Source organism: Manihot esculenta, chromosome 16 (assembly GCF_001659605.2).
Source record: "Manihot esculenta cultivar AM560-2 chromosome 16, M.esculenta_v8, whole genome shotgun sequence".
Taxonomy (NCBI): Eukaryota; Viridiplantae; Streptophyta; class Magnoliopsida; order Malpighiales; family Euphorbiaceae; genus Manihot; species Manihot esculenta.
This window is the reverse complement of record NC_035176.2, coordinates 22,550,307-22,622,395: the sequence shown is the minus strand read 5'-3', so window position 1 is coordinate 22,622,395 and position 72,089 is coordinate 22,550,307. Positions and strand designations below refer to the sequence as shown.

The 72,089-nt window shown below is 36.4% G+C and overlaps 2 protein-coding genes across 4 annotated transcripts; both read right to left on the bottom strand.

Moving 5' to 3' along the window:
• Positions 1-6,650: 6,650 nt before the first annotated feature.
• Positions 6,651-7,034, bottom strand: LOC110603251. Its single transcript, XM_021740952.1, has one exon. It carries the CDS (start codon positions 7,032-7,034, stop codon positions 6,651-6,653), a length of 384 nt encoding a protein of 127 aa, XP_021596644.1.
• Positions 7,035-28,735: 21,701 nt separating this feature from the next.
• LOC110604091 (phosphatase IMPL1, chloroplastic) lies at positions 28,736-58,825 on the bottom strand. 3 transcript variants are annotated; one of them, XM_021742172.2, is made up of 10 exons: positions 58,365-58,823; positions 57,873-57,940; positions 56,362-56,495; positions 51,733-51,821; positions 49,986-50,043; positions 49,836-49,888; positions 48,434-48,532; positions 48,179-48,292; positions 30,788-30,889; positions 28,736-29,042 (listed from the first exon to the last, which is right to left on the bottom strand). In XM_021742172.2, exons 1-10 carry the CDS (start codon positions 58,674-58,676, stop codon positions 28,944-28,946), a joined length of 1,128 nt encoding a protein of 375 aa, XP_021597864.1. In that variant the 5' UTR covers positions 58,677-58,823; the 3' UTR covers positions 28,736-28,943. The 3 variants fall into 3 exon arrangements, with proteins under 3 accessions (XP_021597864.1, XP_043807727.1, XP_043807728.1); XM_043951792.1 differs by lacking the exon at positions 48,179-48,292 and having other exon boundaries at positions 58,365-58,825; XM_043951793.1 differs by lacking the exons at positions 48,179-48,292; positions 48,434-48,532 and having other exon boundaries at positions 58,365-58,825.
• Positions 58,826-72,089: the final 13,264 nt, after the last annotated feature.

Below are 72,089 nucleotides of genomic sequence, written 5' to 3'. Positions count from 1 at the left end.
TGGCATCTGCCAAAGTGAAAATCGCAGCTACTTCTATCACACAATGAATTTTGTGATTCAGGCCTCTCTAATAATGAGCAACCTGCTGGGCTTCATTCTTACAGTTTTCACACCTCGCCTGCAATCTAAAAAACTCATCGGTATATTCATCTTCTCTTCGATTCCCCTGCACACAGTCATGATACCGGTTATATAAAACCTGAGCATGATCGCTAGGCAAGAACCACTGTTCAATCTTCTACTTCATCAACACCCAATTTCATATGGGTTCCAGCCTCCTCCGATAGTGTTCGTTTTGAATCGAATTCCATCAGGTTGCTGCACCCCCTTTTAACTTATAGGCTAGAATCGAAACCTTTAAATCCTTTTTCATGTTCATAATTTTGAAGAAATGTTCAACCTCTGCCAATCAATCAAGAACAGATTTTACATCCAACGAACTAGAAAAGTTTCGAAGGTCTATCTTGATCTTGTAACCTTCTTGATAATTCTGTTGCAAATTTGCAGGCACAAGATTGGCGGCCACAAAATTGGCAATTGGCTGGGGGTGTGCAGCGGCGGCAGGTTTAGTGGATTCCCTGCTGCAGGGCCAGCTGTCTGATCATCTCCCTTAATTGCAGTAAGTCGCGCCTCTTGGTTGTCTGCCATGGTCGAACTTTGCTCTGATACCAATCTGATAAAGGACTATTTAGACTCCGTTAGGAGTTTTAACCAATATCGCTTGGCTAAGACGATATAAGAGAAAGATAGGCTAGAAGCCGAAAAAATCTTATTGTAATTCTTTAGAGATTGAAAAAGTCACCCTCTAATAGCCAAGGAAGGCTATTTATAATAGAGAAAGAAACCCTAATATGCAAAATTATAATAATACCCTAATATGCAAAATTATAAAAATATCCTAAAAAATAATTAAAATGCAAAATTGATCCCCTAAACGATGAAATTTACATATCAAACTTTGTGACAAGCCTGCGGCCCTTGTCACACTTTTGAAAATCATGTGTTTCGGAATTCTCTTTCCAAAAAGCTATCGTGGGTCTCCATCGAACGTTGATAATAAAAATTAGGTCCGATCCAAATTTGCCGTAAAGTCCAAGACTAGTTGCTCTATGTCATTTAGTCAGTGAAGTTAGGGCCAAGAAATGGTGGACAATGGACAACCTTAAATTTTGAAATTATTATAAAGAACCATGATCAAGCATAATTTAGCCATATTTTTATTATTATTATTACTGATTAAGTATGCATTTTGCTAGCTTAATTTGTATTTTTACAATATTTTTCAGGAAAAGTGAAAAATGGAAACTTGAAGAAAAATAGCTTAAAATGCTGAAGAATTGATTTGGCTGAAGCGATTTGGCCAAATCAACCTCAAAGAGGACTAAGGAAGCTGCAGGAAGAAGAAGCCAAAATTCAAGTCTTGATGTGCCCAAGCTGATTTGCCCGGATCACTAGCCAAATCGCCTGAAGACAATGGTAGCTGAAACCCAAAAGTGTCTTAAAGAAACGATTGGAGCAAGTGATTTGTCCAAATTGACCGTCTCTAGTAGGAAGTGCAGAAATGAGGGAAATTGCAAAAATTCAAAATTCTATAAGTTTAAGAGTTCTATCCTACCTCAAATATGTCAAGACACATCTGAAGCATATCAAAACACTCTGCAAAAAGGATTCCTCCCCTCAAGAAATTTCAATTATGAAGAAACTCAATTAAGAAGGGAATTAAAAACCAAATTGAAGAAGGATTTCAACTCCAAGAAGGATTAGTCTAGGGTTTTTCACTTATAAAAAGAGCAGCAATTAGCAATAGGGGGCATCAACTCTTCGGTAGCAACACCAGCAGTGCTTTCGTAGGGTATTAATTTAACTTTGACAAAAATGAAAATGAAAATTTGGTTTATTGAGAATCTGCATATAGGCCTTATTTTTATATAATAATATCTTTATTAATGTATAGATTCATATTCCTTAAGTTTATTAGATATGAAAGTCTAAAATATTGCGTTTTGTAATGATTATAGTTTGATTTTTTAATTTTGAATAATAAAATTCACTTTTTTTATTTGTATTGTAATTGTGGCTAAATGTTTAAATTAAGTTTGAAAGGCTTATGGGTATAAAAAGCTAAATTTCACACATTTTAGTAATTTAATTTAATTTTTTAAATTTTAATAAAATTATCTACAATTTCAAAATTGAGAAAATTTTATCTAAAATTGAATATTTGATGCTAAGTTCGTATAAATTTTCACCAATGAAACTTGACAAAAGTAATGAGAACATTATTTGACATTAAAAAGAATTACGTATATAAAGTTGGCCAAGTTCATCCATGAAATGATATATTTTTTTAGATTAATAAGCTATGATGATTCTATATATGAAAAGATGCTAGGCATAGATTTCTAGCCAAAAGGGAGTCAGGGGCACGAGTTAATCAGACACCTGATCTCAAACATGTTTAAAATATTTTAATTGTTACTAATTATTATTTTAATGTGTATTATACATTATTTATATCCGTTATAAATATTAAAAATTTATTTTTTATATTTATTTTATATTAATTTTATTGTACGATATAATTTTATCATTAAATATTGCTTTTCAATAACCATTTAAAATTACTAGCCCATTATCATAATATCATTCTAACGTGATTGTACTTTACTCATATTAAAGTTTGTATATTTTTTAATTTTTTATTTATTTAATTCCTTAGTATTAAATAAAGTTATAATATTTCTTTTAAAAGTACCATTAATTAATAAATAATAAACACAACCTCTTACATATAAAATTAATAAATTTTTAATTCTATTTATTTAAAATTAAAATTATGATATATAAAAAATGATAAACAACACTATATAAAATTTTCACTATATACGAAAATATAATCATAAGAATTTAAATCTATTGATTTAAAGCCTATGTTTTACAATTACAAATTTTATTTTCATATACAATTATATTAATTTAAGGAAATTAAATACTTAAAAAACACACATTGCATTAAAAAAAGTTCAAAATAGCAGCTATAGACTTTATAAAGTAGTACTTTGTACCCACAAGCACACTAACAAACCACAAAGAAATTAAACAACTCACTACTGAAACTAAATCAATTAAAATCCATAATAACATTATCATACTCATATCTCTATTAAACTATCCATTTCCTAAGTTTTAGGGAGAATAAATAAATAATAAGAAAAAACAATATAATTATGACTTAATGCATAAAGGAATATGTGTTGTTGACAATATTCTAACAGTCCCTCTCTTAAATTGAAAGTTCTCAAGATTCAGTTTAGCTTTTGCTTCTTGAATTTTTCCATTGTGTCAATGCTCATAAATCTTCTTAGTTTTTGGAAGAGAAGGAGCTTGAGAGGTTTAGTAAAAAATATCTGCCAACTGATCTTCATTACGGCAATACTCTAGTTTAGTTGCTCCATCATTGCAGAAATCTCTTAAAAATAATATTTCACATCGATATGGAAGAAGATGTGCTTGCTTCTACAATGCAACACTAGGTTCTTAGACAACTTGATGGCATAATTATTATCACAAAAGATAGTAGCACCTTCTTGATTGAAATGCAATTCATCAAGAATTCTCCTTAGCCAAATGGTCACAAGTTGTAGTAGCTACAAATTCAACTTCTATACTAGATAAAGTAATAGTTGATTACTTCTTGGAAGACCACGAAACAACTCTAATCCTGAGCATAAAAATATATCTCGAAGTGCTCCTTCTACTATATTGATCTCTTGCATAACGGTTGTTAGTAAAACCAACCAAATTTGACTTTTCACCCTTGTTTTAGAACCCAAAATCCTTGGTTCCTTGTAAGTAATGAAAGATTCTCTTAGCAGTTAGCAGATATATTTCAGTTGGGTTCTCCATATATATGCTTATAAGACTAATAACATACAAAATGTCTGGTCTTATGGCAGATAGATATATCAAGCTACCCACAATTTGTTTGTAAAGCGTGTTATTCACCTTTTGCCCTTCTTCATCTTTGTGCAACTTCAAGCCAAACTCAAGTGGGATGTTGGTAGAATTTCAATCTTTCATCTTGAATCTATCAAGAAATTCTCGCACATACTTATTTTGAGAAATAAAAATTCCATCATTAGATTGCACCACTTCCAAACCAAGAAAGTAATGCATCTTTCCAAGATCAGACATTTCAAACTCATCCATCATAGATCTTTTAAATTTAATAAACATGGCACTATCATTTTTAGTTTATATAAGATTGTCAACATATAAACAAACAATGAATATTTTCCCACCATCTCTAATTTTAACAAATAATGTATGCTCATAATCACATTTCTGAAAACCTACTTTCAGAAAATAAGTCTCAATACGAGTATACTAAGCTCGTGGAGCTTGTTTTAGACCACAAATAGCCCTTTTTAATTTATAAACTTTATGCTCATTACTAATCTTAATATAATCAAGGTATTGTTCAACAAATACCTCTTCCTCTAAGTTTCTATGCAAAAATATTGATTTGACATCCATTTGGAAGATAGGCTAAGAATTATGTGCCACCAATGCAATCATTAACCTGATTTTATCATGTCTAGCAACTGGAGCAAAGACTTTTGTATAGTCAACACTATACTCTTGCTTATATCCCTTGGCCACCAATCTCACTTTATACTTGTCAATTTCACTATTCTCCTTTAGCTTTATTTTATAGACCCATTTGACACCAATGGTTTTGTGCCCTTTTGGAAGCTTTGTCAACTCCCAACTATCATTCCTTTCAATAGCTTCAATTTCAGCATCTATCGCCTTCTTCTATTTTGCTTTTTTCATAACGGTTTCAAAGTTTATTGGGTCACAATATGCAAATAATGAAAAATAGGTAATTTCATCTTCATCAATCCCAGTTACCTCATAATCTTGCATCCATATAGGCCTTATTTGGGCACGGCGAAGTGCTTTATTTTTTGCTCTAGTTTCTTCATTTGTGTTTAAAATTTCAATGGTTGGTGGAGTAGCATTTGGAGAAGTTTCAGGCATTAGAGCTACTTCTTCATCACCATAAAACTTGAGTAGATTGTTGCTCGTCCCAATCCCAACTGTTTTCTTCATCAAACATAACATCTCTGCTAGTCACTATCTTCTTTGTTAGTAGATTAAATAGCTTATATGCCTTGATACTTTGCTGACTCCAAGAAAGACACTTTTCGCCTTTATCATCAAGCTTCTTCCTTTTCTCGTCCGGGACATGTGCATAGGCAACGCACCCAAAAATTTTAAAGTGATCTATACTTGGTTTTCTTCCACTCCAAGCCTCCTTTGGTGTCACACCTCAAAGAACAAGAGTAGGACTTCTGTTCAAGATGCGAATATACCAATTCACTGCTTCTGGCCAAAACTCCTTTGGGACGCTTCCTCTGGCCAACAAGCTACGAATCATATTAAGAATTGTTCATTTTTTCTCTTCGATACACCATTTTGTTGTAGTGTATAAGCTATTGTGGTCTCTTTTTGAATTCCTTGAGCTTCACAAACTTCCTCAAAAGTCTTAGAGTAATATTCACCACCACAATCAGTTTGGAGAGTCTTAATGGTATTTCCTTTCTCATTCTCAACTTAAGCCTTGAAGCTTTTAAATGCATTCAAAGCCTCAAATTTTTCCTGTAAAAAATAACTCAGTTTTTTCGAGAATAACCATCAATGAAGGTAATAACGTATCTTTTACCTCTATTAGAAATTAGACTTATTGATCCACAAATATTAGAGTGAATCAATTTCAAAATCTCCTTAGCTCTCCATGACTTGCCTTTTAGGAACGGAGGGCGATATTGTTTGCCAACAACACATTCTTCAAAAATTTGGAATGGAATTGTAATTTGAGGAAGACTCATCACCATATTCTTCATTTGGAGGATTTTCAATCCACCAAAACTCAAGTGGTCATATCAGAAATGCCACAACCATGAAAGATCTTTCACCTCTGCCATCAAACAAGGTTGAATACTCTTAATCTTCAATGGAAATAACTTGTTTGAACTCATTTTCACAATAGCAATTGCTCCTCTAGTAGGATTAGAAATCTCACAAACACCATTCCTAATGGTTATAACATAACCCCTTTCTATTAATTGCCCAACACTCAACAAGCTGCTCTTCCAAGCAAAAACATGGAAGACATTAGAAATTATATCTACAAACCCATTCTTAGTTCTAATCCTAATGTCACCCTTTCCCATTACATCCACAGTAGAGCAATCACCAAAACTAACTATAGAATGAAAATCTTTATTTAAATTAGAAAATGAAGACTTACTTCCACTCATGTGGTTGTTGCAGCCTGTATCCACGCACCAAACATTTTGCTCAAGTCTCTTTTTAGCCTGAACCGTCATCAATAAGGTCTCTCCTTTGTTCTTAACAAAATTAGACTTCTCTTTCTTATCATTAGGTAGTCAAGTGTAACATTTAGAATGATAATAATCAAATTTATAATAGTGGAAGCATTCTACCTTGAATTTGTAAAAAACCCTTGCTTTCCATTTGTTGTGGTCATCATCACCTTTGAAATTCATGTTTTCATCCTGATCACCTCCATCTCTATTTCCTTGATTCTCTCTTCCTCTACCTCTACCTCTACCTTTACCCTTTCATGTAGAGCTTGAGAAATGAGTATTAGTAAAAGCCTTCAAAGCTTGCTCCTCAAAATTTGAACTTCGATTCATCTTCTGCTCATAGACCAATAAGAAGCTTTGCAACTCATTAATAGAGAGCGAATCTATGTCTTTTGACTCCTCAATAAAGCAAATGACATAATCAAACTTTGGTGTTAAAGAGCACAATATATTTTCCATAATGGCTACATCCTCTATCTTCTTGCCGTGGAACCACGTCTTGTTACTTATCTCCATGTCTCTAGCACAATAACTAGTGACAGATTTTCCATCCTTCATCTGCAAAGTCTTGAAATCTCTTCTCAAGACTTGAAGTTGTGCCTGCTTCACTCCAGCAGAGCCTTGATATTTCTTCTTCATGGAATCCCATATATCCTTGGACGTTACTTTATAAAGAATGGTTCCAAAATGGGATGATCAATAACTTGAAAGAGATAATTCTTTGCCTTCAAATCTTTCAATTTTCTCGCTTCAAACTCCACTTTCTGCTGGCTCTTCAAGATCATACTCAATAATTAGCCAATACTCCTTTGACCGAAGAAAATTATCCATCAATATGCTCCAATAGTCATAGTGACCATTATAACGTGGAATAGGTACTTGCAGAAAACTGCTCTACGAAGTCATAGATAAAGAAGGGAAAAGATTCAAAGCTACTATTACCTTTTGTAAACTCTCCCTCACAGTTTTTCTTTTTCTTTTTTTATCAAATCAGACTCTAATACCACTGTTGAATAAGAGAAATAAAATGCTTAAAAAATATATAAGAGATGGGAAAACACATTGCATTAAAAAAGTTCAAAGTATCCGCCTTTATATAGGCTTTACAAAGTAGTTAGTGAATACATATCTTGTATCCACGAATCTGACAAATCACAAAGAAATTAAACAACTACTGCAACTAAATCAATTAAATCTCATGATGACATTATCATGCCACTAAGCTATCCATTTCTTGATCTTAAGGGCGAATAAACAAATAATAAGAAAACCAAAACAATTATGATTTAATGAATAAAGGAATACGGGCAGTTGAAAATAGTCTAACAAATTATAAGTGGAAGTTAAATGTAAATAGAATTAATAAATTTAAATTGATATAAAATTTTAAATTAATTTAAATAATTAAAAATAATATAATTATAAATAATATGAAAGTGAAAGGTACTTTTGTCCATTTTATTATTCCCTTCCCGTTTCCATTCTTATATATATATTATATAGATATATACAATTTTTTTATTACTGAATTTTTTAATATTTTTATTAATTTTAATAAATATGTGTAGAAAATATTAAATATGTGTAATAAATTAATTTTTTACATTTTGTTAATTGGTTCCGTCAATTTTTTTTTAGTCTCTAGTAATTTACAATTTATATATTAATATTTAAATTGTAAAAATATTTTGTTATTATTAAATAAGTATAAAATTTTAAGAGAAAAACTCTATTTTGGATGTTAAATATAGTAATACAAGGCTTATATGGTTGTTGGCCAATTTTTTAAAGGGTAATTTATAGCATAATTCTTGAGATTTAGCAAAACCATAATTTGATCCCTATTTTTCTATAATGTCACTAAATTTTTATTTTATCAATAAACTAGTCTTTCTATTAAATTTAACATTAATTAACTATTGATAAAAAACTCAACTCAAATTCAAGGATTAAATTATTATAAATATTAAAATTATAAAAATTAAATTATTATAAATTATTAAAATTAAAGAGACTAAACTGTTATAAAAAATGAAATTGAAAAAAATAAGTTATTATATTCTAATAGTAAATTTTTAACAAAATGACTATTTTGTTAATAAATTACATTTTAAAGACGGTTTCTCATTGTACTAACATATTTAGTCTGATTGTAAAGTTTATCTGAATAAATGTGCGAGATTTCATATTCAACTCTTCTAATTTTCAATTTCCATTTAAAATAAAAAAAAAAAACAAGAAAACCTTTTTTCTCATTAAAAAGGTAGGAACTAATTTATGTGTTTCCTAAATTTTAGGAACTGTGTTATAAATACCCTATTTTAAAGAGGCGCTAAAATAAGCTTTAATTTTGACATTTTAATCAAAATTAATTATTCAAGATTTATAATTACAAATTAAAATGACTTCTTAATTTTATTTTTCTCCACTCTTATTTTGATTTTTTTTTTCTCGTTTATTTCATTCGAATTAAAATGATTATTTTATTTACATATATGTGGACAGATAAAATTAATAATCTCAACTTTCATGTAATTTTGGATTAATCAGCTTAAATTGTCATCACTTTATCTTATGGACCAAACCAATGCTAGAACTTAGATTGGCTGAAAACTATCAAAGCTGGTAGTAATTCTTACTGATGTCAAGATCCAACATCAAGCTCAAACTTATGGCCCACTATACAATGTAAAAATAAATTCAAATAATATAAAGCATACAGTATTACAAATTCTAGGCTGATCATTCGATCGGTTTGATTTAAAATCAAACTGAATAAATCGAAAATTAAAATTTTGGTATTTATAAAAATCAAATCAAACTGATTTTGATTAGAAATCGAATCAAATCGATTTTAATAAAAAATCAAATCAAACTATACCAATCTGATTTAGTTTGATTCGATTCAATTTGATTGGCTTGAATTTTTAATAATTTTTTTATTTTTTACACTTTATTTTTAGTATTTTTGAATATTTTAATTTTAATATGATCTAATATCTCTATATTATTAAAAATAATATACTATTATTACTAATCGGTTAAGTTTGATACAGAAAAAATTGAATCAAACCGAAATAATTGAAATTTTAAAATTAAAAATCGAATCGAACTAAATCGAAATGAATAAAAAATTAAATTAATTTTTAAATTAACTCAATTCGATCAATTTTTTTATTTGAACTAAATACTGTTCACTATCGATTTGAACCGAATACGGTTAACTATAAATATCGAATATGCACATGTAAGCAAACTAGGGAGTCTACACTATTATATTTTAAAATTTAGGCAAACATTTTGGAAGGCCTGTCAGTTGAATTGGCAAAGGCATTTGGAATCCTTTGGCACAGCCAGGATTTGATTTCCACCAAAAATTCCATCTCAATCTGTAGAAAAAAAAAAAAAGGAAAAAAAATAATTTTGGAAGCGATTTTAAATATCTATTTTTAATCTAAAAAGATCAATTTTTTTTTTTTTTTTGAAATAGGGGGTGGGGGTCGAACCTTTGACCTCACAAGGCTACAAGGATGCATTTTCCACCAGACTAAGCCTCGGAGTGCAAAAATACCAAAAATTTATATTGTTTAATTGGAATAAATTTTAATATTATTCATCACTTTAAATGAACTTGAGAAACCGATTTAGCTGTATTATGTAATGCGGCCCATAAAACTTTTATGAGGCTGAAAATTTTGGGCTAGATTTAAGAAAAAAATAAATTAATAAAATAAAAATGAAACAGTGAAAATTAAAAAAATTAAAATTTGGGTAATATAAATTGTTAACCCCTTCTAACAAGGGATGTCATCGCTCATTGTTTTATCTATTTAGATTTATTTATTTTATTTAAAATTTTTTAGACTAGGGTTATCCTTTTTTTTTTATATAAATATAACATTAATTCTAATTGTATCATGAAATTAAGGAAAAATTAAAAAAATAAATGAAGAGAATTGAAAAGAGAAGAAAAGAAATCAAATTTCTTTTCTATTGTTTGGATGGAGAGTAGAAATAAAAATTTCTCTCCTAATAAAATTACTTTTGATAGTTTTCTTTTTGCATGACATAAAGGGTATATAAGTAATTTTTACACTAATGATATATAATAATTTCTATTTATTTTGAGCTAATGAAGAGAAATTGAGACATCAAATTTCTGCTCCATTCTCTTCTTTTCTCTCTAATTTTTGTTCAAACAAGGGAATAGGTTAGAAATTGAATTTCTTTTCTTTTCTTTTCTTTTCTTTTCAATTCGATTTCCTAAATCCAAACAAAAGATAAGCGTTTAAGGGGAGAAAATATTTAAAGATTTAATTCGATTCTATTTCCTAAATCCAAACAAAAGATAAGCGTTTTAAGGGGAGAAAATATTTAAAATTTGCACCGAAAAATAAAAAGTAAAAAGCAAAAAAAAATTGCCATTATTGGCGTGTAAGTGATATATTCTTGTAGCGTCTTCATCACTTTAATTAATGAGAGATTTACTATTTAATTCTTGGATATTACTATTATTAACAAGTCAGTCCCTACATTTTTAAAAATTTATTAAAACGTCCTTATATTTTCTCTTTGTCAACGAAATAGTCATTCCGTCCTCTTTTCCGTTAAAAATAGATGACGAATGAAAGAGAAAATTTTTAAAACCCAATTTTTCCCTCAAATAAAATCTCTTATTTAATTGTTGGGTATTGCCATTATTAACAAGTCAGTCTCTACATTTTCAGAAATTTATTAAAACATCCTTATATTTTTTCAGATATATTAAAATATCCTTATCTTTTCTCATATCTATTAAAACGTTTTTATCGTTTCTTCCCGTCAACGAAATAGTCCCTCCTCTTCCTCCTCCTCAAAAAAGAAAAAGAAGAAATGCTAATTAAATCTCTCATTCTCCCCCTCCTTAAAGAAGAAAAAAAAAAGAAAAACCGAAGAAGAATTGAAGAAGAAGAAAAAGAAAGAGAAGGGGAAGGAGAAGGAGGAGGAGGAGAAGAGGGAGGGTAATTGATCTTTTGCTATATTTTTAACGGCAGAAATAGATAGAAGGACTATTTCGTTGACGGAAAGAATCTCTCCTTCTTCTCCTCCTTAAAGAAGAAAAAGAAAAGAAAAAGAAAAACTGAAGAAGAATAGAAGAAGAAGAAGAAGAGGAAGAATCGAAGAAGAAAGACAAGGAGAATAAGGAGGAGGAGGAGAAGAGGGAGGGTAATTTGGTCTTTTGCTATATTTTTAACGCCAGAAATAGACGGAATGACTATTTTGTTGACGGGAAGAATCTCTCCTTTTCCTCCTCCTTACAAAAGAAAAAGAAAAAGAAAAACGAAAGAAGAATCGAAGAAGAAGAAGAAAAAGAAGAAGAAGAAGAAGAAGAAGGAGAAGGAGGAGGAGGAGAAGAGGGAGGGTAATTTGGTCTTTTGCTATATTTTTAATGGCATAAATAGACGGAAGAACTATTTCATTGATGGAGAGAGAAAATAAAAACGTTTCAATAGATTTCTGAAAATGTAGGGACTGACTTGTTAATAATGATAATACTCAGAGACTAAATTATAAATCCCTCTTAATTAATTTATGCAAGTTTCCCTTCATATCACACTCTTTTTCACTTAATTTAATTCATTAGATTTTCTCTAAATTTTTATTTTAATTTTGTTTCCTGTCACTCTAAAGACTTCATGATATCAAGAAAACTCAATATAGTTTCACTTTAAAAAGAAGTATAGGTGACATCAATTTTCATCCCAACAAAAATTGAAATCTAAATATGTGAAACTTAAAAAAGGACTATAAGATGAAATATTAAATTTCACCTCAAAGAATGTTTTCACATTCAAAGGTGCTACGTGTTTGGTCTTACTAAAGAATCTCACTTCAAACATAATTATCAAAACTCTGTATCTCATTAAAATAGAGTGTCATAGACCAAACGGAAGTCAACTAAATTCTCCAAGTATCAGGCATGGGCACTAAATTTATATATATATATATGGGCAACCTACATATACGAAATCTTATTCTTAATTATTCTTCTACTCTTATATTATTATTGACTTAAAAGTATAGAAGGTTTTGTCCATTAAACTACTTGGTATTTTTTTTGTTTTATAGATCCATATCAGAGTCAGTATAATATCAAATATTATATATTAAACTATTTGGTATTCTTTTTGTTTTATAGATTTAGATCAGAGTCAGTATAATATCAAATATTATAAATAATCAACCGAAAAATGTATAATTTTTAAATAAGCTATTAAGCTTTTTTTTTTTTTCTATTTTTGTGAGTTTTATAAATTCCATATATGTACCATATAATTGTTATATTTTGTACCTCAAATTCAGATGAATCTATTGGATTGTTTTAATATGAAATAGCTTCTTTTTTTTATATTAAAAAAACATCTTCTATATTCTTTGGTAAATTCTTAATGTTTCTATTCATATCTAATTGTTAGTAGTGATATCCGATTTTGACTAATTAATTTTTGCACTTTAATTAGCTTTTTTTTATGATGGATGTCTAGTTTTAGGATATATATTTATTTTATGTAAATTCAATGTAGATTAATTATTTTTTTTATAAGTTTGTTGCTAAATCTTTCAAGTCTTTAATATCAGTGGATGAATTTTTGTGTTTTGAATCTTGCACAAAATAAAATAGTTATTTTTATTATATTTTAGTTTAATGTTTGAACAACGATATGCTAAAAGTATATCTTTTTCGGGTATTGCTATTTATAGAGAATTTTTAAAGTCGGATATCTAGAATTTTATTTTCTGCCATGAATCAATATTTATTAAATTTTCTGGACAAGTTTTTGCTGCTTTTGCATTTTAATTTTTGTAATATTTTTAATTTGATATGTTGTGTATCTCCTTGATGAAATTTTTTTTATAAAACTTTAGTTTTTTCCCTTAATTTTGTCAATTTTCTATGTGGAATCTAGTTTTTCAATTAGGAACGAAAAAAAAAATAGATGTAAAAATTGCACTAAACTTGTTTAGTTATTTTGCTTTTAATTTTAGGTTTTTATCAATAATCAAACTGATATCATGCTAAAAACCGATTATATATATATATATATATATATATATATATATATATATATATATATATTTTAATAATTTGAATGATATTATGGTTTTATTAATGGTTTTATTAATTGACGTGGCTGAAACAAGATTGTCTTGTGATTGGTCAACCTGTAAGAAAAAGAAAGTGATGTGATGAGTGTTTATAGCAACCAGTCCGACGCTCAAGTCAGTAAACTGAAAAAGACGAATGTAATATAATGATTGGAACTCAAGAGTACTTGTGTAAGAATTGTGTACCTTGATATCTGTATTCATTTGCTTTTATACTGTAAGAAGATGGAGATGATTATCAAATCTCTAGGAAGTTCGACTAGCATTAGCTAGTTGATTGTGTGGTTGTCGAAACCGATAAAAAATAATCTTTTTGGTTATCAACAATTTTATAACTGTAGATAGTGGTAAAATGATCGAATCCATAGGGAATTGATACTTACCTATTTTCCTTATCAAGACCAAGTAAACAAACGAAAGTAAAATAAAAAGGAGGGTTTTGAGATTGATGAATTGAACTAGAATTAAAAGCAACAAAGTAAAGCAAATAATAAAGTAAAGAGATTCAATAATGAGAAAAGCTCTAGTTGAAGAATTGAATCCACTTTAGTTGTTGGGATTGAGCATTGACACAAAAATTTCTTTATTTGATTCAATAAATTAGTTATGGAGATGGAAGACGCTTCTCATCACCATATCTCTTCTTAAGCATAAATCAATTAGGGAACGTCCTCTAACTAATTACTAATCAACAAGTTGCCAAGGAATGTCCTTGGACCTTTGGCATCTAACAACTGTCAATTGCATTAAGAAATAGAGAGACCTAATTCTAGTTACCCAAACGCATGGTGATATTGCTAGATCATGCAATTTTCTTAGTTTCTACACCAAGAGTTACTTGTGTTTAAATAATCCAAGCAATTACGGACTTAAAACTATCCAAACTAACAAATTATTACTTTACAATCAAGAATTAATGGGCCCTATTGATCTAAACAACAAAACAACAATGGAATTAAGCATGAAATTGCATAAATATTGAAAAATAAAAAATAAAAAATAAACAATGTATGTTCAGATCTCCCAATCCATAAAACAACCAAAATTTCACCTAATCTTCAACTAGAAAAAGAGGTTTCAGCCACTCATGACTGAAACAAAACACAAAATAAAAGAAAGAGAAGAGGAAAGGAATCAATCGGCGCTTGGAGAGGAAGGAGAGGTGCTGCCACTTGCAATCCCGAATGTGTGTTCAAGGGAGAGAAGAAAAGGCATGGGGCGACTCCTTATGTGTCTTTTTATAGTTGAAAGTGTTGCCCTAGGTCTCCGTGATGAGGTGGAACCTTCTTTTGAATTTTGAATTTTGAATCTTGATTACTTTGAAGGCAAGTATGTTTTCTTGAGATTTGGCTTCCTAAACAAGCTGAATTTTGAATTTTGAAGTTTGAATGTGCATCTTCTTGAGATTTGGCTTCTTGAATAAGGGAAAGACTTCTTGAAGATTTGAAATTTGAATTTCAAATTACTCTGCTGAATGTACTTTCCTTATTTACCAGTTTCCTTATTTAGCACTTTCCTTATTTATCTTCACTTCAGCTGCAACTTGACTTGGGCAACAAGCTTGTTCTCCTTTATCCCTTTTTAGGCAATTTTAAGAGCATTTTCACCAAATTACCTCTTTACACTATTTTCTGCAAAATAAGATCAAAATCACAGAATTAAGCAGAAAAAGTGTAAATTAACATTAATAACAACATGATAAAATGGTCTAAATTTGGCTCTATCACTAGTGGATATAGGATACCGCGATTATAGGTGTAATGGGAATCTGTTGGATTGCATTATCTAACGGTAACTTCCTAAGGAGCTTTGTTTTGTAGTTGAGAGGGCGAGTCTTGACGAAGAGCTGAGACTTACGGTGTCCGGATATTCTTTCCACTAGTGGAACCGAATATCATCTAATCATATCCTTACCACGTAGCTTTGTCTTCGAGTACCAGCTCATGGCCTACTTTGGGCGATTGTTGTACTATATCAAAAGTCTTCCCTCTAGTCTTCGATTCTTCAAATTTGAAACTTACAATTGTTTTCCACGGTTTGGGGCTAACACCTGGTCATGTGCCCGGCAGTTACCCGCCTCGCTTTTTGGCAGAAAATCGCCTCTGTCTTTTAGAACTAACATTCAAAGACTCGTCTGGTAGTTACCCATCTTGTGGCGCTTTTCGGTAGAATCTTACCTTTGTCTTTTGGGACTAACGCTCGAAAACTCGCCTAGCGATTACCCGCCTTGTGGCGCTTTTCAGCAAAAACTTGCCTTTATTTTTTGGGACTAATGCCCGAAGATTCGTCTAGCGGTTATCCGCCTTATAGTGCTTTTCGGCAGAAAACTTGCCTTTGTCTTTTGGGACTAATACTCAAAGACTCATCTAGTGGTTACCCGCCTCGTAGCGATTTTTGACATAACTTTGCTTTTGTCTTTTGGGACTAACTCTCAAAGACTGGCCTAGTGGTTATTCGCCTTGTGACGATTTTCGGCAGAACTTTACCTTTCTCTTTTGGGACTAACGCCCGAAGACTCGCCTATCGATTATCCATCTTGTAGTGATTTTCGGCAGAAATTTGCCTGTCTTTTGGGACTAACACCCGAAAACTCGCCTATCGGTTACTCGCCTTGTGGTGCTTTTCGGTAGAAAACTTGTCCTTGTCTTTTGGGACTAACGCCTGAAAACTCGCCTAGCGGTTACACTCCTTGTGGCGCTTTTTGGCAGAAACTTGTCTTTCTCTTTTGGGACTAATATCCAAAGACTTGCCTAGTGGTTACCCGCCTTGTGGTGCTTTTTGGCTGATGTAAGCACAACCAACAACACAAAAAATGATGAGCTAGCATTGCCTAAAGGACCAATTACAAGGTTGAGATCCAAGAGGTTGAAGGATGCACTTCAAGGATTCATGAAGGAATATGTTGAAGCTTTGCAAGTTCATTTTGAAGTTGAAGAACAATCTGGACATTCCAAGTCAATTAGGCCGAATGTGTCCTTATTGACAATTCAAATTTTGTATTTATAGTGGGTAGTTAATTAGTAGTGGGTAGTTATTTAGTAGTTGGTAGTTAACCAGTAGTGGGTAGTTATCCAGTAGTGGATAGTGGCATAGATCATGGATCCATGCAGAGTAGTGGGTAGTGGCACAGATCATGGGTCCATACATAGTAGTGGAAAGTGGCAAAGATCATGGGTCTTAATTTAGGTTATATAAAGTATCTCTTTTTCCATATTGTGGACGAATTATCAATTATTCAATACAATTGCATTACGCGATTCTTCTTTGAGAGCTTAAGAGATATCTTGGTTCTTGACATTGTATCACGAATAAGGTTTGATACTAACTTGTATGTTTCTTATTCTTACTGCTCTTAAAATCAATCAATTATAACTGTTCTTAATTGCATGTTAATTAAGAGTGCTTTAGATTGGAGAATTATTTTTCTGACTAAGTTCTTTTTACTAGGGTATGTGTCGTTTCAGTCTCTAATAGGCTGGGGTTCCGCATCAATTGGTATCAGAACTAGGCTTAGTAATAATTTCTCAACTATCCTTTGTGTCTTTCCTTCAATTTTTCATGATCTTTCCGTTTGGGATACCTATTAGAGTCGAATACATTGTTTAGTTGCTGTTCAAATCGAATTTTACCCTAAATTCTTGTTTAGGCGGAATTACTATCTTTAGTGATTTGATTTGTGCTTTCTGCCCTAATTCATATGCTTCTATTCTAACACTCTTAGAATAGTATTTCTAGTGTTTTACTTTTGTCCATATAAAAAAATACCAAAAAGAAGAAAAAAAAAAGAAAAAGAATTTATGCAACTTTAGGTCAATTGTTGAAACTTCATTCTGATATTGATACCTACTGATATAAATTATATTTCATATACCTTGAACATAAATTTGGGCTTAGGATTTGAAATACATATTTAGGGTAGGTTTAGAGCCAATTTGGGTAGTATTTTCACAAAACAGTTGTACTTAATACTTGCTGTTTTAAGTGTCTATTTTGTTTGCTTGCTTTGAATTGTTTTTGTTGAGTCAATATTAACATCAGTTAACCTAGGATCGCATGCTTAGGGAAACTTCGTGTTAAGCACATCCGTCTTGTCAATTTTGATTCTTAATTTGTCAATTTGGTGTCTTTCTGTCTGTTGGTTTCTTACACATAGTTTGACAAATTGCACATTGTTGAACATCTACTTAGTACACGAATTTTCACTTTTGTGGGCTAAATCAATCCGTTTGTTTATTTTGGTTAGTTTGCATCTAGTGTTGTTTCCTATCTTTTCTTGTTAGGTCTTTCTTTGCTTTTCTTGTTATCTGAATCATACAAGCTTGGCTTATTGAGTCTTTATTTTGAAGTGCACTTTTGAGATACCAAGTGAGTGCTTGAAAGTTAAACATGTTAGTTGAGAGAATTGTGAATTTTTCTATAATGTATGGGCATAATACTGGTGATACTTCTGACCATACGTTTGATCTTAAAGATATGTATAAAGCTTTCATGGATAGCTTTTAGAAGCTAAATTTGAGAATGGATAACCTTGAGGATAACCTTAGATCTTCAAAGGGCAAGTCCAATCAGGGGGATGATGATACACACGATCCATCCTATGAAGAGGAAAATGTGGCACAATCAACCCCTTTCCGAGCCAAAAGATTCAATAATCGTGTACCCTATGTAGATAACAATATGAACTCCATAAAAATGAAGATTCCAAGCTTCAATGGTAAGGCTGATGTTGATGCCTATTTAGAGTGGGAGCATAAAGTGGAGATGGTTTTTAACTATCAAAGCTATTCCGATGATAAAAAGGTAAAACTTGCTGCCTTTGAGTTTTCAGATTATGCACTAATATGGTGGGATGAGCTTTTAAAATCTAGGAGAAGGAATGGAGAGTTATCCATTGCTAGTTGGGAAAAGATGAAGCGAATCATGAGGAAGAAATATGTGCCTACTTATTACCATAGAGATCTCCATCATCAGTTGTAAAGATTAACCCAGGGATCGAAATCTGTTGATGAGTATCATAAGGAGATGGAGTTGCACCTGATCAAAGCAAACATAGTGGAGGAGGAAGACCAGACTATGGCTCGTTTCTTTGGTGGTCTAAACAAGGAGATTGCTGATGTGGTTGATTTGCAACCATATGGTGATTTGGAAGACTTGGTGAACATTGCCATTAAGGTGGAAAGACAAAGAGGCCGAAATAGATGGGAGAGTACAGGGCTTCTCAAAACTCCAACAACAAATGGGGTTTCAAATGGAACACCAAGACTGATCCTAAAAGGTTTGATAAGTCTTCAACTCAAAAAGGCATGTTACCTTCCAAAGAAACATCCAACCCTCATGGTAAAAATAAATCAGCCCCTAAATCTAATAAGACTAGAGATATTCAGTGCTTTAAATGTAAAGGGTGTGGGCATTATGCCAATGAGTGTGTTAATAAATGTGCCATGATAGTGAGGGGAGATGAGATAGTCTCTGAAACTGATTCTGATTCTGATGAAATACCACCTTTAGAAGATTATTCTAATGTAGAGATAGAAGAGTACCTTATTCAGGGAGAGTCCTTAGTGATATTGCATACTTTAAATGTTTCTATTAAAGAAGAGGGACTTGAACAACGTGAAAACATCTTTCACACTCGTTGTTTGATAGGTGGTAAAGTCTGTTGCATAATAATAGATTCGGATAGTCAAGTTAATTGTGCTAGTACTATTTTAGTTGATAAATTAGGACTAGAAACTATTAAACACCCTAATCCTTACAGACTTCAGTGCTTGAATGATAGTGGCGAGGCAAAGGTAACCAAGCAATGTAAAGTGTCATTTTCTATTAACAAGTATGTGGATGAGGTTACTTGTGATATTGTACCCATGCAGGCTGAACATATTTTGTTGGGTAGACCATAGCAATTTGATAGGCATGTCATTCATGATGGATATAGTAATAGCTTTTCTTATACGTTCCTTGGTGTAAAACATATATTTGTACCATTATTTCCTAAAGACGTATATGCAGATCAAGAGAAATTACAACAATCTGCTAAATTGGGTAAGAGAGGTGAGACAAGTAAAAAGAATGAGGGAAAAGAGGCCAGTAGTAAAAAGAAGGTTTCGAATAGCCCGAAATAGAGTGATGAGGGAAAAGAGGCCAGTAGTAAAAAGAAGGTTTCGAATAGCCCGAAAGAGAGTGACTGCATAAGAAAGGATAAAAATGAGAGATGTGCAAGAGAGAAAACGTTAGTAAGTGTGGAGGTAAAAGGAGAGCTGAGTGAGAAGAGTGAAGAATTAAGCAAGTCTTCCTTTTATTGTAAAGAGAGAGAGTTGAAGAAAGCATACTTAGGGTAGAGAGTTTTGATTATGTTGCTTTTTAGTTCCAATTTTATGATTGAGACTAACTCTACTGATGAATTGCCTAGTTCTTTTTCTAAGATATTGCAGGATTTTGCGGATGTATTTCCTGAGGAGGTGCCATATGGGTTGCCACCCATTAGGGGAATAGAACATCAAATCGATTTTGTTCCTGGAGCTCAGATTTTAAACCGTCCAGCTTACCGGAGTAATCCTGAGGAGACGAAGGAATTGTAAAAGCAAGTTGATGAGTTGCTAGCTAAGGGACATATCAAGGAGAGCCTAAGTCCATGCGTAGTACCTATTTTGTTGGTTCCAAAGAAAGATGGAACAATGCGCATGTATGTTGATTGTCGTGCGATCAACAAAATCACTGTAAAGTATCGTCATCCTATTCCTAGATTAGATGATATGCTTGAAAAATTATGTGGTGCTGTTTTCTTTACTAAAATTGATTTGAAAAGCGGTTATCATCAAATTAGGATGAAGCTAGGTGATGAGTGAAAAATGGCCTTTAAGACTAAATATGGTTTATATGAATGGTTAGTGATGCCTTTTGGCTTAACTAATGCACCTAGCACATTTATGAGATTAATGAACCATGTTTTGCGTGATTACCTAGGTAAGTTTGTGGTTGTGTATTTTGATATTATATTGATTTATAGCCGAAGCTTGGATGATCATATTAGGCATGTTGAACTTGTTCTACAAAAGTTGCATGAGCATAAATTATATGCTAATCTTAAGAAATGCACATTTTGTACTGATAGTGTCATATTCCTAGGATTTATTATTGGTTCACGTGGAGTTGAGGTAGATACTGAAAAGATTAAGGCTATCCAAGATTGGCCTACACCTAAGAATGCTAATGAGGTGAGATCCTTTCATGGATTAGCAAGCTTTTATAGGAGGTTTGTTAGAGATTTCAATACTATTATTGCACCTCTAATTGAGATCATTAAAAAGGCTGTCGGGTTTAAATGGGGTAAAGAACAGGAACTTGCAGTTAACACATTAAAAGAAAAACTTACTACTGCTCCTGTTTTGAGGTTAACTGATTTTTTTAAAACCTTTGAAATCAAATGTGGTGCTTCTGGGATTGATATTGGTGTTGTTCTTATGCAGGAAGGCCGACCATAGCATATTTCAGTGAGAAGCTAGGTGGCGCACATTTGAACTATTCTACCTATGACAAAGAGTTCTATGCACTGATTAGGGCTCTTGAAATTTGGAAACACTACTTGCTGCCTAATGAGTTTGTGATTCATACCGACCATCAGTCTCTCAAACACTTGAAGGGACAAGGTAAGTTGAACAAGCGGCATAGTAAGTGGGTTGAGTATCTAGAAATCTTTCCTTATGTGATTAAATACAAGCAAGGTAAAGAGAATGTGGTAGCTGATGCATTATCTAGACGTTATGCATTGACTTCCATGCTTAGTTCTAAGTTGTTAGGGTTTGAGCATTTGAAAGACATGTATGAGAATGATACTGATTTTTCTGATGTATTTAAGGCATGTGAACATGGGGCGTTTAACAAGTTTTATTTGCATGATGGGTTTCTTTTTAGAGGAAAACAAATATGCATACCCAATTGTTTAGTGCATGAGTTGCTTATTAGAGAATCGCATTCAGGAGGATTAATGGGACATTTTGGTGTGCAAAAGACTTTAGACATGTTGAACGAACACTTTTATTAGCCTAATATGCGAAAATATGTAGATAAAATTGGTGCTCAATGCTTTGCATGTAAACAGGCTAAATCTAAGTCCTTGCCACATGGGTTGTATACTCCTTTGCCTGTACCTACTGAACTTTGGACTGATATATTTATGGATTTTGTGATAGGTTTAACTAGGACAAAAAAAGGTAGAGATTCAGTATTTGTTATTGTAGATCGCTTTAGTAAGATGACACATTTTATTCCATGTTATAAAACTGATGATGCAGCGAACATAACTTATTTGTTTTTCAAGAAAGTAGTTCGTTTGCATGGTATACCTAGGACTATTGTTTCTGATAGAGATTCAAAGTTCCTTAGTCATTTCTGGCGTGTTTTGTGGAGAAAATTGGTACTAAACTTTTATTTTATACTACTTGTCATCCACAAACAGATGGCCAAATTGAAGTTGTTAATAGGACTTTATAAACTATGCTTTGTGTTATTGTGGGTAGGAACTTGAAAACTTAGGAAGAATGTTTGCCATATGTTGAATTTTCTTGTAATCGCGTTGTCCATTCTTCTACTGATTATTCACCTTTTGAGATTGTGTATGGTTTTAATCCATTAACTGTATTAGATTTAATGCCTTTACCTTTGAACGAGTTGTCTAATTTAGATGGAAAAGTAAAGGCTGAAATGGTTAAATTAATACGCGTGAAAGCGCGTGAGCATATTGAGAAGCGTAACAGGATGTATGATAAACAGGCCAATAAGGGTCGCAAGAAAGTTGCATTCAGACCAGGTGATTGGGTTTGGATTCATATGCGAAAGGAAAGGTTTCCGACTCAAAGGAAATCAAAACTCAATGCACGAAGGGATGGACCATATCAAGTGCTGGAACGGATCAATGACAATGCATATATAATTGATCTGCCCGGTGAGTGGTGTAAGTGCTACCTTTAATGTTTCTGATTTGTCTCCTTTTGATTTTGGTACAGATTCGAGGACGAATCCTTTTCAAGAGGGAGGGGATGATGTAAGCACAACCAACAACACTAAAAATGATGAGCTGGCATTGCCTCAAGGACCAATTACAAGGCTGAGATCCAAGAGGTTGAAGGACGCACTTCAAGGAATCATGAAGGAATATGTTGAAGCTTTGCAAGTTCGTTTTGAAGTTGAAGAACAATCTGGCCATTCCAAGTCAATTAGGCTGAATGTGTCCTTATTGACAATTCAAATTTTGTATTTATAGTGGGTAGTTAATTAGTAGTGGGTAGTTATTTAGCAGTTGGTAGTTAACCAGTAGTGGGTAGTTATCCAGTAGTGGATAGTGACATAGATCATGGATTCATGCAAAGTAGTGGGTAGTGGCATAAATCATGGGTCTATGCATAGTAATGAAAAGTGGCAAAGATCATGGGTCTTTATTTAGGTTATATAAAGCATCTCTTTTTCCATATTATGGACGGATTATCAATTATTCAATACAATTGCATTATGCGATTATTCTTTGAGAGCTTAAGAGAGATCTTGGTTCTTGACATTGCATCACGAATAAGGTTTGATACTAACTTGTATGGTTCTTATTCTTGCTGCTCTTAAAATCAATCAGTTATAAGTGTTCTTAATTGCATGTTAATTAAGGGTGCTTTAGATTGGTGAATTATTTTTCTGAACTAAGTTCTTTTTACTAGGGTATGTGTCGTTTCAGTCTCTAATAGGTTGAGGTTCTGCATCAATGGCATAAACTTGTCATTGTCTTTTGGGACTAACATCCAAAAACTCACCTGGCAGTTACTCACCTTGTGGTGCTTTTTGGTAGAAACTTGCCATTATTTTTTGGGACTAACACCCAAAGACTCATCCACCTTATGGTGATTCTCGGTAGAAACTTGCATTTGTTTTTTGAGACTAACACCCAATGACTCGCCCAATGGTTACCTCGTCTTGTGGCGCTGGCATAAGATGCCTTAGTCATTCTTATTAATCGGAACTAACACCAGGTCGTGGGCTTGGCGGCTACCCGCCTTATGGGCTGAGCATAAAATGCCTTAGGTAGTGGGACTAACACCCGGTCATGGACCTAATAAATATCCGCCCTGTGGCGTTGGCATAAAATGCCTTAGTTAATGGGACTAACACTCGGATTATGGACCTGACGGATATCCACCTTGTGGCCGTGACATAAAATGGCTTTAGCGGGACTAACACCCGGATTATGGGCTTGACAAATACCTTCCTTGTAGTCGTGGTATAAAATGCCTTTAGCGGGACTAGCACTCGGATTATTGAGCATGGTGGATACCCACCTTGTAGTCATGACATAAAATGCCTTTAGTAGGACTAACACTCGGATTATTAAGCTTGGTGGATACCCGCTTTGTGACTTTTAATGAATGCTCTTTAATCATTTTGAAGAAGGCAACTCCATCATTCCTTGTCACTGAATAATACAACACATTAAAAAATACATCGTTAATTGTTATTGATAAAATTTTCTCAGATTAAAATATTTCAAGAGTGGAGAATGACTCGGCCATCTAATTTGGCCAGCTTATAAGACTTTGGACGAATAACCTTTGAGACTCTAGATAGTCCTTTCCAGTTTTTGCCCAACTTACCAGACCCGACATTACCAGATGTTACATCTGTTCTTTTAAAGACTAATAGAGCATATATTCTTCTTTTCTATCACCTACCTAAGTGATTTTCTATTAATTCTACGCCTTATATCATGTTTTTGCAGAAAGCAAATGATAGAAAAGATGAGTAAGAATCAAGAGAAAAGAAGTTGATTATGTACAAAGGTTGAATAAATTTGACCAAAGATTTGCCCAAGTCTCTGGGCAAACCTCCAAACTACAGCAGAAGCAGACCTGATGCAGAAAAAAAAAATCAAATCTTCTCATTAAAGAATGCGCGATCTCACGTGTTCCAGTCCATACATCACTCCTTTAAGTGCTATATGATCTCTCCCAAAAAATCAAGGGATCTCTCCTCAAGGAAACAAATTAAAAGGAGATCTCTCAATAAAATAATTCAAATTAAAATCTTTAGGAAAGTTTGGTAAGGGTTCTGCTAGGGTTCAGTTGCTATAAATTCCTGCTAAAGTGACAACCATACGACATCATCTCTTCTTCTGCCAATTTCTTTTATTTTTCTTTTGTGTTTTCTTTCAAGTGATGTATGGCTAATCTCTTTATTTCTAGTTGGAGATAGGTTGGAGTTTCAATTTCTTCATGAATTGTGAGATTTAAATATTATTGATCTTTTATTCTTTCAATATTTATATAATTTCAGTTCTTAATATTATTATTACTTTTGATCAATAGGACCCCTTATTCATATTTTCAAAGTGATATATCGTTAGTTTGGATGTTTGAAGTTCGTAATTGCTTGAGGTATTCATCAACAAGTAACAATTAAAGAAACAATTAAAGAATTGCATGATCTAGCTTGAACTCACTATACAGTTTGGTTTGTTGGTTAGAATTGGGTCTCTCTAATCCTTAAGGCGGTTGATAAATTAAATTCAATAGACGTTCTTTGAGTTGTTTGTTGACTAGGATTAATTAGCGAACATTTCTTAATTAATTTACACCTAAGGAGAGATTGATTATGTGGAGCGTATTCTATAACTAGAACTAATTTACTGAATGAATAAAGATATTTTTATTTCTATAATCAATTTCCATAACTAAAATGGATCCTAATATTCAACTAGATTTTATTTGCATTAAATTGATTTTTTCTTGATTTTTGCTTTCTTTAATTATCTTGATTTTTATTTTGGTCTCTCTCTTCGTCAAAACTCTCCTTTCTATTTTCGTTGTTTATTTTCCTAGTTATTGATTGAAAATTCTTAGTGTTAATTTCTTATGGATTTGATCCTATTCACTCTATACGTAATTCACATTTGTTGGTTTTGGATAGATTAATTTTGGTCGACACCTATCAAGAACTAAGTCTCCTACATTAAAAACACACGACCTAACTCTATTGTTTTGAATATTCTGTACATCTTGTTCTGTAAACTGCCATTTTGATTGCAGCCTATTCACATAAAAACTCATCTTGATCCAGTTTGAACTGAATTTCTTTAGGGTTTCCTAAGATTTCGAGATGTTGTTTCTGGTTTTATGTGAAAATCAAGTTTCTTCAGCAAGTTGATGGGCATCGTTGCTTTTCCAAGGCTTTTTGTGGAGTGTCTATAGCATTCCTTAGCTGATTTCTGGTTACCTCGAACGACCGCCAATCCTCCTAGAGCTGGTAGCTTAAGACACATAGCACCCATTTTTATAACTATACCGTGGCAATTTAGGACAGAGTGACCTAATATCACATTGTATGCGAGTGAGATATTTATCACCGCGAACTCCGCATATAGCTCTCGCTTGTGCTTTTCATCACCCAACACAAGAGGGAGGTTGATGGTACCTAGTACTGGCATGGTCTTGTCTTCGAATTCCACTAACAGATAGGAGACTTTTACAAGATTATTTTTATGTAAGCCTAACTTATTAAAGACATCTAAGGTGAGGAGATTAACAGAACTACATGTATCCACCAAGACTCACCTCACGTCATACCTGTTCAAATGGATACTAATAAGCAGCGGGTCGTTTTGAAAGAAATATATTACCTTGTCTGCAGGTCCAAACCTTACTTCCTGCTTGGCCCGTGGTTCCTGCTCCACTGATAGGACATCTTCTGCAACGCGATTATCCCTTGCCATCACTGTATAGCCCTTAAAAGTTCACTACCAGTAGTGGAGGAAATGATTACGTCAACAAGTTGGCAGCAATTCGTGAATTGTCAGCCATTTTAGAGAATAGAAAAAGAAAAAGTTTGTTTTTAAGAGGAAAATGAATGAAAGACCAGTTTCTACTCCAGAGAAAATCTAATGGAAGTTTCTGACGACAGAACCAAATGATATGGCTAAAATGAAATTGTGTCGCGATTGATCAATTTGCAAGAAAAATAAAGTGAGGTGATGGGTGTCTATGGCAGCCACTCCAACGCTTGAGTCAGTAAGCTGAAAAAAAGCAAGTATAATGTAATGCTTTGAACTCAAGAGTAGTTGTGTACGAATTGCGTACCTTGATCATTGTATTCATCTGCTTTTATACTGTAAGAAGATGAAAATGGTTATTAAATCTCCTGAAAATCCGACTAACATCGACTAGTAGATATGAGATCCCACAATTATAGGTGTAACAGAGATCTATTGGATTGCGTTCTCTAATGGTAATTTTTCAAGGAGTCTCGCCTTGTAGTTGAGAGGACGAGCCTTGACGAAAAGCTAAGACTTACGGTATTTGGGTCTCCTTTTCCGCCAGTGAGACCAAGTATTATTCAATCAAACTCTTGTCACGTGACTCTGTTTTCAAATGCCAAATCAGTGCTTATTTTATGTGATTGTTATGCTATATCAATAATATGTTTTATATTTCATATAATTCTAACATAATATTATAAATTATGTCATCAAATTTATATAATTCTAGTCTAAAGAATTTAAATTTAAATTTTATAAATCGTTAAAAAATAATATATAATATAAATTATAATATAAATTGTTAAAAATAATATATAATAAAAAATCATAATTAAGAGTATAATTAAAATAGTTATTTATGAGCTATTCAAAACTTAATAAAAGTTTAATCCTATGTGTATATATACATACAATTTCTTTTTAATTATTTTTATGTTTAATATTATCTAAGTTTGTTTTATTATTTAAATTATATATTAAATAATTATTAACAATATTATAGAATAACGATATATTCTAATTAGTTATTAAAAATTTTTAACAGTATGATTTGAATAATTTAAGTAGTTAATTATAATTTATTCTATTTAAATAAGTTATATAACTTAAATTATAATTTATTCTATATTTAAATTATATATATTTATATGTATTTATGTTTGTGTGTATTTATTATTTAACCATAAATGTACTAATTACTTTATAATTTTTAATTATGAGTGAATTATATATTAATAATATATATTTATATATTAATTAATAATTCATCTTTCAATTAAAATTATATAATTAATAACTATATATAAAATGATATGATATTCATGCTGAAAATCATATATAATGTATATTAATATTAATGCTATTATTATTTAAATAATAGTATTATTATTTTAATATTAATTATTTATTATTTTAACATAAGTGCAAGATTATTAATTTTAATTGTAAAAATAAGATTTGAACTTAAATTTAAAATATTAAAAATTAAAAAAAGCCAAAATAAGAAGGGAAACTGTGAAATTTGTATTGAAATTTAATTTCAAATATAGTTCTAAAAATTAAAGAATCAGGAATCAATTTACTTTCAAATATGGTTCTAAAAATTAAAGAACCACCAATTTGATTCCAGTCCTGTACTGATTCTTAATAAAAATTTACCAAAATCGGAACTAAACAGCTCCAATGAAAATAATAATTAGTTTACATAAAAAATAGTCCCAGTATTTTTCTTTTTAGGAAAAGCAAAACTAATGAATCCAAATCATCAAGAAAATGTTAATAAATGAAAAATATAGAGAGAAAAGCCGAATCAAAGTTCTTGAAGCAAAGAGGTTAATTGCAGTAATGATCACAAAGAAGTTGCCTAAAGTTCAAATGAGCAACTTTAAAATTTTGTTTTTCAAATCGAAGCAAACAACTTTAATTTGTTCCAATTGACTCACTTGACATTTTCATCTGCTTTCAAAATCATACGGGTAATTCCATAAGAATTTTCTTATTTAACCATTTCAAGTTCGACAGCAGCTTCGCTTACACTATTATGCGTAAATATTTAGTTTCAGCCCTATACTTATTAGAAATGTTCAATTTAATACACTTTTATCTTTTTATCTAATTCCACATAAATTTTCAATTTAAGATCAATTTATTCTAAAAATATAAATTTTTAGTTTAATTTTTTTTAACTTCATGATTTAGATGAAAAATAAAATAGTTTTAATTTCATGAATTTACTAAACTTTTTTTTTTTTTAATTTAGCTCAAAAATCAACCAGCTTATTCTTGATTTTTGGACTAAAATTAACTTGAAAGAAGACAAAAAGTTGAAAATGGGCTGATCAAAGACTAGAGAAGAAAGTAGTAGTACTCAAAGGACAAAGATGAATGAAACTTAAAAAGATGTCAAATTGTGAAAAGTCTAACAGTGGATATCATATAAAAGAATTTAGCCCTGATCAAAGATTCAGATGCAAAGTAGTAAAAAATGTAAATCAATAATTATTATGAAGCTAGAAACAACAGATTAAGAGCATATACTATGACAAAAAAATAGAAACTGAGGGTAATATCTGAGGCACCTGCTACTGCAAGCTGTCTCAGCCGTAAATCTGGCCATTTCAAAAATCTGTGGGGTAATTTTCTGGCTTATACCATAGTGAGAAATCAATTCCTTTGGCTTTCAGTTTCTCAGTTGTAGGTGCAATCCTCTCCAAAAGCTGCATATTGAAGATAAATAACATCAGCCATGTAATCTCAGAAAAAAAAAGTCATTTATGTGATGTGAAAAATTGTGAACATTAATCAAACAGAAATACAAAGAAAGCAGCATGCACGATTGATACTTCTGAATCATTCATTTCGTTTCCACATCACTTCAATTCACCCGAGTATATTTTTGGATCAAAAGAACAGTAGAAAGAAGTGAAACAGTAATTAAGAAAGTGAGAGAGGAACAAGAAAACAAGGGACCTAGTGACAGGGCGGAACCAAGCCGAGGTCACCGTAGCATGGGTAGTCAGAAGTGGTGGAAGCAGAAAATAATGGTTGGAGGGAGCTTCCACAGCATTGGAGCATGGATCTTGGTCAAGAAGTCTTGGCATGTGGAGGTCCACGCGCTTGCAGCCAGGTGGGGATTCTTTGTTGAAGGTTGCTGGCGTTTTGATTTTCCAAGGAGAGTAGTGAGATTCAGAACAACCTGACGCACCTATTGTAATTATGGCAATAGATTTCTAATAAAAAAACAGCTTCAAGCTAAAAGAAGGAATAATGAGCAAGAACTTCAAACCCTAGCTCTAATACCATGTGAATAGAAAGAGGAGAGAAATTTTTTAAGGAAAAGCTTGATCATTTCCTCAAGCTTGGTTGGATTTTATACTGTTCCAGGGAAATCTAAATAAAAATGTTGAATAATTACAATATTCCATTAGATAATTACAACCCAATCTAATTCATAATTATAGTAGCAAATATCCAAGCAGTTACCTTCTCACAAATTTTTCCAACAAAACCATGACCTCCTAGTGATGAGTGAAAAACCAAGAAACTACATTTGGAATAAATTTCTAATGGTTCAAATGGCACAACAACTCCAACCTTTTGCATCCTAGCATTTCACATAGTTAATAAGTATCAAAGGCATACTACTACTCTATTAAAGTAATGCTTGCAGTCACGACTGCCGAACCAAAACCCCTTTGGGATATGCTTATGGCAGACCTCCCACATATATTCCTGCTTAATTTTCTCAGTCACTCTAAAACAAATAGACTCTCACCTTCTTAATACTCTTTTCTTCCCACTGGGAAGTATAGAAAATTTTCTTCCTAAAAAAGGTTTAGGATGCAAAAAATAAGGGTGTTCAACAGGATATGCAAATGAAATGTAAGATTGAGGCAATATTAGACAAGTAGCAAAAATAATCAAGTTTAGAAAAACAAAAGGAGGAATGAGCAGAATTTGTGTGCTTCTCAACACAGAACAGTTTAAACGTCCAAAACACTTATTGGTAAAGATATGGGATCAATTATACTACTTTGTAGATACTTCCACCCACAATGGATTTTGCTTTCACCAAATTCTAGCAGCAATACATCCTGGCAATTTCCATCACATCATTTCTTGCAGGAGGAAGGACATAGCCCTCAAAACACACAATTCTATGATACTATTGAAAAGAGAACAAGATTGAAAAGCTGTATTAAGCACTGTCCATGGCTAAAAAGTTTAAGGACTCTTGGCCATACATTATAATTGCGAAAAAGTGACCACAAATGGTTAACAGCCTCTTTGAAGAAGCAAACAATTAACCATTACTGAGTATCGTTCTGTAAATTATGGGGAAAAGAAAAAGGCAATATGATTATTTTTTTACTGCTGGTTGTCTAAACATGAAAAGCAAAGGAACATAGAAGATGAACAAAATAATCATTTTTGTTAACAAAAGGAGGCAGCAAGTCTTTACCTTCGCATGCATCACACCATTAGATACCAAGACAGATCTGTCAAATACACAGAATTTTCCACCATCCATTCGAGTAACTGTTCCACCAGCTTCTTCAACCATCTGCTTGACAAAGGAAGGAGATGCATTGATAAATAGAAAATCAGTGATAGAAACATCACTATAAAACTCAATTGGAAAAATTTTCAACTTTGTACCGTTCATGCAAATTGGCTCATGCCTATGATGGTAGCTGATATGTTGACAAGTTGAACGGTAACCTTATTATCTATGATATTACCTACATGTTCTTCATCATGGAGCTTATTTTGACTTTTGAAATATAAGAACGAAGTGGGGGAGTACAAAGGAGACGTTTGAGACAAATAATAAACAGGGACAAATAATAAACAAAGACAAACAAGAGAAAAGATGGATGAAGGAAATAGAAAACTCATGATAATGAAATCGGTTCTAAACCTTGCAAGAATTTTCAGATCTCTTATAGACAAAATGGATTCCTACTTGTAATTGTAAAATATTCTTAGGTTTGAGACTCCAGCAATACTTTTAAAACTTTGATTTCCATTGAACGAGAGAATGGAGAGCATCAAGGGTTACAACTTAGAAGTTGAACTTTGGGCTCTTAAATATTTTGGACTATAAATTGAAAACAATATACAGCAAAATGAATATAGGTTTATCAATTTATGCATATGCATTTGCTTAATAACAAAAACTGAGTAATGATACTTCAACAAAGGCTAAATGGTCAAAAAAGCCAAAACCGTCCAAGTTGTTGTAATTATGTCCCATTCTTTAATTTTAGCAATTTTTTTCAATTTTAAAAGATTAATTGAAAATATGTTCAAATGTCAATTAAAATTATGTCCTTAAAAGGCATTTAATAAGGATGAATTTTTTTTTAAAAATGTAGGTCACATATAATTGTATTTGTTAAATTTGAATCAGGCCTAACTTACCCCAAAAGTTACCAAGCTCAGACTCCTCTAGAGCCCTGTAAACGGCACCTTACTCAAACCCAAACTAACGTAGGATTCAACACACTCCTCACACTCAGAACTACACTAGAGCATGACATATTTATGGGAGACATTTATAGAAGGCTCTGATATGATACCATGTTAAATTTGGTTCAAGCCTAATTCACCCAAAACTTGTCACATTCTAAAACCCGTAGAAATAGAGAAACTATTATATTTAAATTGTATCATTCTAAAGTTAGAGCAATTAGCTTCAAGGGAGGTGCTAGTTTAACCTCGAGCTAATTAGGGGAGGTGCTAGCTTATCCATGGCCACTTGACACATAATTCACCTATAAGTAGAGCACTAAAAGGTCCAACTTGCATTTCATATAGAGTTATACATGCAAAGATAGAGTTAAAATAAAATTAACTAGTAATAGTATTTTAATATTTTTAAACCGTAATAACTGAATCATAGAAAACCCAAATAAGAAAATAGACATATCTTAAAATAAAGCATCTAATGTGATAAGCAGGTCGGAATCAAGTTACTTTCAGGAGGTGTTTAAGGGTTTTCTGACATGTTAGCTTGAGGTGCTTATTAAAACCGACGTGCTCACCTAAATGAAATGAACTTCTAAATGTTAAAAGTGTAAGTTTAGTAGGTCAATCTATAAATATTGAAAGTGTAAAACCTAAATTAAAACATGTGGAAAAGTTTAGTAGGTTAAAGTGTGAATATGGAAAGTTTAAAAGTAAATTTCAAGTTTGGTCCACCATCTTTTTCTACTTTTTCACCTAAACCCACCATGTGTCACTTAGCTATACATGAAGACATGACTAAGCATGAAAGAAAAAGTTGCCTTCCATTTTCTCCATGCTTGCCGTACCTAAACCAAAAAGAAAGGGAAAATTAGTTTGCCTTCTTATCTTCCATTTCCACCATATTTCTCCGTTCATCCATGCAAAATCCTTCCCTAAGTGAAATAACCAGCAAAGGAACTATAGAAAAAGAGGAAAGAAGGAGAGAAGTTTAGGTGCTTAAGTGGTAAGTGATAGAAATTGAAAATTAGGTTAGGCAAACATATTCTTTAATGTTTTCAATCAATTATATGTTGTTAAATGAATTAAAACTCATGTTTTTCTTATTCTTTGTAAAGAACAAATTTAAAAGGAGGAAGGTACATCAAAGGGGAAAGGCAAGGAAAAAGAGTAACTAAGGTGTACCTAAAGATTTTGAAAAGAATTATGCAAAAGGTTTGGTATTTGTATGAAATTCTGTTTTTCCTTTGATTTTCTCATGAATATGTAAAATTAGGGATTGTTTTGATTGCTGTAAATGTTATTTTGATTGTATGGATTTGTAATATGAATGTTGAAATAATAATTGGAAGGCTTAAAGCAAATAGATACAACATGGGAGCTAAAAACACAAAACTGGTAGAATAGGTTCCAACAAGACAGCTTGTGTTGGAAGCCTCATAACTTATTGTATAATTATTGAAATTAAGCCTAACATGTACTTAATGAAAGCTAAGACAAAAATTTAAAACTTTCCTGAAGTGACCAAATTCTGAATCTGTAGCTAATTATATATAAATGGCTAGTAAACCTAAATTGGTCATAGAAGATTGTGCATCCAGAACAGTTTGTATTACTTAGACCATAATCAATTATTTACTTATTGAAATGAATTAAGACCAGTGCCAAATGAACCCTGGGTAGTATACCTAAAACTTTGTACAAGAAAGTTAAGCTTGAATCTGTATCCAAATGTATGCATACGATATATTTTATTAGATTAAAAACAGATACAAAAACTGTATTTGTTAGAACCTGATTGGGCAGCTTGTAAAGAAAAATTCATAACTTAAGTTAGGAAGGCCAGAATTAAATGTAATATATCTTGTTAGAAAGCTAAGATATAAATGCACAAAGTTCATGAAAAAAGGTGAGTCTAATTATGTCCATAATACACTTAGAAATGTGACGCAATCTAAGGTAGAGACAAACCTAAATCTAAATGTTGACCTAAAAGGGATTGACATATTAGCTTTGCGGCCAAATTACGCACGTGCTAGCTTGACATCCCTGCTTTACGCACGTGCAAGCTTAATAGACTAAAACTTTACACACATGTTCTTAATGAAGTGGTAATATATTCATGACTGAATATTATGTTCATGACTAGTTATGGTCTAGTATACACATATGTATGCATTTAATGACTCGTTTATCGACGTGTATGCTTATGAATAAGTAGTTCGACATACTTGCTTGTTTCAACCTGTTAAGCATCTAAATGAATAATTTTAGTACAATAAATATTTAACATGTAAATATGTATTCTTGGCCCTACTAAACCATGGTGGGAGTCATAGTAAGAATAAGGGTATGGCATGCCATATACAGTTTAGCAGTATTGCGCCCTAATGGGCTACGTGATATAATATTTTCGACACACTATGTGTCATACAGTTTTTCGGCTTTTGAGCCATATGGGCACAGCATTCGGCCCCCAGATCATACAGTTTGGCACTTTGTGCTATACAAATATAGTTTTCCCTTATCTAGCTAGTTGATCCTGCGAAGAGTTTATAGGGGCTAAGATTTAATTATATGACTTGTTAATACCTTACAAGTGTGCACACAAGATGATTGCCATAAATATGAATGATCTTACAGTTATACAACTACATGACTTAATTTGCCCACTTTTCATCCACTGACATAAAATTTTCACTCGTTTTTATAAAATAATTTCGTTGTAACTGTCATGAGTATTCTTATTTATACTTGAATGAAATATATTGTTATTCACCCACTGGGCATAAGCTCAGTGCATTGGACTTTTTCATACGCAGGTAATAGATAAAGGAAGCAACAATCAAGAGGTCTGGTTCTGCATCAGCACGGAGACATCATCATAACCAGTTATTCACAAGTTTTATATAAAGGTTGTTTATATTTGGCATGTACATTAGTAGTCTACCAAGAGTCTATAAATGAGTGTTGAAAATAGTACAAGTATAAATAAATGTGTTTACTATTTTAAGTTATTATGTTCTATTTATGGATTTAATAGTGTGAAATGCGCAATTATTGAGATTTTATGACTATTTTCCATAGGGATAATTGCTCATAAGCAGGGAAAACTCTTGCAGTTTCTTCCTTTAAAATTGTTTTGTGAGTTAACATACATTTAAACAAACTAAATAACAATTTATAATGTAAAAGCTAACTTAAGTCCACATATATAATTGCATATAGTATAGTATGTGGCATCCTTTACTGAGCCATTTTATAGACAAGTAAGGGTTGTTACATTTTTTGGTATCAGAGCAAAGGTTTAGGCGGTTCTAGGGTATAGCATAATTGAATGTACATGCCAAATGTGTCAAGGTTATGATGTATCTCTGTAAAATTGATGCAGACCTATTTTGAGTCTTTAATTGTATACAGAGGATGTCTAAGGAATCACAACGTGCTATGGATGAGGAGGTGGGAAGTCATGCCCCCTCAGAATCCGTTGAGCCAGCAGTTGCACCAGCTCCTCCTAGTGAAGATAAGTCAGGACAAGATGCATTCTTACAACAGCTGGCAGATATGTTTAGATGAGTTTCAAGGGCAGCACCTTAGGTGTCACCACCAGTTGCAGTACATGTGCAGACTCCTGCTAGACCACCAATAGACAAGCTTAGAAAATATGGAGCTATCAAATTCAAAGGCAGAAGAGAAGATGATGCTCCAGCAGCAAAGTACTGGCTGCAAAGTACAGAGAGAGTGTTGTAGCAACTCCAATGTACACCACCAGATAGTGTGGCTTGAGCAGTTGCCTTGTTACAAGAGGAAGCCTATCAGTGGTGGGACACCACATCACAGACAGTACAACCTGAGCAGCGGACTTGGGAATTCTTTCTAGCTAAGTTTAGGAAGAAGTATATTGGAGATTTGTATCTGGATGAAAAGAGAAGAGAGTTCATGTATTTGAGACAGGGCAAGATGACTGTCAATGAGTATGAAAAAATTTCATCAGACTGAGTAAGTATGCCCGGGAAATGGTGCCTACAGAGAAAGCTAGATGTAAGAAATTTGAGCAGGGTTTGCATAGTGACATTAGGGTTCTTTTGGCAGCCCATCCCATCAGAGAGTTCTCTACTCTGGTAAATGCAGCATTGAATATAGCAAAGATAAAAGAAGAAGAACAGAGTTGGAGACAGAAAGGACAGCAGAAGAGAGGACAAACCCAGTTACAGGGGCAATCCTCAGCCTCTCAGGCACCTATTAAGAGACAAAGGGGTGCCTAGCCATCAAGGCAGAGTCAGGTACAGAGACAAAGGCAGGGACCAGTACAGATTTTTCCAAGAAGGTTTGGGCAGCAAACTAGTACTACTCTAGCCAATTCAGGAGGGGCAGGCAGGGGACAATACCCAGTATGTGAGCACCCTCTTCAATGGAGAGACTTTAAGAAACACTTTATCTCCAACTTCATATGCTATATCTTTTCTCTTCAAATCTGCATAAGACTTCTGTCTATCTGAAGCTGTTTTCAACCTTTCCTTGATAGTTCTAACTTTCTCTTCTGTTTCCTCACCAAATCTGGACCTATCAATTTAGCCTCACTGAGTTCTGTCCAACACAATGGAGTTCTACATTTCCTTCCATACAATGCTTCATAAAGTGCCATTTTAATACTTGCCAGATAACTGCTATTGTATGCAAATTCAATCAATGGAAGGTATCTCTCCCAGCTCCTTTCGAATTCTATAACACAACTTCTAAGCATATTTTCTAGTATTTGAATTACCCTTTCAGATTGCCCATCTGTTTGAGGATGAAAGCCGTACTAAATTTCAACTTAGTACCCAGTGCTTCATGCAATTTCTTCCAAAATTTGGATGTGAACCTCGGGTCCCTATCTGAAATAATGGAAAGAAGTACTCCATGTAACCAAACTATTTCATTGATGTATAGTTTTGCATATTTCTCTAATGAGTAATCGGTTCTCACTAGTAAGAAATGTGCTGACTTAGTCGATCTATCTACAATCACCCAGATGACATATTTTTTTCTTGGTGTCAGTGGCAATCCCACAACAAAATCCATAGTGATCCTATCCCACTTCCATTCTAATATGGAAATAGGGTGTAAAAGACCAGAAAGAACTTGATGCTCAGCCTTCACCTGCTGACAAGTCAGACATTTAGCCACAAATTCAACTATATCTTTCTTCATACCTGGCCACCAATAATGCAATTTCAAATCTTGATACATTTTAGTGCTACCAGGATGCATAGCATATGAACTACTGTGTGCTTCCTCCAAAATGTTCTTCCTCAGGTCATCAACATTAGATACACATATTCTGCCTTCATAATACAAATAGCCATCATCCCGAACCACATGTTTCTGCTTTTTCCCCTCTTGGACTTGCCTTATCCACAAAGCTATTTCAGTATCCCCTTTCTGTGCTTCCTGGACTTGTTGGAGTAGATTGGGTCTAAGCTTTAGTTCTGCTATGAATAGCCCCATCATTAGCTAAAGATAGACAAGCATTCAAAACTCTCAGAGCAACTAATGATTTCCTGCTAAGTGCATCTGCTACCAGATTGGCCTTACCTGGATGATAGTCAATAATGCAGTCATAATTCTTAAGCAACTCTAACCATCTTCTCTGTCCCAGGTTAAACTCCTTTTGTGTGGGTAAATATTTTAAACTTTTATGATCTGTATAGATATAACATTTTTCTCCATACAGGTAATGCCTCCATATCTTTAATGCAAAGACTATGGCTGCTAACTCTAAATCATGGGTAGGGTAGTTCTTCTGATATGGTTTTAATTGTCTTAAAACATAAGCAACTACCTTCCCCTCCTACATAAGTACACAACCCAGCCCATTATGTGAGGCATCGCTGTAGATCACAAAATCTTTACCTGATTCTGACTGTGTTAGGACAGGTACCTCTATAAGCATCTTTTTAAGCTTTTCAAAACTCTTCTGACATTTGTCATCCCAGTCATACTTAATATTCTTGTGCAACAATTTAGTCAATAGGGCAGCAATGATTGAAAATCCCTTTACAAACCGCCTATAGTATCCAGCCAAACTCAGAAAACTCCTAACCTCTGCTACATTCTTAGGTGGTTTCCATTCAAGGATAGCTTCTATCTTTTTAGGGTCTACTCTGATTCCTTCAGTTGACACGACGTGTCCACGAAAGGATATATCATTTAGCCAAAACTCACATTTACTAAGCTTGGCATAAAGCTGTTTCTCTCTCGGAGTCTGTAATACTATCCTCAAATGTTGATCATGATCTTCCTTAGTCTTTGAGTATATTAAGATATCATCTATGAATACTACTACAAACTGATCTAGGCAAGGATGGAAGATGCGGTTCATTAGATTCATGAAAGCTGCAGGAGCATTAGTTAACCCAAAAGGCATAACAAGAAATTCATAGTGTCCATATCGGGTTCTAAAAGCAGTTTTAGAGACATCTATTTCTTTAATCTTCAACTGGTGATATCCCGAGCTCAAATCAATTTTAGAAAAGACACTTGCTCCTTTTAATTGATCAAACAAGTCATCTATTCGGGCCAAAGGGTATTTATTTTTAATTGTCACCTTATTTAGTTGTCTGTAATCTATACACAACCTTAGTGTCTCATCCTTCTTTTCTACAAACAATACAGGTGCGCCCCAAGGTGAGATACTAAGTCGTATGAAACCCTTGTCAAACAATTCTTGTAATTGTATTTTTAACTTTTTTAGTTCAGTAGGTACCATCCTATAAGGAGCAATAGAGATAGGTGTAGTGCCTAGTATAACATTTATGGCAAATTCCACCTCTCTCTCTGGTGGTAACTCGGGAAGATCATCAAAAAAAACATCAGAGAAATCACACACTGTGGATATGTCATGCACACCTGGATTCTCCTTTTTGGTTTCAAGTGCACAGACTAGGTAGGTGTCACAACCCTTGCTGATTAATCTCCTAGCTTTAGCAGTCGATATAATATTAGACAGGTAATCTGACCTCTCCTCTACAACTACCACATCGTGATCTGCAAGTGTTTTCAATGTAATTTTTTTTGATCTGCAATCTACTTTTACTCGATGACTAGATAACCAGTCCATGCCAAGGATTACATCAAATTCTCTAAAGGGTAACTCTATCAAATCACCATGGAAAGTCTGACCATGGATGGATATAGGACAATCCCTATATACTTTACTCACTATCACACTATGACCAAGGGGGTTGGTTACTATTATATCTTGGTTTAGAGAATTTGCATGTAATTTCCCTTCATTAATGGGTAAACATATGTATGAATGTGTAGATCCTGGGTCTATCAATGCATGCACAGGTTTTTCAAAGATTGAGAATGTACCAACAATCACATCTGGGGAGTCCTTGTCCTCCTTAGCCCTGATAGCATAGGCTCTAGCCGGTGTTCTGAAGTCTGGTCTATCTACTGTTTCAAACACCCTCTGACTGGCTGAAGTTGCCCCTGTTTGATTACCTCTACCCCTTCCTCTTCCTCTAGGTCCAGCAGGAACAAGCCTCTCTATAGGTGGTGCTAATGATACCTGTCCCCTAGGACAATCTCTCATAAGATGCTCAGTAGATCCACACCTGAAGCAAGCTCCTGTAAATTTTCTGCAGGGTCCCAAATGCCTTCTACCACAGTGCTCACATAATGGGTATTGTCCCCTGCCTGCTTTCCTGAATTGGCTATAGTAGTACTAGTTTGCTGCCCAAATCTTCCTGTAAAAACCTGAGCTGGTCCCTGCCTTTGTCTCTGTACCTGACTCTGCCCTAATGGCTGGGCACCACTTTGTCTCTTAATAGGTGCCTGAGAGGCTGAGGATTGCCCCTGTAACTGGGTTTGTCCTCTCTTCTATTGTCCTCTCTGTCTCCAGTTCTGTTCTTCTTCTTTTATCTTTTCTATATTCAATGCTGCATTTACCAGAGTAGAGAACTCTCTGATGGGATGGGCTGCCAAAAGCACCCTAATGTCACTATGCAAACCCTGCTCAAATTTCTTACATCTAGCTTTCTCTATAGGTACCATTTCCCGGACATACTTACTCAGTCTGATGAAATCTTTTTCATACTCACTGACAGTCATCTTGCCCTGTCTCAAATACATGAACTCTCTTTTCTTTTCATCCAGATACAAATCTTCAATATACTTCTTCCTAAACTCAGCTAGAAAGAGTTCCCAAGTCCGCTACTCAGGTTGCACTGTCTGCAATGTGGTGTCCCACCACTGATAGGCTTCCTCTTGTAACAAGGCAACTGCACAAGCCACACTATCTGGTGGTGTGCATTGGAGCTGTTGCAACACTCTCTGTGTACTTTGCAGCCAGTACTCTGCTGCTGGAGCATCATCTTCTCTTCTGCCTTTGAATTCGATAGCTCCATATTTTCTAAACTTGTCTATTGGTGGTCTAGCAAGAGCCTGCACATGTATTGCAACTGGTGGTGGCACCTGACAGGTGCTACCCCTAAAACTCATCTAAACATATCTGCCAGCTATTGTAAGAATGCATCCTGTCCTGGCTTATCTTCACTAGGAGGAGCTGGTGCAACTGCTGGCTCAACAGGTTCCGAGGGGGCATGACTTCCCATCTCCTCATCCATAGCACGTTGTGATTCCTCGAACATTCTCTGTATACAATTAAAGACTCAAAATAGGTCTGCATCAATTTTACAAAGATATATCATAACCTTGACACATTTGGCATGTACATTCAATTATGCTATATCCTAGAACCGCCTAAACCTCTGCTCTGATACCAAAAAATGTAACAACCCTTACTCGTCTATAAAATGGCTCAGTAAAGGATGCCACATACTATACCATATGCAATTATATATGTGGACTTAAGTTAGCTTTTACATTATAAATTGTTATTTAGTTTGTTTAAATGTATGTTAACTCACAAAACAATTTTAAAGGAAGAAACTAGAAGAGTTTCCCCGACTTATGAGCAATTATCCCTATGGAAAATAGTCATAAAATCTCAATAATTGCGCATTTCACACTATTAAATCCATAAATAGAACATAATAACTTAAAATAGTAAACACATTTATTTATACTTGTACTATTTTCAACACTCATTTATAGACTCTTGGTAGACTACTAATGTACATGCCAAACATAAACAACTTCTATACAAAACTTGTGAATAACTGGTTATGATGATGTCTCCATGCTAATGCAGAACCAGACCTCTTGATTGTTGCTTCCTTTATCTATTACCTGCGCATGGAAAAGTCCAATGCGTTGAGCTTATGCCCAGTGGATGAATAACAATATATTTTCATTCAAGTATAAATAGGAATACTCATGACAGTTACAATGAAATAATCTTATAAAAATGAGTGAAAATTTTATGTGTCAATGGGTGAAAAGTGGGTAAATTAAGTCATGTAGTTATATAACTGTAAGGTCATTCATATTATGGCAACCATATTGTGTGCACGCTTGTAAGGTATTAACAAGTCATATAATTAAATCTTATCCCCTATAAACTCTTCGCAGGATCAACTAGCTAGATAAGGGAAAACTATATCTGTATAGCACAAAGTGCCAAAGTGTATGGCCTGGGGGCCGAATGCTGTGCTTGTATGGCTCAAAAGCCGAGAAACTATATGACACATAGTGTGTCGAAAATATCATATCATGTAGCCCATTAGGGCGCAGTACTGCTAAACTGTATATGGCATGATTTCCTGCTCTGAGAGTTTTGAATGCTCGTCTATCTTTAGCTAATGATGGGGCTATCATAGCAAAAATAAAGTTTAGACCCAATCTACTCCAACAAGTCCAGGAAGCACAGAAAGGGGATACTGAAATAGCTTTGTGGATAAGGCAAGTCCAAGAGGGGAAAAAGCAGAAACATGTGGTTCGGGATGATGGCTATTTGTATTACGAAGGCAGAATATGTGTACCTAATGTTGGTAACCTGAGGAAGAACATTTTGGAGGAAGCACACAATAGTTCATATGCTATGCATCCTGGTAGCACTAAAATGTATCAAGATTTGAAATTGCATTATTGGTGGCCAGGTATGAAGAAAGATATAGTTGAATTTGTTGCTAATCCACCATATTTCTCCGTTAAGACAAAATCTTCATCCATGCAAAATCCTTTCCTAAGTGAAATAACCAGCAAAGGAACCATAGAAAAGGAGGAAAGAAGGAGAGAAGTTTAGGTGCTTAAATGGTAAGTGATAGAAATTGAAAATTAGGTTAGGCAAACATATTCTTTAATGTTTTCAATCAATTATATATTGTTAAATGAATTAAAACCCATGTTTTTCTTATTCTTTGTAAAGAACAAATTCAAAAGGAGGAAGGTACATAAAAGGGGGAAGGCAAGGAAAAAAAGTAACTAAGGTGTACCTAAAGATTTTGAAAAGAATTGTGCAAAAGGTTTGGTGTTTGTATGAAGTTTTGTTTTTCCTTTGATTTTCTCATGAATATGTAAAATTAAGGATTGGTTTTGATTGCTGTAAATGTTCTTTTGATTGTATGGATTTGTAATATGAATGTTGAAATAATGATTGGAAGGCTTAAAGCAAATAGATACAACATGGAAGCTAAAAACACAAAACTGGCAGAATAGGTTCCAACAAGACAGCCTGTGTTGGAAGCCTCATAACTTATTGTATAATTATTGAAATTAAGACTAACATGTACCTTATTAAATTTGGGACAGGCCTAACTCACCCCAAAAGCTAGCTCCAGGGGGAGGAGTGCCTATGGCCCATATAAGGGGCACATTACCCTTTTCCACAACCGATGTGGGATTCAACACACCCCCTCACGCCCTGAATTTTTTACTGGTGCGTGGCACATTTATGGGGCGCCCAATATCAGATGGGGAGGCTCTGATACCATGTTAAATTTGGGCTAGGCCTAACTCACCCCAAAAGCTAGCTCAAGGGGAGGAGTGCCTATGGCCCATATAAGGGGCACATTACCCCTTTCCACATGTTGAATCCCACATCAGTTGTGGAAAGGGGTAATGTGCCCCTTATATGAGCCATAGGCACTCCTCCCCCTTGAGCTAGCTTTTGAAGTTTTGTTTTTCCTTTGATTTTCTCATGAATATGTAAAATTAAGGATTGGTTTTGATTGCTGTAAATGTTCTTTTGATTGTATGGATTTGTAATATGAATGTTGAAATAATGATGGGAAGGCTTAAAGCAAATAGATACAACATGGAAGCTAAAAACACAAAACTGGCAGAATAGGTTCCAACAAGACAGCCTGTGTTGGAAGCCTCATAACTTATTGTATAATTATTGAAATTAAGACTAACATGTACCTTATTAAATTTGGGACAGGCCTAACTCACCCCAAAAGCTAGCTCCAGGGGGAGGAGTGCCTATGGCCCATATAAGGGGCACATTACCCCTTTCCACAACCGATGTGGGATTCAACACACCCCCTCACGCCCTGAATTTTTTACTGGTGCGTGGCACATTTATGGGGCGCCCAATATCAGATGGGGAGGCTCTGATACTATGTTAAATTTGGGCCAGGCCTAACTCACCCCAAAAGCTAGCTCAAGGGGGAGGAGTGCCTATGGCCCATATAAGGGGCACATTACCCCTTTCCACAACTGATGTGGGATTCAACATGTGGAAAGGGGTAATGTGCCCCTTATATGGGCCATAGGCACTCCTCCCCTTGAGCTAGCTTTTGGGGTGAGTTAGGCCTAGCCCAAATTTAACATGGTATCAGAGCCTCCCCATCCGATATTGGGCGCCCCATAAATGTGCCACGCACCAGAAAAAAATTCTGGGCGTGAGGGGGTGTATTGAATCCCACATCGGTTGTGGAAAGGGGTAATGTGCCCCTTATATGGGCCATAGGCACTCCTCCCCCTTGAGCTAGCTTTTGGGGTGAGTTAGGCCTCGCCCAAATTTAACATACCTAATGGAAGCTATGACAAAAATCTAAAACTTTACTGAAGTAATCAAATTTTGAATCTGTAGCGACCAAATTTTGAATCTGTAGCTAATTGTATATAAATGGCTAGTGAACCTAAACTGGTTACAGAGGATTGTGCATCTGAAACAGTCTGTATCACTTAGACCATAACTAATGATTTACTCATTGAAATGAATTAAGACCAGTGCCAAATGAACCCTGAGTAGTATACCTAAAACTTTGTACAAGAAAGTTAAACTTGAATCTGTATGCAAATATATGCATACGATATATTTTATTAGATTAAAAACAGATACCAAAATTATACTTGTTAGAACCTGATTGGGCAGCTTGCAAAGAAAAATTCATAACTTAAATTAGGAAGGCCAGAATTAGATGTAATATATCTTGTTAGAAAGCTAAGACATAAATACACAAAGTTCATGAAGAAAGGTGAATCTAATTATGTCCATAATACACTTAGAAATGTGACACAATCTAAGGTAGAAACAAACCTAAATCTAAATGTTGACCTAAAAGAGATTGATATGTTAGCTTTGCGGCCAAATTACACACGTGCTAGCTTGACATCCCTGCTTTACGTACGTGCTAGCTTAATAGACTAAAACTTTACACACAGGTTCTTAATGAAGTGGTAATATATTCATGACTGAATATTATGTTCATGACTAGTTATGGTCTATTATACACATATGTATGCCTTTAAGGACTCGTTTATCGACGTGTACGCTTATGAATAAGTAGTTCGACATACTTGCTTGTTTCAACATGTTAAGCATCTAAGTGAATAATTTTAGTACAATAAATATTTAACATGTAAATATGTATTCTTGGCCCTAGTAAACCTCGGTGTGAGTCATAGTAAGAATAAGGGTATGGCATGACATATACAGTTTAGTAGTATTGCGCCCTAATGGGCTACATGATATGATATTTTCGACACACTATGTGTCATACAGTTTCTCGGCTTTTGAGCCATACAGGCACAGCATTCAGCCCCCAAGCCATACAGTTTGGCACTTTGTGCTATACAGATACATTTTTCCCTTATGTAGCTAGTTGATCCTACGAAGAGTTTATAGAGGCTAAGATTTAATTATATGACTTGTTAATACCTTACAAGCGTGCACACAAGATGGTTGCCATAATATGAATGATCTTACAGTTATACAACTACATGACTTAATTTGCCCACTTTTCACCCACTGACACAATTTTCACTCGTTTTTATAAAATGATTTCATTGTAACTATCATGAGTATTCCTATTTATACTTGAATGAATATATACTGTTATTCACCCACTGGGCATAAACTCAACGCATTGGACTTTTCCATGCGCAGGTAATAGATAAAGGAAGCAACAATCAAGAGATTTGATTCTGCATCAGCACAGAGATATCATCATAACCAGTTATTCACAAGTTTTGTATAGAGGTTGTTTATGTTTGGCCTATACATTAGTAGCCTACCAAGAGTCTGTAAATGAGTGTTGAAAATAGTACAAGTATAAACAAATGTGTTTACTATTTTAAGTTATTATGTTCTATTTATGGATTTAATATTGTGAAATGCGCAATTATTGAGATTTTATGACTATTTTTCATAGGGATAATTGCTCATAAGCAGGGAAACTCTTGCAGTTTTTTCCTTTAAAATTGTTTTGTGAATTAACATACATTTAAACAAACTAAATAACAATTTATAATATAAAAGCTAACTTAAGTCCACATATATAATTGCATATAGTGTAGTATGTGGCATCCTTTACTGAGTCATTTTATAGACGAGTAAGAGGTGTTACAAAACTAGCTCAAGGGAGAGAGGAGTGTCTAAAACCTTATAAGGGCCCATTACCTCAACGGTATGAAAATATTATTTTTGAAGATTTAGGAGGCCATATATGTGGATTCCACAAAACTATATATATATATATATATATATATATATATATATATATATATATATATATACACATGCACACGCATATATAGGTATATACAGGGTGAGCATTCGGTCGGTTCGGTTCAAAATCGAACCGAACCGAATAAACTAAAAACCGAAATTTTAGTATTTATGAAAATCAAACCGAACCAATTTTGGTCAGAAATTAAATCGAACCGAACCGGTCTGATTCGGTTTGATTTTTAATAAATTTTTTATTTTTTACACTTTATTTTTAGTATTTTAAAATTTAATTAAAATATTTTAATCTTAATATGATTTAATTTCTTTATATTATTGAAAATAACATATTATTATTACTAATCGGTTCGATTCGGTTCGGTATTTTCGATTTTACCAAACCGAACCGAAATAACCGAAATTTCTGAAATTAAAAACCGAACCGAAATGAATAAAAAACTGAACCGAATTTTCAAATTAATTTGGTTCGGTCGGTTTTTTCGATTTGAACCGAATACTGCTCACCTCTAAGTATATATGTATATACCTATATATACATATATATATATACATGCGTGTGTTGTATTCTTAATCAGCTACCATGCAAGTATCCACTTCAATTTCGAGTTTGACCACCGGGTAAAAATTACAACTAATTTGAAAATTAGACAAAATTGCTAAACTTAAAAAGGATAGGACATATTGTAAAAATGTGAAAAAGGTGTGGATCTAGTCCATCAAACACTTCAACTAATAGTAAGTTGAAATTCTTTTAATTATTAAAAGAATTATGACACCATGATAAATATATTTAAAAAAGAAAATTCTCTTATGCCTTTGTTTGTTTCCTCTTATGTATATCTAAATATATTTGAAGGTAAATATAATGGGAGGGGACAGTTTGTTGATTATAATAAATATTAGTTTCTGGAAAACAAACATGGAGCTTTATTAAATATTTATGACAAAATATATAAATCATTAGAAAAATCATTCTTCTCCCTTGAACTTAGGGAACTGCAACAATATCATCCTTAAATTTCAATTTGTAATATAAAACCCCTTGATTATTTGGAATTGTCAAAATAAGATAAGGATTAAAATGTTTTGAATAATAAAAAAGATATCACAAAGTGAACCTTGCCCCTTCAATATATCAGTTTGACGGTTTGAAAATAATTTGTCCATATTATTTGGAATTATCAAAATAAGAACAATGAAAGAGATATCACAACCCTCTCAATATATCAATTTCATGGGTTGAAAAAAGGAATAGGGGTTCTAGGGAACTTCTGAAAACCATATTGTATCATTTCTATCCTCCCAGATATACATCCTCCCAGATAGGGGTTAACAATAATTGGTTTAAACCAAAAAAAAATCCAAGTTCTTTTTATTTGATTATGTTGGGATTTTTATTTGATTATGTTGGGATATTTAAGAGATTATGCATTGTAATTAGAGCTAGAATTGTGTTGTAATCATAGGAGAGTGATGATTGTATTTCCACCTATTGTGATAAATGGTATACATACCCATCAAGCTTTTGAGGGAATAATCAAGCTTTTCAATTCATTTACTCTCCCCTGTTTTCTTTTCCCTCTTTTTTCTTTTTCTTTTTCCTTTCTTAATTAGAGCTGTTCATTTAAATCTTATTATCGATTGAGAATCTAAGAAACTCGTTTAATTAAAACTTATTCATTTGATGAGTCAAGGTGCTGTGAGAATTTCAAGAATCAATTATCACAAATCGTACGTTTACATACGCTAAACTTTAACTTAATAACCTTTGGTTCGAGCTACGAGCAAACCAAATGATGCTCCAAAGAAAGACATAAGTTGTCAAACAGAACACGTGACACGGATTTGATAAGTGGGTAACGCGGTCCCACTCTAGGAAAGGAAAACCCGAACACCTCAACACCCGGTTTATTAGCAAGTCTTGCCCTCAACACCCGGTTTATTAGCAAGTCTTACCCTCCCGTGGATAAGAGGAGTCTCGACACAAAATTATCGTTATTAGGCACGATCCAGCGTATCCCATTACATCTATAATTGCGGGATCACTGATCTATTAGCTACTTTCCTAGAAAAGAACTGTGGTTCTAACCAACAAGAGTTTTGAGAACATGTGATTCATCAATCATCCTAACATCCTTGCCAAATGACAACCAATCCTTACTCAGAGTTTCGCTGCCAAAAGATTCCCTACAGAACCCCAAAGACTGTAATACGCCTTCACATCTTCCTGGCCCCTACTACAAAGGCATGCACATGAGAAGTCATATGTCATTCTTCCTTGCCCAAATAATCACCAGCAACTTTGCTAAGAGCTAGCATTCCATTCAAATGTAGACCATCACTTGGATCCTTCCATACCTCAAGCAACAAAGACATAGTAGATTTAAGTACTGTGCAGTGAGTTTTTTTCAGCTCTTTTCCTCTCTCCTCAACTCTTTCCTCTACAGAATTTACTTTTCAGTGAAACATTGTCTTCCCAATATTATGCAAGAGCATCTATCAAGATAAAGAACATACCAGGACACCAGCAGCCATATCCCATGGTTTTAAACGGTATTCCCAATATGCTTCTACAATCCCTAGCGCTACATGGCACATGTCAACTGCAGCAGCACCAAGCCTTCTTACCCCCTAAACAATACAATTTGAGAGAGAGAGGAGGGGGCCCATGGATAAAGGGGAAAAAGTAAAATATGTTATACTACTTGGTAATAAAATATACAATCAGACTAATGGAAACTTAGGTTGGGAGGGGGGGACAGAAAATGGTACCCTGCTGATATCAGTATATTCCTTGAATAATTGAATGTTAGCAGCCCATGCATCGTCATGTTCATAACCAAACCCAGTCACAAGAAGAGATTGCTCCACCTGAAAAAACAATAAGGCAATCAAATGCTGAATGAGAAGAATCAGCTTTCAAAAACTATCAAGCAACATTACAGTTATAATCTACTTTGATCATAAAATTACCATTCCTTAATCCCCTACTGCTCAAGGGGAAGCATAGTTACCAGAAAGAAAAAAAAATTAAAAATAATAATAATAACAAGAGGGACAGCCTTAGAAGAAGGCCACTCTGTAGGCAAGCCATTTTCATACCCCAAATAGAACCTAAAAGCGGCTTAAACTGTCAAAATAAAGTGATAGGTGATCGTTTATGCTTAATCTCCGAATACCCTAGAAATTGATACATGACTATTCAATCCGCAGTCTTTGTGGAGTAATTCTCAAACTAGTGAAATTTATGAGTAATTGTTGATTAGAAATTAAACTTCTTACTTAATCTTGACATTGATATAAATTCATAAAAATTTGCAGTTGATTCAAAAGGAGAATTAGTCATGGAAAAATGGTGTTTCATATGATAGTCTTTTGCTTGTTTTATTTATATTTAGTGTTTACAATATAAGCAACCTTGATTGTTTCAGTGAAAACTTGTATTTGTCTAAGAATTTTTCAGTGAGGTTTGAACCATAAATTAGACATTTTCGAAGAATAGGTTACAAGTCCAAATCCAATAAAAGATGAGAGAGAACAGAATTTCCAAAGTTGAAGTACCAATTATGCCCTGGGTAATTAGGTAGAAAGGGACCTCAATCCATTGTTTTGCTTATATCAGGAGCTACAAAATGAATTTTTTATTAGGGCCAAGTAAACTGGAAATTAGACATCCTAAGCCTTCCAAACACAAGTGGCTTGCTCAAATCTGAGTTAAAATAAGAGAGTTATGCTGATAAAGATGTGGGGTAGAGACAGGAGAATTCTAGAGGGATTTGTAACAGAATTACAAAAAGGATGATATGCTAGGAGCAGGTGAAGTGACAACTGAAGAAGGGGAAAGAGGCTCTTTAGCCTCAAGCTCTCACATTTTGCATTTTTGTTTGTTTCTTATCCATTTACCTTTTGCTTAAGAGCAATTTGAGAGAGAGAGAGAGAGAAAAAGAGAGAGAAACTATATAATGGAATGTTTATGGGCATTTGAATAACATCTCTAGAAGATTGTGCCTCCTCTTTAAGGAAACATGAAAGCCCAATGCTTATGCAAGTATACATCAAGATGTCATAAAACACACCTCTTCAAGATGATATTTAAGCACAACAGTACTGGGTAAAGTCTAGACAACTTAGTAACGTTTCTAAAAGCTTATGGATGAAATGTATGAACCCTCACCTTATCAGTTTGACTCGCATGAATTTTGTGGCCATTACAAAATGCTCCCCCACCTAAAAAAATAGCAGCAGTTCAACAATAGGTAAACAAAATAACATAGCAAAACAAATAAAAAGAAAGGTGTAACTGCATTAAGTAGGGATTTCTAACCAGCAGTTGCAGAAAAAATACGTGTATTCCATGCCATAGAGCCCCCAACAAACTCTACCTAAGAAGAGAAAAACCACACTCAGAATTTATCTTTTTCTGTTGCTTGTTATTTAATGATAAGTACCATATTCATCTTTTTCTCTTCTTATATATTGAAAATGAATCAAACAATTTTTCATCTAACGACTTCTTACAAAAAGCAAGGATACACGTTCATCAAAAGGTGCATGAATGGTTTCTAGTGCATAGAATTTAGCCTAATCAACTGAATTTATTTAGAAATATTAAACTTCATGCAAATAGCTTCTTGACACATTATGGTTACTATTTTCAGATTGGATGGTCAGTATCACCAGTCTGATCTCAAACGTTAGGCAACATGGACTAGGTTGAAACAGGCTGGATACAATCTTCATTTATTAAATATTCATCAAAACCAAATTTCCAATTACTACAGAAAATAAATGCTCACTGAAGAAGATCCAGCTGTTTAAAATATTTCTGGATATTTTTTCACCCATGAAGTACAAATGCTGCAACAAGTGTCATGTTTAGTTTACCACTAAAAATGTCAAACCCAATGAACAGTCATGCCAGTTAGATGCATTATGTCGCAAAGCTCAAGCACTCTTCAATACATATTGCATTGCATGAAAACAGTTTTTTATTTTCAAAAGAAAAGAAAATTTCAGACGCAGAAAACATGAAGTAAATGAAATACTTAAAGTAACAAATTTTTAGACAAATAAAACTATTTTCATGTCTCATTACAGTGTTCAGCCTTTTTCATTTAGAAAATTTTTTTCTTTGCGCATTCAAGTCAAATAGGCTGCTGAATCTCCATAATGCATCTACACGAATGAAAAATGACCTTCTTACCTAAATTTTATTAGAAACATCCATTTCAAATTCTTTATAGACAACCATTGAAATGTAATTGACAGTTGCCTCCAATTTAAAACCTATCTCACCTTTCTTGTAGACATGTTTCAGTGATAAAATTTAATACTTGACTATGATATTTTCAACACAAGAAACTAAGGAGAAAATTTGGCTGAACGAGCATATCCCCTGCCCTGTTTCTATTTGCCTTTTCAACACAAGCATCATATTCAGTCCCGTGTTTTATTGCATAAGAAGGAAGAATGTTGTGATACCCAACCACACAAGCGCTACTTTTTAAATTATAGGAACCAAGTCAAATACCCGCATAAAGAGGCGCCCAAGTTCAGCAATAAAAGATAAAACTCCACAAAATCCATTACAGATTGACTTGATTGGCAACATATGAAAGCATGAATTGATTCACCAATAAAACTCCACAAATTCAACTACAGATTGACTTAATTGGAGATGCATGAAAGCATGTGTTTATTCACTAACTCTAAAAAGGACAAAAAAAAAAAGGAAAATACCTATTCTTAGTCAACTGATTTCATCCCACTACTCTAACCACAATAAAAGTTTTCCAGTTAGAATATGTAAAATGCATAACCTTCAAAAGTCTAAACGATATGCTGCTTCTTAAATTGTCACTTACAAATTGCAACATGTTCTATCTCTACTTTTTTCACCCTTTTAGGCTCTTGCTTCTTGCTTTTTCCTAACATATAAAGTTTATTTATGCTGCTACATATTAAGTTACTCTATGTTGTACCAAGTCTGATTAAATAAAAAAGAATGGGAAAGTGTAGCAAAATATTTGGATTATTAATTTCAGCAAAGTTGTAATATATATAATCAGTACCACAGCAGCAGCAGCAGGATTTCCTCGAAACAGAACTCCCACAGAGACAGCAAAGCTAGGATAACCATGTGCAAAATTTGTTGTTCCGTCTGCACAAATAACAAACTAATATAATGCACAGTCACGCACGCTTGGAAGACACCCACGCACCTAAAATGCAAGTGCAGTTGAGTACTCACAGAAACACAGATCTACACATCCAAATGAATAAAGGTAGCATCTCCACCACTAAGAAAACCAACTTTCTCTCTCAAAGGTCCTTGGCCCTTCAACTTGAAGAATTTGGAAAAAACCCAAAGTGAACAAGTGACAAGGAGGCCTATCTATACCACTTACACATCTAAAGCTACATATAATAAGACAATTTATTACTAGAGAGAGAGTTAACACTAAGAATCAGGGATAAAACCTTGAAATGCCATATATACATGTTGACTTATTTGCTGATCCTAACTGATTCTAGGGATATGATTTGATTTGATTAGGATCCTTAATTATCTCTGTAATTATTATTTGATTATTTGCTTCATGTTTAGATATAATTCTTTGTGTATAAATAGTCATATAGACCAATTGTAAAGATTAAGAGTGAAATACAAAAATTCTTTAAATTTTCTCAAAATTCTTCATGGTATCAGAGTTTTTTCTTAATTTTAAGGTTCAAATTCAATTTTTTCCTCTTTAGGATTTCAAAACCCTAGATTTACTTTTTTTGGTACTAACCCATTTAGGAGTTTTTTCTCCTCTCACCGCCGGCACCAGGACTGTCGCCGGCCGATCGCCCAGCTCCGACGCCGGAAAAGCCCGCACCGCGTCCCAGCGCGTGACCAATCGCCTAACGCTGCTCCGCCGCTCCGATCACTCTAGCTATGATTCCGACCATCTTTCTGGCCTTCCCGTGCTGCTACCCGGTCTTTTGGTGAATCGATTGGGCTCTCTTGTGTGTACAACCTTGGGTACCTCCTATTCTTTCACAGTTCATAAATCTTTATCATGGTAGAAGGTAAAAGGGTCTCGATTCCTGACTCTGATTACTCGTCCTCCGGTGCCACATCTAACTTTGTAAAGTCAGGTAATGCTTCATTTCTTAATAATGTTCCATGGATTATCGATTCTGGTGCGAATAGACACATGACAGGCTCTTCTAAAGGCTTTCTCAATTATTTTCCTTCTCTAACCAAAGATAGTGTCAGAATTGCTGATAGCTCTTTTACTCCCATATCCGGAACAGGTTCTGTTATTTGCACATCCAACATTAAAAATTATCATTTGTCCTTCATGTTCCCCACTTTCCTATAAACCTTTTATCTGTTAGTGCTATCACCAATGCCCTTAATTGTAAAATTGAATTCTTTCCTGATCATTGTGTTATTCAGGATCTTCGCACAGGAAAGAAGATTGACAATAGTAGGCTACATGATGGCTTATATATGTTGGAGGGTGATCCAGGTTCTTCGATATCTCAATCTTGTTTTGGAGAAAATAAGGATGTCAATTAGGAAATAATACAGTGGCACAGACGGTTAGGGCATCCATCATTTTTTGCCTTAGAAAAACTTTATCCTAATTTATTTGCTAGAATTCAGTTTGATTCTCTATTTTGTGATACTAGTGAGTATGCTAAACACACTAGAACAACCTATCCTTTGAGTCATAATAAAAGTCAAATTCCTTTTGCGACTATTCATTCTGATGTTTGGAGGCCTACTCAAACTGTCTCCTTGTCTGGTAATTGATGGTTTGTCACCTTTATTGATTGTTGCACTCGAATGACTTGGGTCTATTTGATTAAAGCTAAAAGTGATGTCTTTTCTTGTTTTCAATCCTTTCATAAGATGGTTTGTACTCAATTTGATACTAAGGTGAAAATTTTGAGAACTAACAATGGAAGAGAATACATGAATAGTAGTTTTTCTGCTTATTTGGAGAGTAATGGGATAGTACACTAGACTAGTTGTCCTTATACTAGTGCTCAAAATGGAGTTGCTGAGAGGAAAAATAGGCATCTATTAGAGGTAGCTTGATCTCTTATGTTCACCATGAATCTACCCAAAGCATATTGGGGAGATGCAATCCTTGCATCTGCCTATCTTATCAATAGAATGCCTCTCAAGACCCTTGACCTTATGCGTCCTTTGGCGGTTCTACAAGGGAAGAATTCATACGTTGTTCCATCAAAAGTATTTGAGTGTGTTTGCTTTGTCCATACTAGGACGGCAAGGAAATTGGATTCCAAGGCCCTTAAATGTGTGTTTGTTGGGTATTCTCCAACGCAGAAGGGATACAAGTGTTATCATTCTCCCTCTAGAAAATACTTAGTCAATATGGATGTTACCTTCCGAGAAACTGAACCCTACTTCAGTACCACCCACTCACCTCTTCAGGGCGAGAATAATAAGCAAGAAGAGGTGATCCCGAATTCTGTGATTCTGAATGATATGGTTCAACTAGAAAGTTTGAGTTCTAGTAGACAGGGAGAGATGTCCAATCAGGGAGAGAGAATTGGTCGTTTGGATAAGCCAGATTTGAGAAGGTATTCGAGGAGAGACAAGGCAGAAGAAGCCATTATGCAGTCTACTCAGAGTCAAGAATCTTCTTCTAGTGAGTTACCCAATGAAGAATCTTCTTCTGGTGAATTACCCACAACTCTTGAATGCTCCAATGACTTAGATAAACCTATTGCACAAAGAAAAGGGGTCAGATCTTGTACTAAACACCCTATTTCTAACTTTGTTTCTTATGAATTCTTGTCTCCTGCCTATAGAGCCTTTGCCTTGTCTATTTCTTCTGTGCCTATTCCACAAGATTGGAAGAAAACTCTTGCAGATCCTAAATGGAAGGAAGCAATGATTGAAGAGATGAAAGCATTGGCTAAAAATGAGACCTGGGAGCTTGTCACTCTCCCACCTGAGAAGAAACTCGTTGGCTGTAAATGGGTGTTCACAGTGAAACACAAAGCTGATGGCACAATTGACGGTTTAAAGCCAAAGTGGTTGCTAAAGGATTCACCCAAATCTATAGAGTGGATTACCAAGAGACATTTGCCCCAGTTGCAAAAATGAACTCAATCAGAGTTCTGTTATCTTGCACAGCTAACTTGGACGGGGATTTGCAACAATTTGATGTGAAGAATGCTTTCCTCTATGGAAATTTAAAGGAAGAAGTGTTCATGGAAATTTCTCCTGGGTTCGCTGATGAGAAGACACAAGGAAAGGTGTGCAGGTTAAAAAAGGCTTTGTATGAGCTAAACAATCTCCCAGAGCTTGGTTTGACAGGTTTAACAAAGCCATGATGTCCTTTGGTTACCAACAAAGCAATGTTGATCACACTCTGTTTATCAAACATCACAAGGGTAAGATCACCCTTCTTATTGTTTATGTTGATGATATAGTGATGACAGGCAATGACAAAGAGGAAATGGCTCAACTAAAGAGGTTGTTGGCTCAAGAATTTGAAATCAAAGATCTAGGAAAACTGCAATATTTCCTAGGTATCGAGGTGGCTAGATCAGAAAAAGGAATTTTCATCTCCCAAAGAAAGTACATTCTGGATCTTTTGGAAGAAAGTGGTATGATGAGGTGTAAACCAGCAGAATCTCCCATTGAAAATAATCACAAGCTAGAAGCAAGAATTGGTGAGTCCGTGGATATTGGAAGATACCAAAGATTGGTAGGAAGGTTGATTTATCTCTCACACACTCGACCGGATATAGCCTATGGTGTTAGCTTAGTCAGCCAATTCATGCATGACCCTCGCGAGACTCATATGCAGGCTGTACTTCGCATCTTAAGATACTTAAAGTCTGCGCCAGAGAAAGGGCTTCTTTACTCCAAACATGGTCACCTTTGAGTTGAAGCTTTTACAGATACAAATTGGGCAGGATCTCTCGATAACAAGAGATCCACCTCTGGCTACTGCATAGTTGTGAGAGGGAACCTTGTCACCTGGAAGAGCAAACAACAAAGTGTTGTTGCTCGGTCAAGTGCTGAAGCAGAATACAGAGCAATGGCCCAAGGTGTGTGTGAACTCTTATGGTTACAGAAGTTATTGGAGGAATTGAGATTGCTCAAGAGAGACAAGATAATTTTGTATTGTGACAATAAAGCTGCTATAAGTATAGCACAAAATCCAGTCCAACATGACCGAACGAAGCACATTGAAATTGATCGGCACTTCATTAAAGAAAAATTAACAAACGGTGTCTTGAGCCTAGTTCATGTGACTTCTACTGGGCAACTTGCGAATGTGTTTACTAAAGGGCTCGACAACAAGATCTATCATAATCTAATTTGCAAGTTGGGCATGTGCGACATCTTTGCACCAACTTGAGGGGGAGTGTTGACTTATTTGCTGATCCTAACTGATTCTAGGGATATGATTTGATTTGATTAGGATCCTTAATTATCTCTGTAATTATTATTTGATTATTTGTTTCCTGTTTAGATATAATTCTTTGTGTATAAATAGTCATATAGACCAATTGTAAAGATTAACAGTGAAATACAAGAATTTTCTAAATTTTTCCAAAATTCTTCAATACATAATTCCAAAAAAAATATAAAAAAGAATTTATAAGGATAAACAAAATGTAGAAGAAAAATAAGGAACAAATGGTTGGAAGATGCAAACCTAGAGGATCAATGCACCATAGGTATTCAGAGAACGAATCTCCTATGACTCCTCCCTCCTCACCAAGAATAAGGTGATCTGCAAAATTCTTTCTAACAACTTCCAATATAGCAGCCTCACTCATTTTGTCTGTGCTGCAAGTAAATTTATATTAACTGAATCTTGCTTGGATTTAGCTCCAGTATGTAATTGATTAAGAATACAAATATGAGTAATCTAATTGAAAAGACTTTCAAGTGAATGGTTTCTTAGCTCAAACACATATAACAATATAACCCAATAACCAGCAGCCACTATGCATCATATTTTACAATTATGATTCACATGTAGTCACAAGCTGTAATTGATAAACTAAAGAAAAGAAAACTTGAACAGAAAATGGATTGCTTTTTTCATGGATGAGAATTTATAAAATGAACTTGACTTTAACTATCAACACAAACATAAACTCCAAAAAAAATTGCTATCCTTAGCAAAGATGCATAAAAAGGAAAAGAAAGATGATGTTTTGAAGTGCAAAAAAGAATGATTTAGCATAAAAGAAAATCACTAACAAGAATGATTTAGCATCAAAGAAAATCACTAACAATTGATTCTAAATAAAATAGAATGGAATAAATGGATTCATATAGCTACCCACATATTATCTACAACTAAGAATTAGCTAAGATAAGTTGCGTAAACTGAGAATACTTAAAGCATGGAAGGCCAAATGGGTTTCTATAAGGTGCCCTTTATCTACTTAGTGACAGTTTAACATTTCATAAATATATTTTGCAAAAAGCAACCCGTTAGATGCTTTGGTCAAAGCAAGGTCATCAAAAACTACTTCTAAAGGTAACTCCTAGAATGATTTGGCCACAAACACCCAGAACACTTATATCCAAGAGGCGATTTTACTAAAAGTAAAAAATAACAATTACCCTATTCCAAATCTTAAATGTAGATAGGCTACCTATGTCTACAGGTATTTGCATTGTTATCATTCTTTGTCAATCAAATTCCCAGCAAAACACAAGAATTTGATAGAAGAAAAAGACACAGTTTTTTAATTAAAAAAAAAAATCAATGATGTATAAGTATTGAAGTCATCAAAATTTTCTCATCATTCCAATTTCCAATAGAATGCGCAGTCAAGCCAACTGCTACAATGTGTTTCCAGAATTCTATTAGCCAACAAATAAGAATGAAATTAACTGGGAATCGAAATTCAAATGCTTAGCCATTTTCAATTAATCAATTTTGCAAATGATAACAGGGTGCATATAAAATTAAGCAACCATGATCAGTTCATTTATGCTTAAAATTTGTGAATAACTCAAATAAGCAAGTGTATTGTAAGAACATGTACAATTAATCCAAGCAGAAACTGAAATTTATAGTTATATGTCAATCATAAACATACATAGTTATCTTCTATCTTATAAAGTCCTACACTTTAATCTTTAAGATTGCAACATTTTCTGCTGCTAATTATGAACGAGATCAGAAAACTTTTAATGGGTCCTTACTCAGTCACCAAGTCAGTAAGTCCTTTATATGAGATATTTCGAGGCTTATTGACTGCATCCATCACCACCTGGATAGAGAAGAAAATGCTTTGGTAACCACAAGGAGGCATTGAAAAGTTAGAAATATGGCATTCTAAATTTTAAAAAAAATAATAATAATAATAAAAAGAGGTTATCAAGACATCAAAACATCACATGAATCTTAGAAGAGAGTGTAAGAATATTTATAACATCAAATGAATGTTAGGCTCCATCCTTACTGGGAGTTGAAATGCTCCATTTATAGGAAGAAAGATGGCTACACAATTTAATCTTGATGAACAAATCCAAATGAATATAATCATTGTTTTTATTTTTAACCTAAACTTTATGCTTTAGAAAATTTGAAACAAACAAATGAAAATTGCAGAAAGAATAAAGAATCAAAAAGAATATCATCAGGGTTTTATTTCTTTATCTCATAATTCAAAGAACAGAACCATAAAACCCAACCTCAGCACCGGTCTTAGCAGCAGTCTCAACAACTTGAATGAGCTGGCTAGGTGGTATGGGTCCAGTTGATTTGGCAGCCACTTTGGGGTACTGCCTTTGATTAGGAGGCTCAGATAACACTGCCTTTGTAGATAAATTCCTTCTTATCGGTGTCACCTTGAGGCGAATTCCGCCATTTTCCACGCAACATTGAGAATTTTCACTGAATCTCTGTGGAACACATTGGCTGAGGTGATGAAAAGGTGAAATTGATCTGGGTAAGTGAGAAAATCTAAGAGGGATTGTTGTTGAAAAGACTAGCGATTTGCCCATTTGAATGTAAATAAGCGAAAACGAAGATTTTCGGGTTCTCGTCAATGGCTGTTTAGGTTGAGTTGCAGCAAGCTTGGTGCCACAGGTTTTGGCGTTCAAGGCAGCTTATGAGCGCCACCAAAGCAAATCATGTTTCGTCAGTACATGTGCCTAACTGCCAAAAATGTAAAATTGAATATCTATTTTCTCAAAAGTATTAATGGGTGAATTTATATCAGGTCATGAGTTTATAAAATTTAATTATTTAGTTTTATTTTTAATTATTCAATTAAAATATCGAGTATTTTATAAAATTAAATGCATTTTCACATATCGAAATTTTTCGTATTTTTATAAAAATATAGTCTGATGACCGCTGGATTTCCCTACCCCCAATCCTGGGCCTAGATTACGGCCACGGCCCATGAAAGGAAGGCCCGCACGCCCTCTCAAGTAAAACAGGCCCGGATCATCAGACTCCTGAGGCCGGACTCCACCAGATTCTTCCTCATCGAGATCGGCCCAGCCCGTATAACCTCCCCACGGATTCCTTCTCCTCCTGGGTTCAGCGTCCAGCCCAGCTCTCGGCCCAGCCCAGAATCCAGAACGAGACTCGTCGTACAGCCTGGCAGATCCGCTCGAGTGTACGCACGGGGGAGAATCAGAGGCCGTTACGCATGGAGCAGGTGCCCGATATCCTCGTACGCCCATATCTGTATGGCAGAGACGCGTGGTCCAATCATGGGAGAGCCGTTATACGTCACCAGCAAGCAGGAAGAAAAGGATAAAAGGGATACCCCTCTAGAGAGATAGGCCAAGTTTTTATTCTTCAATACACAAACCCTTGTAAAACCCTATTCTATTGGATCTCAGATCATCAATTGGCGCCGTCTGTGGGAAAACGACGGAGATCTTTTCATCACCGGAGTTTTCACTCTTAACAAAACCCATTGAGATCCACGATGGCTAATCACCAGGAGAGTAACCTTAACGTCCCAAATGACCTAAGCTCTGCCCAAGAGGGGCAACAATTCTCCTTTTCTAGTCCTACGACATTAAACAACCAAACGCCTGTTCCCCTTAATCCCTCGCCAAGTTTGGCAGGGAATACTCCCACTGTTACCCTGTCTAACCAGGATCTTCAAAACATGGCTTTCTAGTTACAAAATACCGCCCACTGGTTGGGGCAGATAATGCAACAGAGAGGCCTCAGCACCCCAGTAAATACACTCCCGGTTGTAGAGGAACCTCAGACCAATGACCCCCGACCTGCACCTGACCGTCTTCAAACCAGCAGCCGCGATACTGGAGAAAGAGGGAGAAGAGCCGGGGAAGAGGAAGAACCGGAGGCCCGAATCCATGCGAGGAGGGCGAGAGAGATGATAGAAAATGAGGAGGTGGATAACTATTCAGCCGAAACAACCGGGTGGACGGGAACTGAAGCAAAGGAGGAGGAGTACCACCTGGAGAAAAAACCCAGCCCGAAAGACGAGAAGGTGGACCAAAAGTTGAAGAGATTGAGAGAACAACTCTTAGCCGAGCTAGGTAAGAAAGACCAAAGCCAAACCTCTTTGCCTACTTCTTCCCCTTTCTCAAAGTGGGTGCAGCAAGAGACTGTCCCTAAGAAGTTTATGATGCCATCAATGGCGGCCTATGACGGAGCTGGTAACCCGAGGGAGCACGTCATGAACTATAAGACCTTCATGGAGTTGCAAACTCTGTCAGATACCTTAATGTGTAAAGTGTTTCCAACGACGCTCTCGGGACCAGCGCGGGCGTGGTTCAACAGCCTTGAGGCCGGAAGTATCAGAAGTTTCGGAGACCTAGCCACTCGCTTCATCAGTCGATTCACAGCCGGGGTGCTAGCAGAGAGGAAGACGAGCTACTTGGAGACAGTAAGACAGAGAGGGGGCAAATCACTCAGAGAGTATGTCGCTCGTTTCAATACGAAGGCCCTGCAGATTCCCAAACTTGATGAAGGAAGGGCGGTAGAGGCCATGCAAAAGGGAACGACCTCTGCCGAGTTCTTCGGTTCCTTAAGCAGGAAGCCTCCGACCTCCCTGGCCGAGCTGATGAAGAGAGCGGAGAAGTATATAAGGCAGGATGACGCCTTAGTAACAAGCCGATTTGCCAAAGGGATGACAGAAAAAGAAAAAGCCTCAGAAGAAAGGAGGCCGGAGAGACATGAAAAGAAACACGGCAAGAGGCCCGAGCCGTACAAGCAGGCCTGGGAGCGAAGGGATCAAAGGCCTCCCCCTCCACGGGTCCATGATCCAAGATTGCTTCCCCCTTGGGTCCCTGAGAAGCCGACTCCACTAAATGCGTCCAGAGCCGAGGTGCTCATGGCTGTCCAAGATAAGGAGTTCCTCCAGTGGCCCAAACCTATGAAGTCGAAAGCAGACCAACAGAATCCTGACAGATATTGTCAATATCATCAGACGCATGGCCACGATACCAACAACTGCTTCCAGTTGATAGCAGAGATCGAGAGGTTGATAAAGAGGGGGCATCTCAAGAACTTTGTGAAGAAATCAGAGGGACAAAGGCCTCAATCCAGTCCGGCGGTTCAGATGCCGAGGAGAACAGGAACTGGACCAGTGAACGATGGATCCGGTGGGACCATCAACATGATTGTTGGAGGAACGGGAGGTCGGATGGGCCGCCGAGGGAAGAAGAGAAATCGGGAGGGAGAGAGCAGCAGTACTGAGGTCATGCAAATCGTTGACCACTCTCCCATGACCATCACCTTCTCTTCAGAAGATGCTCAGGGTATTCAGATGCCCCATGATGACGCGCTCGTCATTGAAGCCGTCATTCATAATTATCGGGTAAAGAAGGTCTTAGTGGATGACGGGAGTAAAGTCAACTTGCTACCATACCAGGTCTTTCAGCAGATGGGAATTCCGGAAGAACAGTTGGTCCGAGACCAGGCACCAATCAAGGGGATCGGAGGAGTACCGGTGCTCGTAGAAGGGAAGGTGAAGCTGGCTCTCACCTTAGGTGAAGCACCCAGGACTCGCACTCACCACGAGGTATTTTTAGTGGTCAAACTTCCGTTGAGCTATAATGTGATCCTGGGGAGGCCTGCGCTGTTCAACTTCGAAGCTGTCACCAGTATCAGGTATTTGGCGCTTAAATTTCCAACAGAAGAAGGAGTGGGAATAGTCCGGGGCAGCCAGGAAGAGGCAAGAGCAGTATACTTAGCCACAGTAGCAGAACCGAGCTCCACTGGAAAAGCTCTTGACTCGGAAGTTCTAGAGGTTCGGGATGAGAAAACAGAGGCCAAGACAGAACCGGTGGGGGAGCTGGAGATCTTCCCTTTATCAGAAGCAGAGGCAGAAAAGGTCTTCAGTCTCAACGCCGGCCTCACTGAAGAACAAAAAGCTGAAGTCATGGCCCTGATCCGAGGTCATGCGTCTAGTTTCGCCTGGAAGCCCTCCGACATGCCTGGAATTGACCCTAAGGTAATGACACACAAACTGAATGTATTCCCCGAAGCCAAGCCAGTAAAGCAGAAGAAGAGAGTAGTAGGAAGAGAGAAGCAGCAGGCCACCAGGGAGGAGGTGCAGAAACTCGAGGAGGCAGGCTTTATTAGGGAAGTTATGTACCCGCAGTGGCTAGCAAATCCTGCATTAGTAAAAAAAGCCAATGGCAAATATAGGATGTGCATAGATTTTACTGACCTAAATAAGGCCTACCCTAAAGATTGTTATCCACTTCCTGATATTAATAAAATGGTCGATTCTACGGCCGGTTTCGATTATATGTCTTCTTTGGATGCTATGTCTGGTTATCATCAAATCCCAATGGAAAGGTCGGATGAGGAAAAGACCTCGTTTATAACTGAAGATGGAACTTATTGCTACAGAGCTATGCCATTCGGATTGAGGAATGCCGGGGCAACTTACCAAAGATTGATGAATAAAATCTTCAAAAACCAGATTGGCAGAAATGTAGAAGTTTATGTAGATGATATGGTGGTCAAAAGCCCAAATTTCCAGCAGCACATAGCAGACTTGAGGGAGGTATTCCGGGTATTAAACCAGTACAGAATGAAGTTGAACCCAGCAAAATGTGCTTTCTTTATTAGAGGAGGAAAATTCTTGGGATTCATGGTGAGCGGAAAAGGCATCGAGCCTAACCCGGAGAAGGTAGAAGCCATATTGAAAATGCCAGAGCCGACCTGTGTAAGGGACGTCCAAGGACTAACCGAAAGAGTAGTAGCACTCAACCGATTAATGTCAAGGTCAGCAGAAAAATGCTTACCATTTTTCAAAAAATTGAGGAAGGTGCCAAACTTTGAATGGACAGAAGACTGCCAAAAAGCCTTCGCAGAGCTTAAGGGATATCTCAGCTCGCCCCACGTGCTCAGTAGTCCTATGAAAGGAGAAGAACTTCTGATATACTTGGCAGCCTCAGAACAAGCAGTCAGCGCAGTGTTAGTAAGGGTGGAAGAAGGGGAGCAGAAACTCGTTTTTTACGTCAGCAAGGTACTCAGAGATACCGAGGTCAGATATTCGAACATTGAAAAAATGGCTTACGCCCTATTGCTAGCAGTCCGGAAATTCAAAGTTTATTTGGAAGGTCACCAAGGAGTTGTGATGACAGACCAACCCTTAAAGAAGATTCTACGCAGGCCGAAAACTTCAGGTCGGATGTTGGCTTGGTCCGTAGAGATCAGCCCTTACTGTCTAGAGTATCGACCTAGGACAGCTATAAAATCTCAAGCCTTGGCTGACTTCATAGCAGAATGCACATTCAACGGGGAGCAGAGAGGATCATCCGCAGGGATAGCAGGAAAGGAATGTGAGGGGGAGCCTCATTCAGAATTTAACTGGAAGTTGTATGTAGACGGAGCATCAGGCACTGAGGGCAGTGGTGCTGGAATAATGCTTAAGGGGCCAGAGGATTTTAAGGTATGTTACGCCTTACGTCTAGAGTTCAAAGCCTCGAATAATGTGGCAGAATATGAAGCCCTGATAAATGGGATGTTGGTGGCGCTGGAAGTGGGAGTAACCGATCTCGAGATAAACAGCGACTCTCAGCTGGTGATCAACCAAGTAACAGGGATGTATCAGGCTAGAGACCCCATTATGCAGAATTACCTGGCTAAAGTAAAAACTTTAGAAGCCGAGCTCACAAGTCGAGGAGTAACCATCAGATTTCAAAGAATACCCCGAGAGGAAAATGAGGAAGCAGATCTGCTTAGCCGATTATCCAAAGAAGAATTGGAACAGCTTCCCGATGAAGTGTACATACAACATGTCCATATACCTGCTTTTAATAAAACTAACACGATATTGCAGGTAGAATAGAACCCGACTTGGATGACCCCTTACTTAGAATACCTGGAGAAAGGTAAACTCCCCGAGGATAAAGATGAAGCCAAAAAGATAGCAGCTCGTGCCGCTAACTACCAAGCGATAAAGGGGACCTTATACAGAAAAGGAAAGTCCAGTCCGTGGCTCCGATGCGTGAGCCCGGAAGAGGCTACGAAGGTGATGGAAGAAATACATAGAGGCATGTGTGGAGCCCACGAGGGAGGAGGAACATTAGCTAATAAAGTATTCAGGCAAGGGTATTATTGGCCCACTGTTAAAAAAGAAGCAGAAGAGTTCGTCCGAAGATGCGACGTATGCCAGAGATTTGCTAATGCCATCAAAACTCCAGCCACTCCTCAAGCCAGCATATCCAGTCCATGGCCTTTCTTGCAATGGAGAATTGACATCCTGGGACCTTTCCCCAAGACTACGGGGCAGAGGAAATTTGTAGTGGTGGCTGTAGAGTACTTCTCAAAATGGCCAGAGGCGGAAGCAATAGCCACAATTACAGCTCGAAAGATGATAGATTTTGTGTGGGGACATATAATCTGCAGATTTGGTGTACCCAGAGTGCTTATTTCAGATAATGGCAGACAGTTTGATTGCAGCACCTTCAGAGCTTTCACAACGAACATAGGTATCTGGCATAAATTCTCCTCAAACTAATGGCCAAACAGAGGTCACCAACAGAGCCATCCTACAAGGATTAAAAAAGCGGCTAGATGGGGCAAAGGCAAATTGGGCAGAAGAGTTCAACAGCATCCTGTGGGCACTCCGAACCACCCCTAGAGCACCCACTAAAGAAACGCCCTTTGCACTTGCCTATGGTACAGAGGCCGTAGTCCCAGTTGAGTTGCAGATTCCTACTCATCGAGTCCAATTTGCTAGTGAGAGCACTAACGACGACAAGCTAAGAAGCAACCTAGATGCCCTTGAGGAAATCAGGGAAGAAGCTCAAATCCGAACGGCCGCCTATCAATAACGGGCAGCACGATACTACAACCAAAAGGTTAGAGAAAGAAGCTTGAAAGTGGGAGACCTAGCCCTAAGAAACCTGGAAGTCACAGGAAAAAGGGCGGCAGCTGGTAAGCTAGCACCGACCTGGGAGGGCCCGTTCAAGGTAACAAAAGTAGTCCGGCCAGGAGTATACCGGATTGAAGATATGCAAGGGAACCATGAGCCCCACGCTTGGAATATTCAACACCTAAAGAGGTATTTCCCCTGATATAGTTGTAAAGAAAAACATTGTATTCTGATAAATATGAATGAAACAAATTGTTTACACAATAAGATTATCTTTATGAATAATACTCCTCCATGACAAAGAAAGAACAGGGCTCGGAGAGACCCCTTAGAGGAACAAGACCTCAGGGAGGTAGGTGTACAGGATCCCCTAGATTTCCTGACACCATGAACCAAACTGAGAAGACGAAGCGACAGTAAGGCCACAGAGCCCGAATCTTGCGCAGGACCTCAGGGAGGTAGGTGTACAGGATCCCCTAGATTTCCTGACACCATGAACCAAACTGAGAAGACAAACAGCCGGCGGGGCCCCGAGGTCACCCCGGAATAAAACCGACCAGGATCTCGTGAGATCTCCTGGAGCACAAACAGCCGGCGGGGCCCCGAGGTCACCCCGGAACAAAAACGACCAGGATCTCGTGAGATCTCCTGGAGCACAAACAGCCGGCGGGGCCCCGAGGTCACCCCGGAACAAAAACGACCAGGATCTCGTGAGATCTCCTGGAGCACAAACAGCCGGCGGGGCCCCGAGGTCACCCTGGAACAAAAACGACCAGGATCTCGTGAGATCTCCTGGAGCACAAACAGCCGGCGGGGCCCCGAGGTCACCCCGGAACAAAAACGACCAGGATCTCGTGAGATCTCCTGGAGCACAAACAGCCGGCGGGGCCCTGAGGTCACCCCAGAACAAAAATAGCCAGGATCTCGTAAGATCTCTTGGAGCACAAACAACCGGCGAGGCCCCGAGGCCATCCCGGAAACACAAAGAAGACCGGGATCCCCTAGAACTCCCGAGAAAACAAAACAAAAAAAAAGCCAGAGAGGACCCGCTGCCATCCCGGAAAAATAAAAGAAGACCGGGATCCCCTAAGAACTCCCGGAAAAACAAAGCAAAAACAGCTGATGAAGGCCTTAAGGCCATCCTTAAGCAAAAATTCCCCATATCATATGCAGGGACAATTCATAAAAATACAGTTCCGACCTCACAAAAAGATGAGTCCAAAGGCATCAAAGAAAGGCCAAACTCCAATCTCCCGAAGGAGCTCGGAGCACTATAGCCAAAAGGCACTGAACTTAAAAAGTGATCGCTGACGCTAAGCTGGCTCAGCTTACAAAGAGGTCTAGACAGCAAATAGCCTGGAAGACACCCAGGGGTATGAGAAGCATCACAGGCCATAGGTGTAAAAGCCTAAGTGAAGAGTGAAGAGCCGAGCTCTCAGCTCGGATAAAAAAAAAAAAAAAAAGGAAGACAAATGAAGCTGAAGGACCGTGCTCATAACTCGAGTCAGTTCGCCATAAATAGACATCCGAGCTCATAACTAAGGAAAAAGGAAAAAATTATTTAAAATAAGCCCACACAAACATATACAGAGTTTAAGGATTTACCCCCTCAACACTCATGTAATGAAAGGTTGAGGAGGCAAAGGGGCAACTTGGGAAGAAAGGACCTCAGCTTCATTTCCTGACAAGTCAAAACTAAAAAGGAAGCCCAGCTAAGTACCATTAAAAGGTATGTGATCGGACTTCTCATAAGCTCAGACAATTAGCTGAGAACCGAGCTCATAACTAAAGGCTAGTTCAGTTCGGAAAAAACTTATACAGTGTAAGTATTACAATTACGAAAAGAAGAGATAAATTCCAAGATATATGAAAAACAAAAAGTAATTCAAGTAAAAAGAAATTAAAATTCCATTGAGAGAAATGGCTATTACAATCTATTTATCTGACGAGGTTGAAGGGAAAATAGTCCTTAAGGGACTTACATTTTTAAGAACATCCTCGCCTATACTATTTTTATTTACAATCATATCTGAAGGAAGCCCGGTATCCTTTGGGTCAGATTTCTCAATATCAACAACTGGGGCAATCTCCAACCCTGGGTTAAGGTCTTCCCCTTCAGAATCGGGGTCGCCTTCTTCAGATTCAGGGACTTCCATGTCCTCCCCATCCGGCTCGGATTCTTCTTCAGAAGACACAGCTGACGAGCCTCCAACGCGACAATCACCTCTAGGCATAGGGAAATCATCTTCCCCATATAACACCGGCTCGCCATCAGAGTCCACTTCGGCCATACGAAGCTTTTCCAGAGGAGTATCAGGAGCATGTCTAGCTTCCCTTATGCCGCGATTGTAGCCGGTTACGTACATGCGGAAGGCTTTCCGAAGAACAGCAGCTTTCATGTCTGCAGAGGCTTTATATTCATCAAGATGTGATTCACAGGCCTCAGCTATAAATGCCTTCAACTCAGGGGAATCCTTGTAGTCTTGAAGGTAAGCTTCACAGGCCTGCTCAATCTTTCTTTTCAGCTCCTCCGACTCCTGATACTCCGCTAGACATTTCTCGCGTTCTAGCTGGACTTTGCTTTCAGCGTGTTTCACTACCTCGAGCAGGGCTGAACATTTACGTTCCAAAGTCCTGACTTCATGGTTAAGCTGTTGATGGCGAAGTTGGAATTCCTCCGCCGATGAAGCCAGGTCTCTGATACGTTCAGAACTCGTGCTCAGCTCCTGCTCAAGGACTTCCACCAGAGCTAGGGCTTCTCTTTCTGAACATTCACCTCATTCAGGTGAACCTGAAGTCCTTCAGAATCAGCCTTTAAGGCTTCATATTGGCGCTGGACCTCATTTCTTTGACTCATAGCCTCGTCTCTTTTCCGAAGAGCCTCCGTCATAGAGGACAGCTGCTTTAAAACTCCTTCACAACGAACTTCCACGGCAGCCACCCTCTCGTCAGACTCCTTGAGAACCCTGCGAGTACGAGATAACTCTACTTCCAGGGACTTGGTGTGCTCCTCTGTCTCAGTTGCCCTTCCTTCAGCTCTTTTAAGGGCCTCCAACGCAAAATGCAACTCCGTCTGGAGGGATTGGGTATGCTCTCGGGCAGCTAAGAGATTGCCTCTGGCATCGCTGGTGGCAGATATATTCTCCTCCAAGCGCGCTTCTTCAATCCGGCGATCCATAGACTCCCGGAGAGAGTGGTCTCGAGCGTCCACCTCCATAAAGAGGCCCGTCACCTAACACAAAAGAACAACCGTCAAAAGAAAGAAATAAAGAAAATCAAAAGAGAAATAGAAAAATAACTTACCATCAGAAGCATCTCCCTGATTGTATTCCCAAGCTCTTCACGAGATCGAGATCGGAAGGATGCTTGTTCCTTGGTAGAACTGGCTAAAAGACCAGTAAGGGCAAGTAGACGTGGATCCGAGGCCTCTGTGGTTCCACCGAACATTTGTTTCCTAAGAAGTTCGGCGACAGCACTGGCCGGAGATTGAAAGGTGATATGCGCCGCATTCAGAGTGTTGTTGTCAGGAGAAGACAACAGAGGTACAATAGGAACATTCTTCTCCTTCCCAATAGAAGGAAGGGCTGGAGAAGATCCTTTGGCAGCCCTGGATTTCTTCCGAGCAGGAGGCGGGGCAGACATCTCAGGAGGGGCTGGACGCTTGTCCCCAGTCTTCTCTATGATGCCTCCAGACCCAGACCCGGTCTCCGCAGGGGCAGAGACATCTGTGATAGGGACTCTGGGACTTTGTCCTCTATAAGAATGATCTCTTTCCCCTTCCCAGAAGCCTCCTTATCTTCAGTAATGGGGGACCTAAATTTTCCCCTTGACACCTCTTCAGAAGAATGAGCAAGACCCAACTGCGCTTGTTCAACGACCTCGGTCTGCTCCACGATGGCCAGAGAAATTTCCCTCACACCCTCTGAAGAAGCTTGAGCGGACTTAGGCTCTTCAATAGGCTTAATAGTCAAGGCCGACTTGCCACGACTGGATAGCCGAGATGATTTGGTGCCGCGAGAGCTCGGCTTAGGATCTCGAGAGGAAGCCTTGGCAAGAGGTCGGCTAACTTTCTTGGAAGAAGCAACTTGAGCCACCTCTGCAGCAACCTCAGGCACCGAACGCCCAGCCCGAAGGGCATCGAAAATGGCATGCATATTATCCCGAGACAGGACTAAGTTCTTCGGATACCTGATCTCTTCCATTTTAACGTCAGAAGCTGCAAAAACACGAAACTACAAAGAATTAACGCATTTTATGATATCATTTACAAAAAAGAAACAGAATCGCTGGACAAGGCACTATACCCGTGTCCCGGATATCCCTAAGATTAGACACGAACATACACTTCTCGACGTCATACTTCCTCTCAACAAAAGTCAATCGAAGCAACCCCACCTGCTCAATAAGGCTTAATCGGGGCAGGTCATTGCAGCCCGGAGGAACATCCTCCCAACTTAGATCTACTCCCCACGATAAGGCGGATTCTAATTTCAGCTCCGCCACAAGGAAACTCTCTACCCATCCCTTTATGGAATCCTTATAGCCCGTGAAGAGGGATAACCCACTACGAGGGGAGAAATAATAAAAATTCTGAACCGCCTTGACAAGACGGAAAAAAGTGACAAACAGACATGCCGTGGGCGTAAAACCCCAACTTCGGCAGATGGACTCAAAGCAACACATGAACATAATGGAATTCGGAGACAACATCCGGGGGGTTACTCCGAAGTATCGAAAAACCTCGATAAAGAAAGGGGTAAAAGGGAAAGGTAGACCAAAATCTCTCTGTTTAAGGAAAAAGACTATACAACGCCCCCTTTGGGGATCCATCAAACCAGGAGGGGGAGGGTTCGGAAGAACTATCCTTTCATTTTGAAAAGGAGCTCGAATAAGATAAAGTGGAGTATCTAAATACCTCTGAGAAATGTGTTTAGTTATGGTAGAGGAAGTAATATGCGACCTAAGATTAGCAACGTCGGGGAGCTTTGGACCCTCCATGGAAGAACAAAGAAGCGTACCTGAAAACGCAATAGGGTGGAAAAAGTAGAAGAAGTTGTAGGAAAACAGAGAGCAGAAGAGAGCGAGTTTCTTTAGAAGACAGGGAGAATTCGAAGTGAAAGGCAATAATGAGATGAAACGTTGTTCTGAGCAGTTTTGTCTTGGAGCGGCGCGATCACTAATTACTCTCGAAGTTTACCCTCTCAACGGTTAGATAATAACCGGCGAGAAGGTAAAGGGGCAAAGAGATGACCGCTGGGCTTCTCCACCCCTACAAAGGGCCAGGCCCACGGCAATAGCCCATCAGCCGAAGGCCCACACGCTATCTACATAAAACAAACCCAAATTGTCAAAACCTTGAGACCGAGCTCCAATTGAATCTCTCGCTCAGGACGACCTGACATGCAAAATGCACATCATCGCCACTCAGGCAGCAAAAACTAAGGAAAAAGAGCAAGTCATAGAAAGATCCAAGGAGACAAACAGGGGGAAGCATGATAAAGGTCGGACTTGCTTATCACTTAAAAAGGTACAGGATTTGACTCATCATCATTAAACAGAGGCTACGAGCCCAGAACGAAGCGATAAGGACGCCGCGGAATCATACAAAGTTATGGGTCAGAAGCTCAACTCATTGATTAAAAGCAGGGCTCACAAGTCAGTTAGCCCAGCTCGGAAAAAGTAAACCGAAAGCTCAGTTGGCTAGTGGAACTCAGAGCTCGACCCATTGATTAAAGACAGAGCTCGCAGGTCGGTTAGTCTCGCTTGGATAAAGTAAACCGAAAGTGAGCTCGCAGGTCGGTTAGTACAGCTCGGAAAGAGTAAACTGAAAACTCAGACTAGCTAAATGGATTCTGGGTCTGATCAATTAAAAGGCAAGACGGAAAAAACAATATCGCAGATTTCTCAGAAAAAACCACGAAGAAAGCAATCTCAACACCTCATTCATAATAAAGAAGGAACAGTTCGGGTATGAACGAAAAAATAAAAGTTTCATTACAGCACGTTACGAATACCCACATTACAGAATAAAAAGCTATCCTCAGAGGATTTACATGACCAGATACATCATCTACGTTTACATCACTATCACCTATCACACTATCCTAGTTTTCGATACAGAGGAACTCTCGGATATGGAAAACGAGCCCTGTAGGCCGGCCGAGTTCTGCTTCGTTATTATAGGGGAATTGAATAAGTTGATTCCCACAAGTATTTCTCACTGTTCCCCTATAGGCAAACATTTTGTTGCCCAAGTGTGATTCACGGTACATACGAACAAGCTCAGATATTATATGCTGTTCGTATATCACGCATGAAAAACATAAGTCTTCGAGTTACGGCTTCAAGAAGATCACAGAGCATATATTTGAAGGCATCGACGGAAGCTTGACTGAGTGCAGCAGATCTCAGCCTCTCATAATACAGGTATTCCACACCAAAGGGGACAATAAATTGATCATTTTCGCCACCTCCATTTATATCAAAAGCAGACAACAAGGGCATCGGGGAAATTTCCTTCTCGAAGGAAGGTAAAGTCAAAGCAGACCCCTCAACAGCCCATAGCCTCTTTGGAGCTCGAATAACAACCAGAGGAGGAGGCCATCCAGACGATCTGGGTAAAACAGTTTCAACGACCTGCCAAATGGCCCCACCCATCAACCGCCCTACTAGGAGGACCTCTGAAGCAACCTTCAGACTCCCTCGAGGTAATATCAGATTTTCAAGAGGTTTGGACTGACCCATCTTTATCTCAGGTACTGCAAAAAGTTTCAAACAGAGATAAGTCAGGATAATCTTTTGTCAAGATAATGAAAGCAAGATTAAAGCAAACCTCTGGGGCAACAAAGCAATGAAGCCCCAGGCTCACCTCAATCCGTTTGAAGAAGGCGTCAAATAGATCCTTTGCAGAAAAAACAGGAGAATCTCGCTGGAAGAAGGAAATAGACAGAGGGCTGGAAGGAAAAACTCCCTTTCTCCGACAAAGGGCCTAAGAGTGAAGAGGAGTTAACGCTGATATATACTCAAAATCTAAAGCCTTAGCACAAAGTAAAGTAACTCTAGACTCTGAGCCCACGATGTCAGGATCTTT

Coding starts and splice junctions, on each gene's coding strand:
- LOC110603251 (XM_021740952.1), bottom strand. CDS start 7,034: ATGAAGAAGAAATATCAAGGCTCTGCTGGAGTGAAGCAGGCACAACTT.
- LOC110604091 (XM_021742172.2), bottom strand. CDS start 58,676: ATGGGCAAATCGCTAGTCTTTTCAACAACAATCCCTCTTAGATTTTCT. Junction 56,496..57,872: donor CTTACTGACTTGGTGACTGA/GTAAGGACCCAT, acceptor ATTTACTTGCAG/CACAGACAAAATGAGTGAGG. Junction 51,822..56,361: donor ATGGTGCATTGATCCTCTAG/GTTTGCATCTTC, acceptor TTATTTGTGCAG/ACGGAACAACAAATTTTGCA.